The 65,149-nt window shown below is 40.9% G+C and overlaps 1 protein-coding gene across 1 annotated transcript; it reads right to left on the bottom strand.

Moving 5' to 3' along the window:
• Window positions 1–16,027: 16,027 nt before the first annotated feature.
• On the bottom strand, window positions 16,028–18,943 carry LOC124509233 (translation initiation factor IF-2-like). The gene is made up of 3 exons (XM_047075781.1): window positions 18,914–18,943; window positions 18,048–18,659; window positions 16,028–16,115 (listed from the first exon to the last, which is right to left on the bottom strand). The coding sequence occupies exons 1-3, from the start codon at window positions 18,941–18,943 to the stop codon at window positions 16,080–16,082; spliced, it is 678 nt and encodes a 225-aa protein (XP_046931737.1). The 3' UTR covers window positions 16,028–16,079.
• Between the last annotated feature and the right edge of the window lie 46,206 nt (window positions 18,944–65,149).

Below are 65,149 nucleotides of genomic sequence, written 5' to 3'. Positions count from 1 at the left end.
GATAGAACATGCAATTCTTGATCTTGGGGTCTTGAGTTTGAGCCCCATGTTGGGTGCAGAGCTTTAAAAAAAAAAAAAAAAAAAAGGTAAAAGGATGGGGAAATATGCATCATGCAAAATAGCAACCATAAGAAAGGTGAAGTGTTTATAGATCTACCACAAAAAAATAGACTTTAAGACAAAAATAAATTCCTGAAGATAAAAAGGAACACTTTATAATAAAAACGTCCATTCATCCAGATTTAACAATTATAAATATATATATATACATGCAACCTACCAGTAGCCCCAAAACATATGAAGCAAAAAAAGACAGAAAAGGACAGGGAAATAGACTTCCAACTCACCACTTTCAATAATGCATAGAACAACTAAGAAAAGATTAAGAAAGGAGACTTTAACAACACTACACCAACTAGATCACACATGTAATAGAACACTCTACCAACAACAACAAAATACATATTCTTCTTGAGTGCACATGAACATTCTCCAAAATGGACCATATGGTAGGCTGTAAATCAAGTCTCAAATTTAAAGGACAGAAACTATGTTCTTTGAACATGGAGAAATAAAACTAGAATTCAATGAAAGGAAATTTGGGAAATTCACTAATAAGTAGAAATTAAATATTTTGGCACAGTGATCATATTCAGGCCATTTGCTACTTCCTCGATTCTTTTTAAACCTGCTATCTACAAATAATAAAAATTCTGAATTCTCCTTAAAGACAAAATAAAGGCATGATCTTGTCACTGAAATATACTGTAAGACTAGTTGTTTTCTTTTAATGTTTGAGAGGACTATTTCTTCTGTTTTTTAATATTTACTTGAGAGAGAGAGAGAGAGAGAGAGAGAGAGAGAGAGAGAGAGAGAGGGAATGAATCCCAAGCAGGCTCCATGCTGTCAGCTCAGCGCCAGATGCAGGGCTCAATCTCACCAAACCAGGAGATCATGACCTGAGTCAAGACACTTAACTGACTAAACCGCCCAGGCAGCCGTTCTTCTGGTTATTCTTAATGTGTATATTTATACGTTAAATTTACACACGTATATTTAATAAATGCAGAAATTTAGGCACACAAAAAGATGAAACTACAATAGCACACCTATGTACTGAGTTCCACAGCTTGTACCCTGGAAACTAAAACATTACAAATCCTCAAACACCACTATTTTTTTTTAATGTTTATTTTTGAGAGAGGGGAGAATGTGAGCAGGGGAGGGGCAGAGAGAGGGAGACAGGATCCAAAACGAGCTCTGTGCTAACAGCAGACAGCCTGACACAGGGCTTGAACTCCCAAACCGGGAGACAGTGACCTGGGCTGAAGTCAGATGCCCAACCAACTGAGCCATATCAGGCACCCCATACACCACTATTTTTTAAAATTGTCCAGCCCTGCATAAACAATAGGCATCCAAATATATACACCCAAAGTATCAATGAAAGGTTAGGAAGTGTTAAAAACATCAATATTCAGTTAAGTACTATCTACATTTAATCTATTTCAAATTAATGATATGAAGAGATAGGGAGGAAGGGGAGAAATAGAACAGTATGGATTAAGAGCAGAAAAAGAACCAAAAAGTGAGAAGCAATGGGGCACAGGTGACAAGTAAATTAACATTTATTAAGCACTTACCATGAGCCAGGTATCATTTAAAGGATTTTGATTAGCTTATTTAACATTCATAACAATCCCAAGAGGTAGTTTGAAATAGCTATTGGGGGAAAAAGGTAGCAAATCTAGATTTCAAATCCAGACACCTTGGAACCATTGCCTCTGCCCATTCCCTTGCCGTGCTCCATCACTTTTTTTTTTTTTTTTTTTGGCCTATTGCAGTGCTATTAAGAGACCAGTGGGAAGGAATAGAATGACTTCATCAACCCTATTAGGTGTGCTAGACAACTACTCTTGTTAATGGCCTGATAAAATTGTTTTGCCAGAAGCAGCGGGGTATACAAAAGCAAATTTGTAACCAGAAACACATGGATTTAAATTTCTACTCTAATACCTACTGTACGATATTGGACAAAGTTCCCAAACCTCTTTGGGACTCAGTTTCCCCACTTGAGGATACTAGGCTATGGTTGTGACGATTAAATGTAAGGTAATGATTATCTTTAAATGCCAGAAGGTCTCCAGTGAAGTATTAGCTCCCTTTTCTAACAACATTCCACTGGAGGGGAGACATGTTAAAGACAACTATTTGCAATTTAGTACTGAAGGTGGAACAAGAGTGTGGATTTTGAAGTGCAAAAGACTTGGTCCACATGAAGTCTGTTTTGTAATGGCATTTAGTACACCGGCAAATGTCAGCAAACACACTTGCAAGTCATGTTAATTTGGAAGGAATTTTTCCCTCAATGCATAATGTCTTGCACCAAATAGCAGCAGCATGAGGGTGGGGCACAAAGGTGTGAACTGGATAGGGGCACCTAGGTGGCTCAGTCGGTTAAGCTTCTGACTTCGGCTCAGGTCACGATCTCACGGTTTGTGGGTTTGGGCCCTGCATCAGGCTCTGTGCTGACAGCTCGGAGCCTGGAGCCGGCTTCGGATTCTGTGTGTCCCGCTCTCTCTGCCCTGTCCCCTCTCAAGCTCTGTCTCTCTCTCAAAAATAAGCAAACATTTAAAAAAAAAAAAAAAAAAAAAAGGTCTGAACTGGGACAGCGATCACCTCACATTCTTTTTGGCTCATTCTGGCTACACGCTCGGTCTTAGACATATTTCTGTTCTCTCTGATCCTTTGTGCATTTTATTTCCCCCATGTGCTCCCTAACTCTGTAACCTCAACCCTTCCCTATCCGGAAGGGTTCCATTAGTTACCTGTTTTTAAAAAATCAAATTTACTATAGCTTGTCAGGAATTCAAGATGTTTTCAACTGTGCTGTTTTATTAGAATTCTTATTGTTTCTGTTAGTGCTCTAAATTACAAAGTTACATAAGCTTTTCAGTGATCCCTTTGCTCTTAATCCTATTTTCCCCATAAATCTGGTTACATCTTGGGGTGTGATTTTGCAGAGCATGAGGTTTGTCAGCAACTACTATGTAACAAATATGTTTAGAACAGGTACCATTTAATCTCAAAGTATCATTTTTTCTTTCCCTCAAGTTGGCTAATACCTTCAGAGATTGTTGGGAAGCTCAAATGGAAAAATGTATGTTAACTGCCTTGCACATAGAAGGCACCCAATAAACAGTAGGTGTTCTAACAAGTGCTGGTTACTTTTCCCTAGAGATGCTAATTAGATGATTATGTACTTTTGACAACTCATTTTTTAACCTTCCCAGGCTCCCTATAAATATGATCACTAGATCAGTTCAGAGAAAAAGTATTCTCCCAACTATAAATTACCAGGATTCGATCCTCCTTATGTATGTATCACAAGTGCTCAAGTTGCTTTTTAAAATAAATTAATAGCCTCAACAGTTTTATACTAATATAGCTGATTTTTTTTATTGTATTGCTGTAATGCAGAATCCTAACCATACTTCAAAATTTTGTCCTACTTTTCAAAAAGTTTCAAATCAAAGATTATCTTACCATTTATAATACAACGCATAGCACAGTATTCCTATCAGAATTTGTGCTGCCTCTAAAGAAAACGTGACAGTAGGGAGAATAAGGAAACCAGTAATAAGACATCAAAATTCTGTGGTGCCACACAATTTGCTAATTATCTGTCAAGTAAAAGAATGAACAAAACCACCACCTTTTAGGTAGAAATAGAAGTACATGTTTCATTTAGTAAATATGGAATTAGAGTCCCAGTTCCAGTCACTGGACTCCAAGCACCATGGCTGGCTCAAGTTTGCCAGTTTTGGTTCTACCCTAACTTTTAAAAACTAAATTCCTTTCTATTTTAACACTGTTAAAACATATGCAATTATGAAATTAGGAATCATACTCCTTATGCTAATTGCTCTCCTACAAACTAAATACAAACAAAATTAATAATAATAGAATGTGACAGATGGCAGCACATTACTGACTGGGAAGGCATGCACTGTTCTTGAGTTTTGCACAGCTATCCTACCACCATCACATGCCACGTGGGAGACTCAGCCCTCCTACTTGAATTACTACATCACTGTGTAGACATGGTGTGCTAGGACATCATTTGTCCTTTGCACCAACTGGAATATACAGAAATATTGAAGATGAAATTCTGTCTGGGATTTGCTTCTATATATATTATTTTTTTGAGAGCGATCTAGAGCATGAGCAGGGAGGAGCAGAGAGAGGGAGACACAGAATCCGAAGGAGGCTCCAGGTTCTGTCAGCACAGAGCCCAACGTGTGGCTCGAATTCACAAACCACAAGATCATGACCTGAGCAGGAGTCAGACCATTGACTGAGCTACCCAGGGGCCCCAGGATTTGCTTCTAAATATAGAAGATATATAAAAAAAAGAACAGCCCTAAAAATAAAGCTAGTTAATGGGAGTTTATTCACATTTTTGTATGTTTGATCTTTCCTTAGAAAAAGTTTGGATGGAGGATGGGTTAAATAGGTGATGGGGATTAAGGAGTACACCTGTGATGAGCACCAGGTGTTATATGGAAGTGTTAATTCACTATACTGTACACCTGAAACTAGTATTACACCACATGTTAACTGGAATTTAAATAAAAACTTTTTTAAAAAGCTTGGAAAAGAGAGAAATAGGTTCTCCAAAGGCAGAGGATATCTACAAAATCTTCTCAGAACCTATGAGCTGCATCTGAAAGAGTAACCATAAGTAGCAAGTCAAATGTGAGTTCATGACCTGAGCCAAAGATGGATACTCAAAAGCCTGAGCCACCCAGGCGTCACCCCCTTTTTACTTTTTGACTCCCTTCATCCCCCACGCCCACCCACCTCTGGCAGCCACCAATCTATTCTCTGTATCTGAGCTTGGTTTTTGTTTTTTGATTCCACATATAAGAGATCATATGGTGTTTGTCTTTGGCTGATTTCACTTATCATAATGCCCTCCAGGTCCATTCACACTGTCACAAATGGCAAGATTTCATTCTTTCCTATGGCTGAAATAACAACCCATTGTACATACACACACAATGGAATATATGTACACAATTTCTTTATCCACTGCACTGATGGATACTTAGATTCTTTCTGTATTTTGGCTACTGTAAACAGTGCTGCTGCAACAAACATGCAAGTGCATAAATCTATTCAAGTTAGCGTTTTCATTTTCTTCAGATTCCCAGTAGTGGAGTTATTGGATCAAATGGTAGTTCTATTTTTTAATTTTTTTGAGGAACCTCCATAATGTTTTCCATAGTGGCTGCATCAATTTACTTTTCCACCAACAGTGCACAAAGGTTCCCTTTTCTCCACATCTTTACCAACCCTTATTTCTTACCTTCATGGTTTATTTCTAAAGGCCCTATTTTAATCTGAAGTATTGAATCTTTCAAGAGCGAAGATCTTTCCAGACATACTCTAAAGCCAAACATAGTTTTAACAGTAATGTTTAACTTCCTTATCACTAATAAATTCATTAAAAAATATCTCATTTTCAGCAATTCACTCAACTGATTATTTTTTGTCAGCTAGTGATTGTGAGCCACTAGAGACTTCAAGCTGTCTACTAGCCAAACTTCAAATCTTACAGGCAGCAAGAATTAAATAGCCAAAATACCAGTAAGCATATGAAAAGGTTCTAACCATCATTAGACACACACAAATGAATATTTAGGCTACAATCAGATATTCCTAAGTCTCCACTAAACTGGCTAAAATTAAAAGGACTGACAATACTAAGTGTTGTTAAGGAAGAGCCGTATGAACTACATCGGTGGGATTCTAAACTGGTGCAACCAACTACTTGGGAAATCTGTTTGGCAGTATCTATTAAAACTAAACAGATACATATCCTATAATCCAGCAATTCCACTTCTGGGTGTGTATCAAAAGACGCGTACTAAAATGATCATGGCACATTCTTTATAATTAGTGGAAACACCACAGACAGTCCAAATGTCCACAAACAGTACAATGAATACATCAATCATGGTGTATTTCATACAGGAACTACCTAGTAACAAAAAGAAGAAATTCTTATGTGGAGCAAAAGAAGCCAGACACAAGAGTTTATATTGTGTTATTCCAATTATGTGAAGCACAAAAAACATGCATAATTAATTCACTGAAAGATAGCAGGAGTATTGGGGTTTCTTTTGGGGGAGCAGGAAGGTGCAAGAGAGCAGGAAGGTGCATTCCTTCTGGAATGCTGGAAATGATACACTGATCTGAATGGTAGTTATACAGATATGTACATTGCTATACACAAGATCTGTGGACTTGACTGTATCTAAGTTATATCTCAATTAAAAAAAAATAAAAATTTATAGTAGGCAAGCCACTCAAAAGATAGTGTCAAACCTCCTTTGGTTGTCTAAGACACTGGTTCTCAAATGTGGTCCACTGAGACTCTTTCAGGAGACCCAAGAGGTCAAAACTGTTTTCACAATAAGATGACACTATATGCTATCATCACGGTCATTCTCTCTCCAGTATACAGTGCAGTGCTTCCAAAGGCTACAATGACGTATTCTATCACAAGAGATTGAAGGCAGAAGCCAGCTTTCTTCTACTAAGCCAAATGAAATATCTGCAAAAATGTAGAATACCATACCGCTCACTAGTAATTTTTGTTTTCTTGGAAAAGCTATTTTTCATAAAAGTATTCTTTAAGATGCAAGGAGTTTTATTTCTAAATGTGTACACAAATTTAAATTTTTTTTCCATTTTAATTTCCAACATAATAAACTTCAATGGATATAAGCCCATGTAAACAAAAGCTCTTTGACATCCTCCACAATCATAAAGGGGTCCTGAGACCATTAAGTTTGAGAATGGCTGGCCTAAATGATATACAATGAAAATAAGCTTCTTTTGCTACTTCTCTTGTAGTGACGAAAAATAAGGTAAATTTTCTCTGAAACCATCTGCGCCAGACAAATCACAGCTACTATATTTATCTGCATACTTTCATCCTCGATTCAGAAAAAACAACTTCCCTGAATATTATTTTCCCTAGCTAGCTACATCAGTTTTTAACAGCAGTTTGTCCTTAAAGCTTAAGCTAGACTTCAGATGAAAACTTAACCAAACTTTAAGCTGCTCTGCCAGCAAAGAAATTATATCCTGGCTACCAACTCTGTGGTCCCTAAATTCATACTACAAGCTGTTGGCCAAGCACAATTAGCCCATACGAATCTAAATAAAATAAAGCCCTCCAGAAAAATCCAGACACAAAGACACACAAAGGAAAAACAAGTTAGAGGAAACACTCAAATTATTTTATTACCCTTCCCTTTACTTGTCAATACAAATTCAACAACTCCTAAATCTATTAACCCTTTTTTTTTTTACCTTTCCTATGCTCCTGTACTTAAAAATTTTTCTTCTCTGGAATCCAGTTTCTTCCACATCTCTAAAGATAAAATTTATTAACTCAAAAAAAAAAAAAAGTAGCTAAAGTCATCTCTTGTCCAACACCATGGTTTTACAGATAATAGTAGTGAGGTCCCAAGAATTAAGTGTTAACACAAAGAAAGCACAGTAAGTGAAACTAAAACAGTACTCTTCCACTGACTACACCTTTTTCACTTCAAATACGAGTGCTGTTTTGAAACAAAAAACCTCCCAACTAGGAGCCAATGGAATTAATACGATTGTTTAAACAGTAAGATTATTAATCTACTTCTGTATATCAATCAAATTTAAAAGCTGTAAAATAACACCTATACAAACTATGGAAAGCCAACAGTTAACACTCTCTGGATGCCAGATTCTAGTCCCTTACATTTTAGGGGAGGGAGATGGTAAGAAAGGCATGTACTTTGACAATCCACTGTTTAAGTAATACAGCTGCACTGGGAAAATAAAAATACAGTCATCCTATAACCCAGATTCCTCTCTGACCTTTTGATAGAACAGACAGAAGCTCTCAAGTGGAGAGATGAAACTGGAGACGGAGGAAGAGCTGAAGAAACGAGAGACAATAAAGGTGCTTTGCTTTCCAGCTCAGCCTTCTCTTCAGTGACAGAGCCAAAGTCAAATTAGCAGCAACTCCCTCTTACGAGGGAGTCCCAGGTGTCACACTTCCTTTACTCCATTCCCTAAACCATTCCCTTATCATCCTTCCTTTACTCCATTCTCTAAACCATTCTCTTATCATCCACAGTGTTAAAAATACTGTCTCAACTCCTCCTGGCTCCCTAACTCTCCTCCGACATGGCTGCCTGATGCCATCAGTATTATCTTTCAAAACCCCAAATCTAATCATCTCTCACTTAATTTCAGGGTCCACCTCATTACTCTAAAAACGTAAGTGCCATAATGTGGCACTCAAGGTTGGCCCTCGTGATCTAGCCTCACCTCCCACAATCCCTTCTCTCCCAATTATCTCCAACACTCCTACATTCTACTACTAACTTTTCTCTAGAACACTATACTTTCACTTCCATGCCTAGGTTTCAAGTAGTTGTCCTCCAATTTTGTCCCCAGGACAGAGTTGGCAACCAGGGGGGTAGGGGAGCAGGTACTACTGGCATCTTGTAGGTAGAGGCAGGGAGGAATAGGATGCTACCTCACACAACAAAGAATTATCTGGCTCAAACTGTCAATCATGTTAAGGTTAAAAATCCTGATCTCAAGTTGCTCCCTCTGCCCAGAAGTCCCTGTTCTAATTCACACGGCCAAGAAAACTACACTTGATTGAGCAAACCTCACTCAATCTCAAACTACAATGATTTCCATATGTAACACAGCACTTATCACACGTAATTAATTGTCTGATCTACTTGACAATAGAACTTAGAAGGTAATAATCATCTTTGTATCCCTTGTGCCAGAATGGTATTAAATGAATGAATTCAATTCAAATGTTGCAAGATCGCAATCACCCAATCCAAAGCCTTCACTTTACAATTTCATGTTGGAGGTTAAGTAACTTACTCACTAGTTGATAGAGTAATTACAACTGCAATGTAAGCCTTTTGACTAAGATTAGAGCTCTTTACTACCCACTATACTACTCTCTCAATCAGGCTGAGGGAGGTTCTGAACACCTAACAAAAGACAGAGCCCCAGGAACTTCTCAGAGCCACCTTCCAGGGCCTGTATCTGAAGAATCACAAAAAGTATTAGAGTAAGTTAAAGCCAAAAGAAAAACATTGGAAAAATGCTACCAGAATTCAGAGAAAGTAAAGACCACTTTCCGACTAAAAAAAAAAAAAAAAAAAAAAAAAAATACTTCATGTATACGGCATGTGAGTCAGACACTGGAGGCTAGCCATAAAGGGAGAGGTCAGGCTCTAAGAAGTAAAGCAATGGAAATAGAAAAGGCTGGAGCACCCACATCACGTATGGATTGTTTGATTAGGTGGGAGAACAACAAATCAACTTGGAAAAGCAGACTGGAACTATGTCAAAATGACCTTTTTTGGGTAGAACTGGCATGGTAAATTTTAAGCAGCATTTTTCTATTTTAAGCAAGCTCTACAGTCAACATAGGGCTTGAACTCACAACCCAGAGATCAAGAGTCTCATGTTTCCACCATCTGAGCCAGCCAGGCACCCCAATTCTGAGCGGTATTTGGAGAAAAAGTGGGAAGAGATAAGGAGGTACTTGAACGTGATTCTTCTGGCTCTGTAGATGAATAGAAGCCAGAGAACCTTTCCATGATTTCTCCTTTCACTGACATGATTCTTTTTCCCATGATGCACTGGGAATAACTAAGGTAATCCCTGAGTAGGAGCAATTTAAGACAGCTAACATTTATGTGGCTCAGATAAGGACATCCACAGTCAGACAAGGAATGCACCTGCAGGAAGTACCATTAGGTTCCTCCTCCAACCCTCAGCCTGGAATCACAATCCCTTTCACCCCAGCTCAACAAGCTCCAAGTCAAACTCCCTCAAGAACATTGGATAATTAATACAGATCTACAAAGGACACAGTAAATAGATATACACATACTGATTAAGTAGGAGTAAATGAGTTTTTCTGCAGTCATTTTCACAAGAGCCTACATAGTACCCTTCCTTTTCATACAGAATGCATTCCTGAAAATATGACAGAAGTCAAATATTACAAAGCTAAACTACAGATTCACATGTTCCCTAGAAGTTTTTCCAACTGAGTGCAGGAAAGTATTATAAAATCCTTAATTATACCTCACCTTTCACATACAGGCTTTACTACACATTTGCCAAGATTTCCTGTGTCACCACTGAATAAAGTCAACCAACATAACCAATGAGCACAATCTAATAACCCCGTAATGTTAAAGATTTATATCCCTAATCAGTTCCCCATCAAGGATATTAAGTGTGGGACCTCGAGCTGATGCAAAGGACAGGAAACCCCTAAAAAGGATACTGAAGGATTAAATAATAGAAGTGTGAAAGAATAAGGAGTGTATAGAGCATTAGGAGAGTCAAGTAAATGAAGGCTGGAGGGGGGAGATAAAGAAAAACATGGTAGGAAATTAAGTTGGAACGTTATATTAAAATCAATTTCATGATCAAAGTTTGGAGCAGTGTTTACAAAAGCAGTATCTAAAAAAGGAGCCGGGGAGGGAGGAGGGACATGAAACTGTCTCCTAGCCGGGATGAACAAATGGCACACACTCAAGTCCTGAGGCAGGAGTAAGTAGAGGCAGAGGGCAGAAGACACGAGGATACGTGACTTAGTAAATTATGTGACCAATGAGAACGTTTGATTTAACACACATCTAAGCAACACTGTTGCTTCTAAATGATGGAATTATCAGAGGTGGGGTTTGTGTTTTGCTTTTTATTCCCTCATGCTCCCCGAACTTTTTAACAGAATAATTTCCTAATCAGGTGAAAAATTATAAAGTAACATCTTTAGAAAGTTTTCCATCAAATAACAAACTGGTTTAAAGTATTTAAAAGGAAGCTTTGGTGATATGAAAAATTCACTTATACAAAACAATATCCCCTAAGACATCAAATTAATGAAGTATTTTGTAATGCCTCCTCTTCCAATTTAGCTTTCCTTTAGCGAACAAACATCACTGCCCTGCTTTCAAAGTGGTATAGACCCTTGGGGCACCTGGGTGGCTCAGTCGGTTAAGCGTCCGACTTCGGCTCAGGTCATGATCTCACAGTTCGTGAGTTCAAGCCCCATGTCGGGCTCCATGCTGCCGGCTCAGAGCCTGGAGCCTGCTCCAGATTGTGTTTCTCTCTCTCTGCCCCCTCCCTGCTCATGCTGTCTCTCTCGGTCTCAAAAATAAACAAACATTAAAAAAAAGAAAGAAAAAGTGGTATAGACCCTAGCTCTTAATGGTTTGTAGAAATTGATTTTTAAACTCATTCAAACTGGTATATATGACAGAACAATTGTCTTGCTCATCTTGTATTCCTGTCATCTGGTACAACACCTACCACATAACAAACATTTAACATATTAATTGCAGGATTTAAGACATTTATAACATATCAATTGCACAATTTAAAACAAAGCACAAAATAAAAAAGATTGAAGAAAAATTAGACACAATGGTAAGCCTGAAGAAAGCTAAGATATGCTAGAAGTATCTCTAAACCAGTAATTTTCCAAGGGTGTTTCCATACTTGGGAACTTGTTAGAAATGTATACTCTTGAACCCCATTCCATACTTACTAAATCAAACTCTGGGGGCTAGACTTTAGAATCTTGCTCTAAACCAGGGCCGGGAAACTACGTTCACAGACCAAATCCAGTGCTGAGAATGGATTTTACACAGAAACATGTACCATCAATTTGATGACAGGGACACTAACTTTTTAATCCCCAATTAGGCAAAATACTGTACTTATTAGCCCCTCCCCATTCTATTCTTATTAGGCCTGAATTACAAATGATTGCACCAATTATCAGATTTTGAATTTCATCAACAGAGAATTGACCTAATATCCTCAATTTTGTCTCTTAGCATGCAAAACCTAAATATTTCTGATATGGCTTTTTACAGAAAAGTTTGCTGATCTCACACTTAAATTTGGGAGGTGTTATCAAGGAGACCAACCAAATCTTTCTACACTACCTTGATCAGAGATGAAACACTCTATTAGGATACAAAGGGGTCTAATACCATGTAATAATTCTCATGCTTTCTGGTGTCCAAGTTAATTGAGTAGACATACTTAGAAATTCTTAGAAGTAACCAGCTGAGAGAAAAGACCAGATGAGAGATGTAACCAACAACCTAAACTCTGAATAAACACCAAAGTCAGTACGGAGGAAATGGGTACGAATAGGGTAGGAAAGGGAGTCTTCTCCCACTTTTTTTTCTTCCTAAATTTTCTTCTCTTCCCACTTCATAGGCTCTATAACCAAGGATGGGATCCAAGACTACCAGCTCAAAATCATCCCAAGGAAAACAATTCCTCTGATAATGGTTGTGCAATCAATTTGGGTCTAAAGTGTTCAAAACTTTTATAATTGATCACTTACAGAAGGATAAATGGAAAGGAACCATAACATGATGACCCATCAATTTTGTATGTAGTTTCAGATAATGGGAGTCAAATATTCCTCCAGATTTTGCCATTTAGGCAATTATCATAAACAAGATTATTCTACATGCTCCGTAATACAAAAAGGTAAAGGACAGAATTACTGACCTTATTTATTATCCATTACCAGAGAGAATTTAAGTGTGGATTTTAGGACAGTGACTACAAAGGTAATGGAAACCCAAGAATAATTACTGTCTTGTTAGATACGGAAACAGCTTCATGCAGGAGGCAGTCTACACACACTATCTTAGTCAAGTTACTTCAGCAGCTTTTTGAGCCATGTTCTTCATTTGAAAAACAAGGAGTCTGAGTAGATCTAAGACTCCTTCCAGGACTGCTCATCATGAAACAATTATCAGGTCAAAGTAAGGGACTCCACGCAATAAAGAGAATTTAAAAAAAAAAAAAAAAAGAAAGAAAGAAAGAAAGAAAGAAAGAAAGAAAGAGAAATCATACCAGAATATAATATGGTTAACTGACTGTTCATACAACAAATAATTATTCATCTATGTGCCAGGCACTTTCTAGGTGCTAGAGATATATCAGTGACTTAGGGTCTGGAGTCTGATATCAAATGAAAGCCACTAACCTAAAAGAATTTGGAGGACAAAAATCAAGCAAAGCATCTGAATAAAATAAGTAAAGCAAAAAGAAAAGCACACCAACGGTGTAGAGGTAACTGACAGAGCATCAATACAGAAAAGGAATGGCAAGAGGAATGGCTGACACCAGAGTATGTAATTCCTGGCCAAGAAGTAAAAGCGTTGGTCAAGTACAGCTACTCCTAAACCCAATATGCAACAATTCTAATCCATTTCTACTGTACTTGACATTCGTGCTCACTGGAGAAGACCAGAGTTCAGAATGAAATTCTATTTAACTAAAAGAAACTGAAATGTAAAATAAAATTCCGTTGGCTTATACCATAACTAGGTATATTTCTTGTAACAAAATTCAGTCTCCATCTAGGAGGCACAATAAATGACAAAATTAGAGCTTGCAAGAACTTCACAGATCAGCTAGTCCCATGCCCCTCACTTCATACAACATAAGCTACTAGAATATCGCAATCTCTAGAAAGTGCCTAGCACATAGTAGATGCCCAATAAATATTTGTTGAATGGATAATAAGCAAACTAACGCCTTAGAACAGATATTAATAATGTTAGTACTAGATCTGGGACCCTAACTCCAAGAAGATGTTCAGTAAGACATTACGAATTGTCTTCTGTGTGTATGTACGTATATACATAAAACTCTGGAACCCTGGTCTCTCCAAACTATTAACCTAGTGTCTGAACTTTTTGCTACTTTGTGCCTGGAATTTTTGGCAATGTGACTGGCAAAATCAAGCTTGAGCAAGAACATTACTGCTTAGTGATAGGTCACAGAACTCAGTCTCAAATCTCCCTTTTCCCTGAAATGAAGTGCAAAGAAGCCCTTAGCTGCATATTAGAATTCTCTTCTGAGTTTTTTTAATGCCTAGTTTCCACCCCAAACTTACTCAACTACAATTTCCAAAGTGTAAGATCTAGGAAAATACATTTTGAAAAAGCTCTACGTGTAATTCTGATACGCAGCTGAGGTAGAAAATCATTGTTAGTGACTAGAAATAGAATCAAAAACCCATCTGCTGCCAAATACACATACAGAGTGTGTGTGTGTGTGTGTGTGTGTGTGTGTGTGTGTGTGTGCTGGAGCCCACAAGACTAAAACAGGCACATTTGAGGAATAAATTTAGGGAAGATGTCTAACAGTATACTTTTTCACACCTTATTCCTTAGAAGTACATTAACAGTGGTCATTATATTCTACAGTAACAACTGAATGAATTCAAACTCCAATATGAATATCAGAAGTTCCACAAAGTCTTTTTTCCTTGTGACACTTTGTAGCATAGAAAATAGGACTACATGATCATTAACAGAAAGGTCTTTCACAGATCTTGTGTCACACACAATAAGAAAGCTCATAGATTCCACATTAGCGGGCTCTTCTTGCAGCCTCAATATAGAATTTAACACAATGGACCAAGAGAATTACAAGAAATAAACACCACATAAAGGTGTTTATTGGTACTTCATTTATTCCATAACATTATTGACCAATACTACAAAAATGCAAGATGAAACCCTTACTTTTGAAAACTTTTTGTAAAAATTATACTGATTTTAAACTAAGCTAAATAAAACTGAGAATTTTCTAATTGAGATAATAGAAGTTCACATGATACTAAGTGTTCATTTATGAGATGATTTAAATAAATTATTGGGAGACAAATGCCTGGATTTTGCACCTTTTAGGAATGTTACAGTGCGTAACATTATTTTAGTCATAAACACACCCACCAACTAAACTATCAACCAGAATATGTTGGGAGACACACGGAAGAGGAAGAACCTACTTGCTGCAGAGCTTTTAGCACCTCCCTGGCTAACCAAGTTATTTCCCAAATTGCAGCTAATTGCCATATTTTTATTAAAATTTTAATCTAAAGCTACCTGGTTCGGGAAACAAACCAAAGATTGATTTTTTTTGTTGTTTTAACAGTGATCAGGGTCATTTCACTAATGTGGCACAGTAGTTGAAGCGTCACTGGTTTACAGAGCTCAGTCCCTCATCTATATGATACAAACAACACTACCTACATAAGGTAATAAATGGCAAATGTTTAACATAGTCCTGGCCGGTTATTAATGCTCAAAAAATTACAATTATGCTGATAACTGAAAACATTTGACAAAATAATTCATTTTATTTATCTGCTTGAAAGTTCAGTGAGAACATATTAACAGCATTAACGGTGATGTTCAACCCTGACCTCATGAAAATCAGCCACAGTGGTTTTAAAGTAAGCCTTTGCCCAGGACCCGTATCAGACCTAATCGGTCTTAGGGAGTGAAACCCAGGCATCAGTATTTTTTTTCCTTAAGTGATTCCAACGTGCAGTCAGGGCGGAGGGCAACGTATCAACCCTTTTCAAACACTAATGTTAGACCCTATAAGACAAGAACTTAGTAACAAATAGGACAGCACAGCTACAATAACAAAAGAAAAAGCGAAAATCCTTTTTTCCAATTTTTAGAAAAAAACCTCCAAGATTCAGAAAACATACTAGCAAGAAGCAAAATATAACGCAGACTATCTATCATGAAACTATCACGTTATTTCAGAATTCAGAAAAGAAAACAAAAACCAACCCAACTAGCTCAAGAACCACAGAATAAGATCCCTCCCCTAACTGCCCAGAAGACTTACAAGAGGACTGATCCTTTAACACCTCCCTCCATATATTTCAAACGATTTTCTTTAACCTAATTTAAACAAGGATTAGTTTCAATATTAAAATTCTAAAACTAAAATATAAAAACTTCACTAAAGGTGAACTTATCAAATAAATAAGCTGAACGTATGTGTCTAACTAATCAAGAACTTGACTAGCAAATTCACGACGAACATTTTCAAAAACTGTAAGGAACGTTATTAATACCACGTCAAAAAAATTATCTTTGAAGAGACAGCCACGAAATCCCTCATCTTCTTGAGGCCAGAAAATTTATTTCAAGATCCTGGAAGAAAAAAAGATCCAAAGTAAATCCTACTTCAGCATTCCATTGATTTAACAAGAGAACCATGGAGCACCAAAAAGAGATTACAATAATTTGGTGAAAAGTAAAATCTGCCCGTAAAGTAACTTTCTGAAGAATTTCGATTCTCACATGTACTGTTCTTGCTGTTATTAAATACCTCCAGAAATTTTCCCTCTCAGAAACTACCAAGGTCAGCAAACAAAAGGAAGAAATGGCGTGAGCACATTAAGATAACACGTTAAAAAATACAAGTTAAATGTCCTTGCAAAAAAACATATATAGGAAAAACGGTAGGGGGAAAAATTCGTATACTCCAAATACCTTATTTTCAAAATAGAGAAAACAAAACGTAATAAACATTTTGAGTTCACCTTTGGTGCACCAATTCCAAATACTTCTGATTTTCACTCTATGCAGACACTCTAAACAATAACGCTTAATCTTTAAGAACTTGGAAGGCATTTGCTGAAACCAAAATGGCAGCCCACTGAATCAGTAGACCAGAGAGATCTAAAGCAGAGTTTGCGGTCTCTATTTTTAAATTCAAGTGTAGGGATTAAGAAAGCCAAGCTAGTCGTGGTTAACGAGTCCTTACCATATAAATCGCTAAGAGTAGATCATGAGCAGCAAGAGGGGGTTAAGTACCTGCTGAAAAGTTTCCTAATCAATAAGTACACCCCAGATTCTTCGTCAGAAACGAAGGTATACAATCGTTATGTGGACTTTGGAGGCTCAGGGGATTCACGGTGAAAGACTGTTACAAATATTTCCCTCCGCCCAAAATAAGGCACGAATATTTACAGCTACAACCCGCTCAGTTAAATTCAAAGACAGTTCGAATAAATTACTCACACCTGTAAACTGCCCGCTGGAAAATCCAATAAACGTTGTAACTAGGGAACTTTCAAAAAATACTCTCAGTTTAAGAAGGTTCTATTGGAAATCCTAAAAAAAATTCCCGTATAAGTTCCAGTCGCCACATAAGTCCCTACAAAGATTACAAAACAGTGTATACACCTGCTCCGTACCTCTTAGTATTTCACAATGAATGAAAAATAAACAATGTATCAAACCCAAAGCCTCACACCACGAGAATCTGAAGGTTTCATTATTAACAAGCTCGCACATGCTAGTATTTTTGCAGAAACGGTTAAAAATAGAAAAGTGATGGGTCCAAGCTGGCTTGGAAGCGATTTTTGCATCCAAAACATGTTTCGCGGCTTCGGCCCTCAGCGAATGAAGCGGGGGAAGGAGGTGTAGCAGGCCGATAACCCGGCTCAGGCTCCCAGGCCACAGGGCCTAGGAGAAGCTGCCGGTTATCGCGGGAGGGTGGGGGGGCGGCGGACAAGTCGTAGGGCCTGATAGCCAGGCGTATCCGAGGCCTAGCTCTGCTGCTCCAAATCACTCCACCTCAGTAATGGCGTTTGGTGTCAAGTGGAACGAGACTGGGGAGGAGAGCGGCCGCGAGCCGACCAAGCTGCAAGCCCGGGGACCGGGGGGGCGACTAGCCCCCCGCCGCCGACCGAGCCCCCGGGGCGCCGATGCGGGGGACGCACGCCGGGCCCGGAGACTCCATCCTCCCACTCGGCCCCAGACAGGACTGGAAGGGGGAGGAGGGGGAGGGACGAAGCCGTCAGCCATTTTCCCTCACAGTCCAAAACACACAGACACGCTCCCGGGACACCGGCTCGGCACGGAGCCGGGCCCTGCGCCCCCACCCGCGCAACGCGCCGTCACCCAGCCCCGGGCGGAGGAGGGGGAGCGGGTAAGCCCCCCGGACCTGACGGCGGCCAGCCGCGGGTGGGGGGGTGGTACCGTGGGCTCGCACACCCCCCTAGCCCTCCTCCCCTCACTCGGATCCAGCTGTTGGCCCCGGAAAAGCGCGTTGTCCCAGCGCGGCAGGCTACTAACCGCACGACACAGGCGTCTTGTCTTCAGAACCAGGGCAGGCGGAGGCAGCAGGCAACTGCGAGATTCACTCAGTCCTAGGACAAGGCCGACCCCGGGTGCATCCCAGGCCCGACGGTGACGGGCGACAAAGTGTCCGTTAACACCAGGGAGCTGCACAGGGGGCGCCGGAATTCGCTGCTCGCCGCGCCCGCCCTGCAGCAGCGGTAGCGGTGGCCTCGGCCGCCGCCTCCTCCTCCTCCACCAGCGGCGTTGGCGGCCCTCTTCCCCCTTCTTCCCTCGGGCCGGGGCTCTCGCTCGGCTCAGACGGGGCTCCGGGCGGTGCGTTTCTCCTGCGTCACCTCCTGCTGCTCCTCCTCCTGCAGTGGCGGCTTCACCTTTCCCTGGTCGCCGCCTGTGTCCTCGCTCCGGGCCTGGTCGCTTTGCTGCGGCTTGCTCTTCGCTCCCGGCGCCGACCGGAGCACCGGGGGCTAAGGCGGCCGCCTCCCGGGAGAGAGGCGGCAGCAGCGGGCTCCCGCGAGGCCTGTGAGCTGAGCAACGCGGGGAGGGGCTCCGCACGGCAGAGGCCCGGACGGGCCGGGTGCTGTAAGGTTGCGGCTCCGGCGGCGGCGGAGACTAGCTTCCGCAGCCGCGGACGCCCGTCCTCGCCAATATGGCGGATCCGGCAAACCAAAAAAAAAAAAAGAAAAAAAAAAGAAAAAAAAAGAAAAAAGAAAAAAACCGCTCGGCCAGTGGCGGCGGTTGTGGCGGCGGCGGCAGCAGCACTGGTGGCGGTGGAGGCAGCAGCGCGGCGGCGCAGACTCCCACTAGCCCCAGCACCGCCCAAAACCGTGAGGTTCCCCGCCCCCCCGTCAAGTCCCGCCCCTCACAGGACCCACCCCTTGGCCCTCCTCCTCCATCTCCTACCTACCCCACCCCCCCACCCACCCCCCCCTCGCTCAGCTGCTCCTTCTGCTCCCTTCTCCTCCACTCCGGGCCGTAGAGCCAGGGAGAGTTGCGCGTGCCACGGGGGAAGCCGGGCCAGGCGAGAGACGCTTGGAACCGGGAGAGCTAAAGTGGGGGAGGGGAACACAATGCGGTAAAGACGGTTCACGCACAACCGTTGCTTCCGGCCGGCCCCTCTAGGGTCCCACTATGACCAGGAACTGTGTTCCAAACCCCTCAAGTCAAGACCGTTGTGAGGGCAGAGGTGACACGAGGACGGGGAAAACCGGGGGAAGGGAAGCCCGGAAGGATCTGGCGCACCACGCCGGAGAAGGAGCTGGGAGACCAGGACTGGCAGAGTGTGTGGTCAGGACAGGGTTAATCGCGCAAGCCGCATCTGCGTCCCTCAGAGTTTGACTGGGGCCGCTTGTTTTTGTTCCATTGTGAACCGTGGCCCCGCCGGCGAGTGCCCGGATGATGACGTCACCAGCCTCCCCCTTTTTCCGGGATTGTGGGGGGAGGGGTAGCGGAAAGACTAGATCTGGAGACCACGCGCTGGGCGGTCGCACCCGCGATGCGTGGGGGTCCCGGGGGGCGCAGCTGACCCGCGTCACTTGGCTCGTGAGCCAGCCAGACCCACTGGGCGGGTTCCTTGGGGGTGGCAGCGGTGCAAGGTCTCCAAGGCCTGGCCACCTGCTCCGCCCCGATAGTGGGAAGGTGTGGCTATCTCCTGCGGGGTGGGGGGGGGGGGGAGAATAAGAGGAGGAGGGCCTTCTCCCCCTCTATGAAACAGGTGCTCTGAGAAACTCGTTCACATGATCCTGCAGCATCAGTAGCTGAAAGCACTTGGGCTCCCTCACAGCCTATGACCGACCACCCTTTAGCCTAAGAGCCCTTAGAACAGCAAAGAAAAAATGATTTAAGTGCCACGGAAGGCATAACGACTAAGCAGTACTAAATGTAGCAAGATTATTCTCTTTTGCCCAATCATCACCACAATTCAGAGTTAAAACCCGGAAGGGGTTTAAGAACCCATGACCCACTATGTATGTCATGGACGACTTTCTACATGTTTATATTCCAAAGTGAAGGTTATCAGGCTAATCTCAAATAAATGGGATGCTTGCAACAATTCTATACAGTCCACCTTGGATGCCCAAATGAAGAGAAAAGAAATGTGGTTCCTAATCTACCACAGATTTCCTTTTGACTTAAAAATGCTTCTGGGCACTAAATGCAAAATTGTACCAAAACAAGATTATTATATTTTGTATGAAACAGATTTAGTTATGCTATAATTATGTCAATTTGTAATAGAGTTGTTAAAATGGAATCAAACTAATTTGGGATGACAGCACACTACTAGGGTCTTAAATTTTAAAATCCTTTATACACTACTAGACTATGTTTTCACCACAAAAATTATCTAATGAGGTGTCCAAAAAATAATTCATAGCCCTAATAATTCATAGCACATTTTACACTGTAGGTTTGCTACATACACGATTTTACTTAATCCTTATAACTCTCTGAGGTAGTCCAAACATATACTGCTATCACTAACTTTAGATAAAGAGACAAAGGATAAGCAATTTGCCCAGGATCACCAGTCAGGATTGGAAAGTGCTTTTAACCCTATCAAAACTGCACCTTTAAAAAAATATCCACTTTCACCAATTCTATTCAACATTGTACTTGTGGCTTGAAACCACAGCAAGAAAAAGAACTAGAAGACACCTAGGTAAGAAAGGAGCAATTAAACCATCTCTATCCTCTATTTGCAGATGACATGATCTTATATATAGAAACTCCTGGGAAATCCACTAGAAAAAACTGTTAGAGCTAATGAGTTTAGCAAAGTTGCAGGATATAAGATCAATAAAAAGCCAATTGTATTTTTATATACTAGCAATAATCTAAAAACGAAATTAAGGGGCTCCTGAGTGGCTCAGTCAGTTAAGCATCTGTTTTCAGCTCAGGTCGTGATCTTACAGTTCGTGGGTTCAAGCCCCGCGTGGGGATCTGTGCTGACAGCTCAGAACCTGGAGCCTGCTTCGGATTCTGTGTCTCCCTCTCTCTCTGCCCCTCCCCAACTCACACTGGATCTCTCTCTCTCAAAAACAAACATTAAGATATTTTTAAATAATAAAAAATAAAATTAAGAAAAAATTCCATTACATCATTACATCAAAAAGAGTAAAATACTAACGAATGAATTTAAACAAAGTGCAAGACTTGTACAATGAAAACTACAAATCATTAAAAGAAATTAAAGATGACCAAAATAAATGGAAAAACAGCCCACGTTCAAGGGTTAGAACACTTAATTTTGTTAAGATAGCAATACCCCCAAGTTGATCTTCAGAGCCAACCCAATCCCTATCAAAATCCCAGCAGACGTCTTTGCAATGAGCCATGAAAAGATGTTCAACATCACTAGTCTAGAGGGAAATGCAAATCAAAACCACAATGAGATACCACTTCAAACCCACTAGGATGGCTTTAATAAAAAAAAAAGTGGAAAATAAAAAGTGTTGGCAAGGATGTGAAGAAATTGGAACACTTGTGCACTGCTGGTGGGAATGAAAAATGGGGCAGCTGCTGTAGAGAACAGTGTTTGGCTGTTCCCCAAAACCTAAACATAAAATCACCATATGAACCAGCAATTCCACTCCTAAGCATATACCCACAAGAACTGAAAGCAGGGACTCAGACACATTTTCATCCTTGTTCATGGCTGCACTATTCACAATAGCCAAAATGGAGAAACAATCCAAACGTCCACCAATAGATGAGTGAAAAAAATAAGCTGTGGTATATACAGTGAAATACTATTCAGACTTTAAAAGGAATGAAATTCCAATACATGCTACAACATGAATGGACCTTGAAAACATGCTAAGTGAAAGCAGCCAGACACAAAAGGTCACATATTGTAGGATTCCACTTAATAAGGCACCTATAACAGAAAAATTCATAGACTGCAAGCAGAACAGAAGTTACCAGGGGCTGGAGGAGGAGGGAAGGGAAACTGTTTAATGGGTAAGGTGTGTTTCTGTTTGGGATGATGAAAAAGTCTGTAAGTGAAAGCTGTTGATGGCTGTACAATGTTGTGAATCTACTCAAAGCCAATAAAAGGTACACTTAAAAACAGTTAAAATGGGGGTGCCTGGATGGCTCAGTCGCTTAAGACTTTGGCTGAGGTCATGATCTTGTAGTTCGTGAGTTCGAGCCCCACATCAGGCTCTTTGCTGTCAGTGTGGAGCCTGCTTCAGGCTTTCTGTCTCCCTCTCTCTGCCCCTCCTGTGCTCTCTTTCAAAAATAAACATTAACAAAATTTTTTTAAAATGGTTAAAATGATTTATGTTATATATATATATTTTACCACAATCTTTCAAAAGTGGGAAAAAATTCAATTTCATATGGTTTAGCCTATAAATTACACTCCCACCAGCTGTTCTAGGGGGACTTAGTCTATCAAGTCTATCAACTCACCAGCAACTCACTCTTTCCTATGCTCTGTGAAGCTACCATATGCACCTTGGCTCCCAGGAGGTGTGTGGCATGCAGGACTGCCCACTTTTGACACCTCTGATATCCACTCAGTTAATGGGATAGGCAATGAACAATTCCAAGTTAAAAGAATAGATTCAATGCCAAAGTGCAAGCTCCTTAATGTCCATATAGTCCAGGCATTCTTTCTTATTTCCTTTGTTTTGTTTTTAATATTTTTTTTTAATTTTATTTTAGAGAGAGAGCATGAGCAGGGGAGGGGTGGGGAGAAGGAGAGAGAGAGAGAGAGAGAGAAGATCCCAAGCAGGCTCCATGCTCAACGCAGAGCCTGACCCGGGGCTCAATCCCACAACCCTGGGATCATGACCTGAAGATCATAACCTGAACCGAAACCCAGAAGCAGGGTTCGACCAACTGAGTTACCCAGGCGCCCCTAGTTTCTCTTTTCTAACACCTGCCCTTTACCTTTAAAACTGTAATTTTTTACTTCCTGGTTCTGTCTTGGTAGGGCAAAGCCTTATTATATTACATTTCCTCATAAAATTTCCCATTGCACTCTTATTTGTCCAACCAGAAATGCTTAATAAGTATACTCATTGTTTACTAGGACACTTATCTTCAGGAACAGACACAACGTGAAATAAGTTAGACAAAGACAAATATCATAGGATCTCACTTATATGTGGAATCTAAAATCCAAAACAAACAAAACAGAAACAGACCCATAAATGTGGAGGACAAACTGGTGATTGCCACAGGAGAGGGGGCTGAGGGTAGGCAAAAAGGGGGGCAGGGGAGTGAAAGGAACTGGCTTCCAGTTATGGAATGAAAAAATTACAGGGATGAAAGGTACAGCACAGGGAATATAGTCAAGGTACAGTAACAGTGTTGTACACTGATAGATTGTATCTACATTTGTGATGAGCATAGCAAAATGTAGTGTAACACTTTACACACCTGAAACTAATATAACATTATGTGTCAACAACACTTCAATTAAAAAGAAAAAAAAAGAACAGAACTTCCTAGGTAAGTGCTTGATACTATTTAATACTTTCAAGGCTACAAATTCCAAAATTCTATAGATAAGGGAGTCGAAGTCAGACGCCCAACCGACTGAGCCACCTAGGCGCCCCAAAATAAATAAACATTAAAAAAAAAAATAAAAGTGGGGCACCTGGGTGGCTCAGTTGTTTAAGCGACCGACTCCTGGTTACAGCTCAGGTCATGATTTCATGGTTCATGAGTTTCAGCCCTACATCTGGCTGGCTCCGTGATGCCAGTGATTCTCTCCCTCTCTCTGCCCCTCCCCTGCTTGTCAGCATGCACTCTCCCCCCACCCTCCCTGCCCCGAATAAATAAAGTTTAAAGAAAAAAAAGTGAACGTACAAAGTCAACCTGGTTTTCTCAACCATTTTTACAATCAAAATTGCACTGCAGTCACCCAGACCACCCATTTGGTCATTCAAACACCAACCCAAATTCTTACTACATTCTCTCTACGTGGTTGCAGCCTGGTGAAACTTCAGCTCCATTTTGCTTTCTGCCTTAGCACACCCTCTCTATTTCTATTTCCTCGTGGCCAGCCTGGAAATTTTGTAAAAAAAAAAAAAAAAAAGGCAAATTTTCAACCAACTCTTCCTTACAGATTAAGGGCTCTGTCCTACAAGACTGCCCACCTCACCCCACTTCAGATGTCAAATGCAAATCCAGGATGTCACCTATGCTTCCGTCCACATGGCCTATAAATCAAAGGTTCCCGTGACACCCTCGTTAGGTTCCATTAATTGGCAAGAGCAATTCACAGAACTTGGAGAAACATTTTACTTACTATCCAAGCGTGCCATCCTCCCATATCTCCATTCATTCACCAGCCTGGAAGCTCTCTGAACCCTCTCACTTTCGGGTTTTTATGGAGGCTTTATTACACAGACAAGGTTGATTAACTTATTGACCATTGGTGATCTATTCAATCTCCAGTCCCTCTCTGTTCCCTGAAGACTGGAGCCCCCATCTTTAGGTGCTTTCCAGAAGTCACCTCATTAACATGAACCCAGTTGTGGTGGAGAGGCGCTTGTTATGAATAACAAGACACCCATTTCACCTTTATGGCTCTGAAGCCATAAAGTTTCAGGAACTGAGGACAAAAGGCCAAATATTAGGACAAAAGATGTTCCCACTGCTCTTACTGCTCAGGAAATTCCAAGGATTTTGGGAGCTAGGAGCCAGGAACCTTGGAGAAAGACCAAAGATATGAGAAATATATTTTGGTCATCTGAATGACCAAATATGTATTTCTTATAAATCACAATACCGCAAGCTCATAAATATCCTCATTTGCTACTACTTCATATACTTCAACATAATTAATTTGGAACTTACTAAATTAGAACATGGTATTCAGACAGAAACAGTCTAGAATTCTATGCTTGCCCTATCATTCATTAGATTTTTTTAAAAGGCATTAATCAAATCAATAGTATAAACAAAATTGTAAGAATCATTTACAATCTTGTCTCTCAGTACAGTTCTTTTGAAATTTTAGAAAAATCTGTTAAAATACTAAACTCCTAGGGGGCATCTGGGTGGCTAAGTCGGTTAAGCATCTGACTCTCAGTTTCGGCTTAGGTCATCATCTCAGTTTCACGGATTTGAGCCCTGAGTTTGGCTCTGCGCTTATAGTGTGGAGCCTGGCTGGGATTCTCTTTCTCGTTCTCTTTCTCTCTCTCTCTCTCTCTCCGCCCCTCCCCATGCTGTCTCTGTCTCTCTCAAAATAAATAAGCAAACTTAGAAAAAAAAAATACTAAACTCCTGGGGGCGCCTGGGTGGCTCAGTTGGTTGAGCATCCAACTGGGTTTCTGCTTGGGTCATGATCTCACAGTTTCATGAGTTAGAGTCCCTCTCTCTGTCTCTCCCTCAAAACAACAACAACAACAACAAACAACTAAACTCCTGAATCATTCTTAGCAATTAACACAGCTTCTCTAAGGCATCTGAGAAAAGCGTAAGAATGACTTGAGGGCTTGGTTTCACACAGAGCTTTCAATAATCAGTAGGTGCCCCCACCGGGGTGACCAGGGAAGAATTCATCTGCTAGGAATATATAACATACAGCTGGCCTTTGAACAACATAGGGTTAGGGGCACCGACCCCCCCACAAGCAGTCAAAAATCCACATAAAACTTGACTCCCCAAAGACTTAACTACCGTTAGCCTACTGTTGACCAGAAGCCTTACTGATAACATAAACAATTAACACATAATATGTATGTGCATCTTATATTGGATTCTTACAGTCACATAAGCCAGAGAAAAGAAAATGTTACTTTAAACAAATCAAAAAGAGAAAATACATTTACGGTACTGTACTGTATTTATCAAAAATAACCCATGTATAAGTGGATCTGCACAGTTCAAACCTCTATTGTTCAACTGTCAATTGTACATATTCTAATACATATAATCACGTTCTACATAGAAGATGCAATAAAGTGCTATTTCTCTAAATACACTCTGCAATTCAAATTTTTCACAAATACAGAGAGGCTTTCTTTCAACCAAATTTGGTGAGGTTTCTGGTTTTTTGCTTTCGTTTACATTTGTCGTCTAAGCATTGCATTTTTGACTGCTAGAAACAGCTATTCTTTCTTGGCTCTTCCGTACATGTTTTGCCTCTTTCTTTTAGATAAAATTTATTTTTTTTAGAAAGCATGCAAATGACGATTTGTCAAATAGCATCAATTCTTTCCCTTCTTTTTATTTTTGGGCCCATTTCAGGACGACTTCTTTTTGGGTTAATCTAGGTAATAGAGAGGACATCAGTGCTCTGCTCTTGGGTTTGCAAACTCAAGAAGCCATTTGCAGAAGGTGCTATTTGTGGCTGTATCGCTCACTCAATTTGCTCAAAGACTGGAGAAAAACTACATTGTCTGCAAATCAGCCACTCTTTTCTGCTTTACCAAGTCCTTCAACATATAAGGGACTGTATATCAAAATACTGATTTATAATAGCTTTTTTCTTAATGTTTATGGGGGGGGGGAGAGAGAGCAAGCAGGTGAGGGAGAGAGAGGGAGACACAGAATCCAAAGCTGGCTCCAGGGTCTGAGCTGTCGGCAAAGAGCCTGATGCCGGGGCTCAAACTCATGAACTACGAGATCATGACCTGAACTGGAGTCGGATGCTTAACCGACCGAGGCACCCAGGAGCTCCTATAATAGCTTTTAAATGTGTGCTAGGAATGCTAGTGTAACAGGTGGTATAATCAACCTGGTCCAAGCCTAACCTGGACACCAGATATTTAAACAAAATAAAAGTTGCATGTGTGTCACAAATAAACATTACTGTATATGTAATATAAAATTACAAAATGTCTGGCAAATGGGAGAAATTTTCCTTACTTCCATCACCAAAACTAATAACCACTATCATTTTTGTGTATTATCTTCCAGATTTTTTCATATGAATACTCCTCTAAAAAACTATAGAAATAATGTAACCAAATTAAGAAAGTTTGGAAAATTGAAAAACAAATAAAAACAACCTCTATAATGCTAAAATGTGATTGCTATAATTTTGGTGTATTTTCTGCTAATCTTCTGAAATTACATTTCCTTTACTTATTTTTAAGATAGTAGGTATGGGTATCTATCCTTTTTTATTTTTTTTTAATTTTTTTAACGTTTTTATTTATTTTTGAGACAGAGAGAGACAGAGCATGAACGGGGAAGGGTCAGAGAGAGAGGGAGACACAGAATCTGAAACAGGCTCCAGGCTCTGAGCCATCAGCACAGAGCCTGACTCAGGGCTTGAACCCACGGACCACGAGATCATGACCTGAGCCGAAGTTGGACGCTTAACCGACTGAGCCACCCAGGCGCCCCTATCCTTTTTTAAAACAAACATTTATTCCCTTCAAAGAACATTCAGCGAAGAACATTCATTCATGCTATTTATTTTCTGTACCTTGCATTTTGTCACTTAAAATATCTTGCAAATCTTTCCGTATCAGGACATGCAGAACTGACCTTTTTGATTACATAGTATTCCATTGGGTGTATGCATGAGAATTTAAATAACCAGTCCTTTACTGATGTAGGATACACATTTGGCATGTTTTTAATCACTTGCTGTTATAAGAAAATGCTGACTTCCAGTTTCTGGCCCAACATGTAAGAAGCTTGGAAGTCATTACCGGCATCCTTACCAGAAAGGCTGGACAGATGAAAATCAACAGCTCTTCTCAGATCCATCAGAAATTTAAGGTCACAAAGCTGTGGACTCCCAAAATCGAGAGACAGGCAAATACAGATAATTACCAGTTTACTACAGCAGAAGCCTTAGAACCGAAGCCTAAAGCTGGAAACCAGTACCAGGCTAAGAAAATTTAAACTATAATGATGAATCACTGGAGGCTCAGTGTGGACAAGCTAGAGTTCAAGACACCAGGAGTGTGTGTGTGTGTGTGTGAAAAAAAGAGAGAGAGAGAGAGAGAGAGAGGGAGTTAGAGTTGGGGGAAGGTCCAGTCCGATTATGGGGGAGGAACTCCATAATTCGACCTCTAGGAGCTCCACCATATTTTCAAGAGAAATACCCCTCCTGCCTGTCAGTAGGGGGAAAGGGAAAGTAAGCCTAAGGGGGTGAGGAGGTCTCTCTAACTCCAGCCCCAGCCCCCTCTAGCCTTTGTGTTTCACCTCAATTGGAGGGAAAGGAAAGAAATGAGAAGCACTCACAATGGGCACAGCTCAGGGGCCCAGGCTCACTGAAGACTGAGACCTAATCACAGGGCTATAGAATGCCCCCCACTTATTACCACATCACTAAAGGTCCATTTACCACAGTTCCTTTTCCCCAGTGTATGATCTCCAACATTCAACCAAAAATTATAAGGCATACCAAAGACACACACACACACACACACACACACACACACACACACACACACACACAAAAGCCACAGTATGAGGAGACAGGGCAAGCATCAGAACCAAACTCAGATTTGGATGAGATGTGAGAATTATGAAACCAGGAATTTTGTAAGTCTAGGATTACCATGCTAAGAGCTCTAGTGGGAAAAGTAGACAACATGTAAGAACAGTTAAGTAATGTAAGCATAGAGTTAGAAACTCTTAAGAAAGAATCAAAAGGAAATGCTAGAAACAGAGACACTGTAACAGCAATGAAGAATGGTTCTGAGGGGTGCCTGGGTGGCTCAGTCTGTCAAGGGTCCAACTCTTGATTTTGGCTCAGGTCATGATCTCGTGGTCCTGGGACAGAGCCCTGCAACAGAGCCAACAGTGCGGAGCCTGCTTGGGATTCTCTCTCTCCCGCTCTTTCTGCCCCTCCCCCACTTTCTCTCTCTCAAAATAAATAAACATTAAAAAAAAAAAAAGAAGGGGTGCCTGGGTGGCTTAGTAAGTTAAGCATCCGACTTCAGCTCAGGTGATGATCTTGCAGTTTGTGAGTTCCAGCCCCGTGCCCTGTGTCAGCTATGCTGACAGCTCAGAGCCTGGAAGCTGCTTCAGATTCTGTCTCCCTCTGTCTCTACCCCCCTCCCCCACCCCCCCCACCGCTTCTCATGCTTTCTCTCTCTCTCAAAAACAAATAAACATTTAAAAAAATTAACAAAAAAAAAAAGAATGCCTTTGATGGGCTCATTGATAGATCAGACATGGCCAAAGAATGCGTGAGCCTGAATATGTTAACATAAACTTCCAAAACTGAAATGCAAAGAGAAAAAATTAAATAAAAAGAATGGAATATCCAAGAACTGTGAGGCAATTGCAAAAGGTGTTACATACACATAATGGGAATAACAGAAGGAAAAAAAAAAGAGAAAGAAAGGAACAGAAGGAATATTTAAAGTAATAATGGCTGAGAATTTTTTTTTTTCTTAAATATTTATTTATTTTTGAGACAGAGAGCGTGAGCAGGGTCGGAGCAGAGAGAGAGGGAGACACAGAATCTGAAGCAGGCTCCAGACTCTGAGCTGTCAGCACAGAGCCCGATGCAGGGCTGGAACCATGAACTGTGAGATCATGACCTGACCCAAAGTCTGACGCTAACCAACCGAGCCATCCAGTCATCCCAGGCTGAGAACTTTCTAATGTTAGTGGCACCAAACCACAGATCCAGGAAGCTCAGAGAATACCAAGCATGATAAATGCCAATTGAACGTGTACCTAGACATACCCTCCTCAAATTACAGAAAATCAAAGACAAAGATAAAATCTTAAAAGCCAGAGGGAAAAACACCCTACTTAACAGAGGAGCAAAAAAAAAATAATAATAATAATAATTACTTTGGAGTTTTCTTCAGAAACCAAGCAAACGAGAAGAGACAAGAGTGGAGTGAAATATTTAAAGTGTTGAAAGAAAAAACCACCAACGCAGAATTCTATATCCAGCCAATTATCCTTCTAAAGTGCAGGGGAAATAAATACACTCTCAGACAAACAAAAATTGAGGGGACTTGTTGAGAGCAGACCTGTTAAAAGTGCATCAGAAAAAAAGAATATATAGGTGAGAAACTTGGACCAATACAAAAAAGGGAAGAACATTAGATAAGAAATAAATGAAGGTAAAATAAAACATTTTTATGCTTAATGGGTCTAACAGATAACAATTTGTTCAAAATAATAATAGTGACAATGTTAGCAATAATAATAGCAATCACAACATTTAATAAGCTTACAGATAAGTGATATAAACAACAGCAATGTTATAAGGAATATAAGGGAGGAATTGGGAATATTCTAAGGTACTTGCAACTATCATGAAGTGATACAGTGTTTCTTGAAAGTGGATATGGACTAGTTTCAAATGTATATTGCACCCTCTAGGGCCATCATTTAAAAAAGGAGTATAATTGGTATGCTGAGAGGAAAGAAAACAATCATCCAAAATGTCCTGTTAATGGCACAAAACCAGACACTCAGATCAATGGAACAGAATAGAGAACCCAGAAATGGACCCACAAACATATGGCCAACTAATCTTTGACAAAGCAGGAAAGAATATCCAATGGAATAAAGACAGTCTCTTCACCAAGTGGTTCTGGGAAAACTGGACAGTGACATGCAGAATGAACCTGGACCACTTTCTTAAACCAGACACAAAAATAAACTCAAAATGGATGAAAGACCTAAATGTTAAGACAGGAAGCCATCAAAATCCTAGAGGAGAAAGCAGACAAAAACCTCTTTGATCTTGGCCACAGCAACTTCTTACTCAACACGTCTCTGGAGGTAAGGGAAACAAAAGCAAAAATGAACTATTGGGACCTCATCAAAATAAAAAGCTTCTGCACAGCAAAGGAAACAATCAGCAAAACTAAAAGGTAACCGACAGAATGGGAGAAGATATTTGCAAACGACATATCAGATAAAGGGTTAGTATCCAAAATCTATAAAGAACTTATCAAACTCAACACCCAAAAAACAAATAATCCAGTGAAGAAATGGGCAAAAGACATGAATAGGCACTTCTCCAAAGACGACATCCAGATGGCCAACAGACGCATGAAAAAATGTTCAACATCACTCATCATCAGGGAAATACAAATCAAAACCCCATGAGACACCACCTCACACCTGTCAGAATGGCTAACATGAACAACTCAGGGAACAACAGATGTTGGCGAGGATGCGGAGAACGAGGATCTCTTTTGCACTGCTGGTGGGAATGCAAACTGGTGCAGCCACTCTGGAAAACAGTATAGAGGTTCCTCAAAAAATTAAAAATAGAACTACCCTATGACCCAGCAATCGCACTACTAGGTATTTATCCAAGGGATACAGGGATGCTGTTTCGAAGGGGGCACATGTACCCCAATGTTTATAGCAGCACTATCAACAACAAAGTATGGAAAGAGCCCAAATGTCCATTGACGGATGAATGGATAAAGAAGATGTGGCATATATATAGAGAGAGAATTACTCGGCAATCGAAAAGAATGAAATCTTGCATTTGCAACTACATGGATGGAACTAGAGGGTATTATGCTTAAGTGAAATTAGAGAAAGACAAATATCATATGACTTCACTCATATGAGCACTTTAGGAGACAAAACAGATGAACATAAGGGAAGGGAAGCAAAAATAATATAAAAACAGGGAAGGGGACAAAACACAAGAGACTCATAAATATGGAGAACAAACTGAGGGTTACTGGAGGGGTTGTGGGAGGAAGGATGGGCTAAATGGGTAAGGAGCATTAAGGACTCTACTCCTGAAATCACTGTTGCACTATATGCTAACTAATTTGGATGTAAATTTAAAAAAATAAAATTAAAATTAAACTGAAAAAAAAAAAAAAAGTCCTGTTATAACCGGAGAATACAGCACCCGCATGTTCGCTGCATTATTTACAAAGGCCAAGATATGGGAACAACCCAAGTGTCCGTTAATGGACGAATAAAGAAAATGTGATGCGCACATGCACACACACATACACGATGGAATATTATTCAGCCGTAAAAAGAATGCAATCTTGCCATTTTGTGACATCATGGATAGATCTTGAGGGCCTAAGTGAAATAAGTCAGAAAGAAAAAGAGAAAGACCATATGATCTCATTTACATGTGGAATCTTAAAAAAAAAAAAAAAAAACAACCCATAGATACAGAGAATAGATTGGTGATTGTCAGAGGTAGGGGAGTGGGGGCCTGGGAAAAATGGGTGAAGGGGGTCAAAAGGTATAAACTTCCAGTTAAAAAATAAATAAGGCATAGGGACATAGTTTACAGCATGGAGATTACAGTTAATAATACTGTATTAGAGGGGCACCTGGCTGGCTCAGTCGGTTGAGTGTCAGACTCTTGATTTTGGCTCAGGTCATGATGTCAGCATTTTGGAATCAAGCCCTTTGTGGGCTCCACTCTGAGCGTGAAACCTGCTTAAGATTCTCTTTCTCTCCCTCTGCCCTTCTCCCCCTCTCATGCTCTGTCTAAAATAAAATAATAATAATAATAATAATAATAATACTGTATTGGATATTTGAAGAGAGTTAAAGTAATCTTAAAAATGTTTTTAAAAATTCAGTTTGTATGGTGATGTTAGCTGGATTAACTGTGGTGATCATGTCACAATATACGCAAATAGTGATTCACATTGCACACCTCAGACTAATACAATGTTATAGGTCAATTATACCTCATTTAAAAGAAAAGAAAATGCAGAAAAAGAGTAGAAGACAAAAAACAAAACACAAAGAATGAGGACAGTGAATGGAAAATGGGAACAAATATGACAAATATTAACCCAACTGTATCAGTAAGCATCAATGGTTTAAATGTATCAAATGAAAGAAACTGTCAGAGCGCACAAAAACAAAAAACACCAGACCAAACTACTTGTTGTCTATAGGAAACCCACTTTAAATATAAAGACACAGATAAATTAAAAGTAAAGGGACAGAAAAAGATGTACTATGCTGACACTAATTGAAAGAAAGCTGGAGTAACTATATTAATTTCAGACAAAAATATCTCTATGAATATCGTTGTACACATAACTTTTTTTTCTCATTTATAAGACAGATGATCTCTTTTTCTCTAAACTTTTCTGTTTTGGTTTTCTTTTTACTGAGGTGTAAAATACACACCATAATGTGGGTAAAATCCATGAAACAGTACAGCTTGATGATTTTTTGTTTTGCTTGAAACGGTTTTTTTTGTAAATGTTTTTAATCGTTTTTATGATTTGAGAGAGAGCACAAATGGGGGAGAGGGACAGACGGGGGAGGGAGAGAGGGAGGGAGAGAATGAATATCAAGCAGGCTCTACACTCAGTATGTCAGTGTGGAGCCCGACCAGGGGCTCGATCACACAACCCTGGGATCATGACCTGAGCCCAAATCAAGGGTTGGATGCTCAACCGAGTAAGCCGCCTAGGTGCCCCTGTTCTTTTGTTTTTTCGTTAATAAAAACTTACTTACATTCCAGTTAGGTAACATACAGTGTTAGTTTCAGGTATACAATATAGTGATGTAACATGTCCATACAACACAAGGTGCTGATCACAAGTGCACTCCTTGATCCTCACCATGTATTTCACCCATCCACTCACCCACCTCCCCTCTGGTAAACAGTTTGTTCTTTATAGTTAAGAGTCTGTTTCTTGGTTTGCTCTCTATTTTTTTCTCTTTGCTTGTTTGTTTTGTTTCTTAAATTCCACATATGAGTGAAATCATATTGTTATCTTTCTCTGATTTCGTTTAGCATTAATACTCTCTACCTCCATCCATGTCGTTGCAAATGGCAAGATTTCACGCTTGATGAATTTTTACATACACACATACAATTTCCACAGTTGTAACAATGTTAATTTTGTTAATGTTAATAATTTAGCAGTTACCATGTGTTAAGCACTGTTCTAAGAACTTCACATGTACTAATTCCTTTAATCCTCATAACAAACCTATAAATTAGGTACTATTATCATCCATTTTAGAGATGAGGAAACTAGGGCACAGATTTTTTTATTCTCAAATTAGTTAACATACACTGTAGTCTTGGCTTCAGGAGTAGAACCCAGTGATTAATCTCTTACACACGACACCCAGGGGGCAGAAACAGATTAAGCATTTGGCCAAGGGCGTATGGTTTGTAATGTCAGAGCCAGAATTCAGACCCATGCAGTCATGCCCCAGTATCTGAGTTCTTAACGTTCCTATAACAACATGTAAAGATAATCAGGGAAGCAGCTTAACACAGTGTCTGATGCACACTATTAAGTGCTTGATATCATCATCTTTACTATTATTAGTTTCATTGAGTCTGGGGTGCCATCAATTATAAAACACATCATTATTCAAAAAAAAATTTTTTTAACGTTATTTTTGAGAGAGAGAGATAGAGACAGAGAGAGACAGAGCATGAGAGAGAGGAGACACAGAATCTGAAGCAGGCTCCAGGCTCTGAGCTGTCAGCACAGAGCCCGATGCAGGGCTCAAATACACGAGCCGAGAGATCATGACCTGACCCGAAGTCGGACACTCAACCGACTGAGCCACCCAGGTGCCCTGACACATCACTATTTAAAATGCTACTAACAAAGAAAACACTGTCAATCATAACTGAAGGCTGTATTTAGTGTTGTAAGATGCATTCCAATTTCAAAGATCTTTAGATGTAAAAAAAAAAAAATGTACTTTGTAGAATGAATGAAATTCAGTATTACTATATATAGCTTTGCAGTTATGTTGTTTAATAGCTTAAATACCATGCATGTACTGAGGGGCCCCACATTATATATTCAGTCGCAATCACTCCTTTGAAGTGGAAACCTGCATCTCCAACTGCTAATTTAATGTCTCCACGTGGATGCTCACAGAGACCTCAAAACTCACATGCCTAAAACTGAGTTCTCGATAGCCTTTACCATCTTGGCATACAGCAACTCTATTCTTCTAATTTTTCAGGACAAAACCCTTGACGTCAACAAATTCTGGGGTCCCTACCTTCTACAGAAATCCAGAATTCAGCCACTGCTCACCACCTGCACTACCAAAACACTATTCCACAACACGCTGTGGCAGAGACTCTTGGCCACTCACCTAATCCATGGTCTCCTCTTCTTCCTGGACAGACATTTCCCAGCTTCCCTTGCAGTTAGGTGTGGCCACATGGAATGGGAGAATAGATTCCATGTACCAGTTTCAGCCTACGCGAACCTACCAAGCATACTCCTGTGTGCTTTTCTCCACTTGAAGCTTGCTGTAACAGAGATGGCTCTGAACCTTAACCCTAAGGTTGACCTTGGTAGCCATGTGTTGAAGATAACAAAGCCTCTTGTCAGAATGAAAGCATGGAGGGCTGTCCCAATGACCTGTTCACCCACCAGGTATGATAGGATAAGCAATAAAGAAATTTTTGTTGTTTGAACCAGTGAACGACGAGAAAAATGATATTGGAGGCTAGAAAGATGGAGAATCCAAAAAAAAAAAAAAAGCTAAAAAAAAAAAAAAAGAAAGATGGAGAGTCTCGTTAAATAGCAGATGTTACCTATAATAAAGGGAAGTCAGGCCAAGTGCCTTCTGAGCCTACAGCTTCAGGAAAGGACGATGGAAAGTGATGTTAGCGTGTGTTGACGGTTACTTGCTGTGTTTAAGGAAGGCGTTACAAGAAAGACAAAAGCTCAGGCAAGAATTGGCTGGTTAAGGTGCAGAAATAAGAAATCTGGGGATGCAAGATTAGAAAAGCAGACTGCGCCTCTGTCTCCCAAATAAGAATACTGAAAAAGGCTTTGTGTAACGCAAGTGTAAGGGAACAGCTCCATCGTGACAGAGTGATGACTCTGCACATCTCCATGTAGGCCACATAAACAAGGTGTCTGCAGTCTGACTCAACCCATGGGCAGAATCCTCTGTGATTCCTCCTGGAACAAGGGGAGATAAGAACAGGCAGCTGCTACATACAGTGTTGTTTTTCATCCCTATCTTGTGGGAGACTGCCACAAGGCTGTTTCTTATCCATCTCCCTGGTCTGGGGGAGAGCAATGCTTTCTAGCTTCCCCACCTCCCTGCTAGGATCCAGCTGGCAGCTTCTGTGGCCTTCTATAAAACAGCTTGGCTCCACAGCAGAGTGGCTTACCACTCTGGTGGTCTGTCATTTGGTTCTTCATGTTCAGTGTTACCCTGTGGGGCTAGGGACATGGGGAGATGACACCGTGCTGATCTGATCTTATGTTGTCTCTGTAAGTAATATACTATCTAAAAACTATTTGGCCTCATTACCTCGTACCAGCCTAACAGCTATAATCGGGTCAGCCACCCTGCCGTTGCTCAGGGACTGTGTCACCTCTTGACACAAAGACTTATAAGACTCCTTAGTTAAATAGGGGGACTCGGTGCGCCTGGGTGGCTCCACTGGGTAAGCGTCTGACTTCGGCTCAGGTCTTGATCTTGAGGGTTCACATTAGGCAGGGAGAGATAAGAGAACTTCAGGAAGGCACATTGCAGCTACAAGTAGGAGGCTGAAAAAGCGGGGGAGGGGAGGGATACTTGTATTCCAGACCTGCCCAGGCTAGATGCCATGCGTAGTCTCTCACAAACTTTCTCGTAAGATCCCAATAAAAAGTCAGGGACAGAAATCGGCGGTGGCTACCCAGTTGGGACCCCTCTCACTCTTGAGAGCTTAGTACTTTCTGTCAAATAACTCTATTGCTCCGCTCACTGTCCCCGGAGCCTGCTTGGGATCCTCTGCCCCCTTTCTCTCTGCCCCTCCCCTACTTGCACGCATGCTCTCTCTCTCAAAAATAAATAAACATTAAAAAAATAAAAATAAAAAAGTAGATTGAAAGTGGTGGGGTCCTTCTCATCTGGGCCTGCTGTTTGCGATGGCACCAAGGCAGCCACCGTTCATTGCAAAAGGGAGCAGCACAGGAACGAGGAGGCAAATACGCAAAGCAGACTTTACAATTATGTCCAGCAAAGAACTCTGGCAACATCCAAAGCGAACAGATCAGAGGACTACTAAGGTATTAAGGGAACTGAATCACCAAAGGAACCAAGACCCGGTCTGAAAAAGCTGTGAGGTTTAAAACAATGCTTGGGCGGGAAGCAATCTGGGAAAGCAGACGTAGTCCCCATCATTAACTCTCTAGGGTCAGTTCCTTCTTGCCCCCCTCACTCTCTGTACCGACCAGCCTCCTGACCATTCCCTGAACATGACAAGCACATTCCCACCTCAGATCTTTGGCCTTCGCTGGTTCCTTCCTGTCCCTGACAAACCTTTCTTTTCAGATGTTTACAGTGTTTCATTTTTAGGCATTTCATATATTCACAAGGTCCATCATGGATCCCCAGCCCAGGCTACACTAAGGAGGAACTGAAAGAAACTAGCTTTTTCTTCCTGCAGTTGCCACTCCACAGCAACCAGGTCCACCGTCGGTTGCATAAAACAAAAGCCAGGCCTAACCCAACTGCCTGGCCGCCTGGTCGTGCAAGGACCTCAAAGCCCCAGAAGACGTACCTGATTATTTCCAGGACTTGCTAGGGGTTGTCACATGCACTCAGGAACAAGTCCAATCCAACAGACCCCATGACACACTACTACTCTCAGCTGGATACCACAGACATGGGGGCCACTCTGAAGCCCCCCTTGGGAGTATTGGTAGCTCCAGCTCAATTACACTACCGCCTTGGTAGCCCGAGGGCACCCTGAGGAAGGTGCAGAAGGCGCCTACTGGTTTGTGGAGTGGTTAGGGTGAACACCTCTCTCGCCCGTGTTATCTTCTGGTAAAGCTGCCCAGAGCAGTGCCAGATGGGAAATGTAGGATAAGGGCAGCTATAGTGAGTCCTCTAGTAAGAACATTGGCACCCTCCTAGTACTCTTGTCTTTAGGGTATTCTGAAACACAATTTCCAACGTGTGGGGTGGGGGGCAGGTTTCCCCACACTGATGAACAATTCTCAGAAGCCAACAGGGTGTCTGAGAATTCAACTCAATCCTGACTCTACCTACCTGGAAGGAGTATCAGATCCCACAGGTTAAGGATTCAGTCCTACAAGACTGCCCCCCTCCCACCCACCCACCCACACCTCAGTTTAGAGGCCGGTTGCAAGCTCAGGTTGTTACCTGTCCTTCTGACCAACTGTCTCTAGATAGGAGTTTTTGGTAACTCAACTCAAACACCAGTTGCAAGTCTACGTTGTAACCTGTACTTCTGACTGGCTGGGTCCCAACAACCTACTCCTTGGGTTCAATTCATTTGCTAGAATGGCTCACAGGACCCAGAGAAACGTTTTACTTACTAGATCATTGACTTATTATAAAAGGATATAATTCAGGAGCAGTCAGATGGAAGAGGGGAACAGAGAGGGGAGCTTCCATGCCCTCTCCAGGCCCGCCACTCTCCCCACATCTCTGGGTGCTCACCAACCCGGAAGCTCTCTGAACCTCGGACTTTTAGTTTAAATCAATGGCCAAAGGTGATTGATTCAACACCAGCCCCCAACCATCAGAGGTGGGACTGAAATTCCCACCCCTCCAATCACAAGGTCGGTTCCCCTGGCAACCAGCCCCCATCCATAGGTGCTGTCCAAGTCCAAGTCACCATTAACATAACAAAAGACACATTTAGGGCTCACTACAAGGAGGAGATTCCAAAAGGTTTAGGAGTTCTGTGCCAGAAACGGGACCAAGACCACATATACTTATTATAAACCACAATATCACAGTCCACCCTGGTTTTCGAACACGGATCCCTAACAGCAAAGCAATCATAAAAGTCAAAAGATACTGGCACATCACTAGAATCTCATCCAGTCATTAATAACTACATGTCCAGCATCATATCCTATTTTGAAAAGGTCTCCCAGGCAGAGGCCACTCAGGTTTGCAGGCTTCCATTCGATCCTGTCAGGTTCCCAAATGAAGAGTGGTCTTCACCCTCTTCAGGCATTTGGTACACTCAAGCTAAGAAATAAGATCATCTCCTGCCCTGAGCCTCTTTGGAGATGTTAACGTAATATTGGACTCTCCCCCCACCCCCCATTACATAACCCATGTATTCATTCCCTTACCCTCAGCTACTATTTTTCCATCCCTCCATTTATACCCAAACATTTCCACCTTTAGAAGGGACATTGGGTTCGTTCACTGTGCTGGTGTAGACTGTACACAACAAAACTAGTCTAGCAAGTCACTTCCCCTCAGTCCAGCTCTAGTCAGATAAGGTAAGGTTACAAACGTGCAGAACTAGTGGGCTATCTTTGCCACCAGGCAATATAGCTGCATTCACTGTCAGCCCATTTTGCCCGAAGGGACGATGGCCATCCTGCCCCATCAGGCCCTTAGGAATCCTGACATAAAGGTTAAAAACACAGTTATGGTTTCTTGCTTAGAAATCCAGCCCTCGTGGTCCTGGGTCCTGTGACCACTGCATCAAGTCGGGGGGCAGGGGTGGGGGGAAGGTTGAGGTGATGTGGAAAAGCAAAAAATACTAGCACCTTCCACCCCTCTTCTCCAGATCCAGCAGAGAAACAGAAGAATCTATCCAGTGGGGACATTCCTGCAGCCCCCCTCGTGCTGATGTCGAGTGAGCACACACTCGTGAAGGCCTCGTAAGCCAGCCTCCTAAATGGGTTTCTCTCCCACCTGGTCCCCCCGCCCCTCCACTTTTAGACAACCACTGTTTTTCGTTTTGTTTTTAAGAGAGAGAAAGGAGAGCGCAAGTTGGGGATAGGGGCACAGGAAGAGAGAAGCTCAAGTAGGCTTCATGCTCAGCTTGGAGCCCAATGTGGGGCTTGACCCCACAGCCCTGTTCATGACCTGAGCCGAAATCAAGAGTCGGATGCTCAACCGACTGAGCCATCCAGCCACCCACCCTAGACAACCACTGTTTAATTCCCCACTCCATTCTCTGTGAAACTAGTACTCTCAGGAGGATACCCCTGCCCACTGTTGGACGTCATCAGCTATAAGGTATATTCTTTGGTCTGAAGAAATGACAATGGGCCGTCCAAAGTAGCACAGTATCTTCGGATCTGGCTCTTTCACAGCACTCCGAGCATCTGCCCCTTGGGCTGGGTGGGCAAAGCCCAGTCTAGAGTCAGTGACTATTCCTATCAGGACCCACTTGTAGCCCCAGGACTGCCAGCATGAGTCCCTCTCGCCAGCTATGTTCAGGGCCTTCCCACCAGGGAACCTGCCACACAGCCATCTGCAGGCTCTGTCTCCTCTGCTAATGGAACAGGTCTTATTGATATTTTGTGTCTCAGAAGAGGCAAAGAGGAATAGGTCTGGAACCAGCCCATCTCTGCATTGCTGCAGACCCCCCGTGTCCACTCATCTCGGGGACCCAGGTGGATACCTGAAGGGAACCCAGGGGGTATCTGCTTGTTTGTTCCAATCCCCTTCCAAACCTGGAAGGGGATTCTGATGGGCATTGATATGTCCCACTGTAATGCACCTCTCAAATTTCCATAGAGCTATGCCATGCATGGACATCCCTTTAATAAGCCACGTGTCTGTTACCCTCCCGCTGACCATAAGCCCAGACCACCAGCCACTGACCATTTGTCAGTAAAAAGTCAAACATACAGGCTTTTTATCACTGTTCAATTCTTCCATCACTGCTAGGAAAATAGCATGCAATTCAGACCACTGAGCTGATTGGTTTTTACTTTTTCCAGGCAGAATGGAGGCCTTCCAATCAAGTTGTGGTCCTTTCCCCATGGAATTTCTGTCTACACACCAAGCAGCTCTTAGTCAGTCAAGAGCTGTTTATAGGGCATTGACCAAGTGAGGACAGAATCCAGTAAGCAACTCACAAAGCTCCAGAATCAGTCCCAGGGGGAATGGGGCTCCCTGCCTATGAGCAAGCTCCCCCTTGCATTCTCCAGGCATTGCCATCCCCATAAAGGTGTTTCTCTAACACCATCCTAGACATTGTGGGTATTTCAGGTTTCAAGATCACGTATGTCTTTCAGTCACAGGACTGGCTTCAATCAATAATATCCAATAGCGGGGCACCTGGGTGGCTTAGCCAGTTAAGTGTCCAACTCGATTTTGGCTCAGGTCACGATCTCACAGTTCATCAGTTGGAGCCAGGTAGCACAGCGCCTGCTTGGGATTCTCTCCTTCTCTCTCTGCTCCTCCCCTGCTTGCTCTCTTTCTCTTAAAATAAATAAAACTAAAAACTAAAATAATAATATCCAATAGCAAGATAGTAAATGCCCCTCAAAATTATCTTCTCCAGAGTCCCAATAGTGGTCACTGGGAGGCGCTCGCAGGCTCTTGCCATAAACCCCAGTCTACACCCTAAAAAGGGCTATTGCAGAGAATTGGTCTCTACCAGCATTCCTGCTTCTACCCTACACCATGTGTGTGCAGGCGTCTCACTGGTTCCCATTTAGCATGTCTAATTACTTTTGCTTGAAGGGCAGGCATACGTGCCTTCTGTGTTACAATACTAGGTATGGGTAGTGTGCCCCAGTCAGATATATAACAACTATCCCTTAGCGATCCCCCAATATTTTGCCTTTTAACAATCAGAGAAAAGAAAACCACTTCACATAAAGTCTATTCAAACATACAAATTCTCCTACAAACTTTTACAGTAATTCCATCAACTCTTCTGTTCCTAGCTGTAGCTTCTGTTAGGACTTCATCAACAGGTTATGGTTTTACAATAGGGTAAGGGAAGTGTTCCTCAACCACACTTAATATTCATTCCTATAAAACATTCAGGTAAAGGTAATACAATTTCTTTAGAGAATACCAGCTTACACATTCCAACTTTCATAATCCTATCAACCCTAGGTGTTTACAATCTCTCAATCTTATTGAAGCAAGAGTTGGGGCTTCACCAATGGGCTTTGTTACCATAGTTCATGGGACTCCCATGACAAAGAGTCCTGGAAACCTCTTCTTTGACCATTTTACCCACTCTCATCCTAAAGGCTTTGGATCCCCAGTGAGGGGGGTCCATCTTATCTTGATTAACCTGCCTAACTATTGGCCCAAGCACTTGCTGGTCAGGTATTTCATTGTGATTTTTTGCCTTCCAGCTTGTAAAATTTCTCCAAATAGGGGTAAATGAAACAGAATTGTTTGGGGCCCTTTAATGCTGGGAGACTAACAGGGATCCATCTGACCTGACCAACCTCATGTAGTGCTTTATTAAAACCTTTGTCATAACCCCATCAATGTCTGTTTCCTTCTATACTTTTTTTAATTATGCAACTTATATATATTAAACAAAAAACCCAGTTTACCCATTTCTTAATAATCACGTAAAAATTTCCACCCACCGGAACGAATCCCCTTCCGGTTTCCTTTTTGTTTCGCACCTATCAATAATAGTCACTTTACTCACCAGATTTCTTAATAACAAAAAATTTCCACCTGGTTCGGAAGCGAGCGTCCCGTGACTTTCCCCATTGGCTTGTTAATTAACCTAAGGTTTCTATTAGCATCTGTAAGACCCTGAGGTGAAGCGGAGACTGCAAACTCGAGGAGGCTTCCAGAGCTGTTTTTTTTTTTGGTTTTGTAACAATGAGGTTACTTGGGGCGCCCATGTGAAAGTGGCCCCCTCAACCCTGGCATTTACCGTGACCTGGGTAACGGGCATAGTCGGCGGGTTAACATCTGGGTCGTCATAAAGCCAGTCCCACACGCCAGGAAGCCTCGCAGCTGCTTCATCCGGGGTTTTCCACTAGGCATTTATCGGGGTTAAGGACAGAGCTCTTTCTAAGGATCAGAAAGCCTTCGGGTGGCTTTTGCCCAGTCCACCAGGCTGGCTGTTCCCTCGGGAGTGTCTGGATCACGTACAGCCGCCTGTGGCTGGGGCACAGCGAGCCGTGGGTCCCGCACCAGCCCAAACATGCCCTTCCCCCCAGCAGCGTTCAGACCGAAGACACCGCCCCCAATCAGTTTCTCTCCCCAATCCAGCTCGGCGAGGCTTCCTCAGGAAGCTGAGGATACCGATCTACAAGACGAAAACAACTTTTTCACACTAATCCCCGTAGGTTCAATAGTTTCTTGGTTTTGCCCTTCCCCCATGATGATTATTACCTTTGGGGGGCGGTTTTGAGGCTAATGGCCAAAGCTCAGACGCACTGAAATCGGACTTTGGACTAGCATCAAAGTCCAACCGACTTTCCCTTTTAGTTTAGCTATTACACAGAACAATGACGAAGGGATGGAATATTTTGCCTTTTTCTTATTAGTATGCATTTCCTTATTCCAACTGCCGGGGAGTTGGGTCCATCTTTAGTAACAACGCAGCCCAGCTGCCGTTCCATACCTTGGATGACCACATGCACACCTAGGAATCAAAGGTTCCTCATCCCCACCCTACCTCCCTTCATACCTTCTCTTCCCAACCCACATGTTTCTGTGAGCCAGGACCGTTGAGCAAATCCCAACTCACTGACCACCAACTCTTTTGGGTTCCCGGACCCAAACCCAAAGCTCGGGGGTGGGGGAGGGCTCCCCACACAAAACCAAGCAATTCCTGACATCAGCAGTGAGTCCCAAGAACTCAACTCAATTCCGATACTACTTACCGGGAGAGAGCATCAGATGCCACAGGTTAAGAATTCAGTCCTACAAGACTGTCCCCTCCCCCACCACCCTACTTCAACTTCAGATGTTAACCACAAGCCCAGGCTGTTACCTGTGCTTCTCACTGACCAAGCTATACAGTGGAGATTCCAATGACCCTCTCCTTGGGTTCAATTCATTTGCTTCAGTGGCTCACACAACTCAGAGAACATCTTACTTACTAGATCACCTGTTTATTATAAAAGGATATAACTCAGAAACAGCTAGATGGAAAAGATGCATAGGGCGAGGTGCAGGGGAAGGATGAGGAGCTTCCGTGCCCTCTCGAGGCGCGCCACTCTCCCGGGAACTCCACGTGTTGGACCACCTGGAAGATCTGTGGGCCCCGTCCTCTCAGTTTTTATGGAGGCTTCATTACATAGTCATGATTGATTTAATCATTGGCCATTGGTGATCGATTCAACCTCCAACCCCTCTCCCCTCCCCAGAGGTCAGAGGGTGGGACTGGAAGTCCCAACCCTCTATTCACACTTAGTTCCCCTGGCAACCAGCCCCCAGCCTTTAGGTGCAGCCCAAATGTCACTCGTTAACATAACAAAAGACACCTTTGTAGCTCTCCTCGCTTAGGAAATTCCAAGGGTTTTAGGAGCTCTATGCCAGAAATGAAAGGGAGGCCAAATACATATTCCTTATTATAAATCACAGTATCGCAGCTTGTAAATTGGAACTACATTTCGGAGGACGTATTTTTAACACCTGATGCAAGTTGTACATATGCATTCTCTCTGACCTAGCATTTCCACTACTCTATCTACTTTAGAGAAACACTCCTAAACAGGTACAAAGATGCAGGGGCATTAACATTCATCATAGAATTTGATTAAGAGTGAACACAGGGCGGGGCACCTGGGTGGCTCAGTCGGTTGAGCTTCTGACTCTGGATCTCGGTTTAGGTCACGATCTCACAGTTCCCAGGATCCAGCCCCAGGACCAGCTCTGCACCGACAGATGGGAGCCTGCTTGGGATCCTCTCGGTCTCCCTAGCTCCCTGCCCCTCCCCCACTCGTGCTCGCTCTTGCTCGCGCTCTCTCAAAATAAACAAACTTAAAGTAAACATAGGGCAACAGCGGAATAAACAACGGTATATGCACACTAAAGAACAGACGCAGCAGGTGACTTCCAAGACAAATTGGTAAATAAAGCAAATTGCACAAAGATATGTACACTATGAAATAAAAATTGAAAAATCTACAAACAATGCCGTATACGCTTTAATAAACATATATACCTAGAAGAGTACATGTACATGGTAATCGGTAACAGTGGCTGCCTCGGGTAGGAGGGAAGAGAAGGGAATCAGAATGGGGGCTGGTGATGCAGAGGACTTTAGCCTTTTCTTAATAACCATCCTTCAAGAACAATTAATGCTTCTGTAATTAGAAATGAATGTTTTATAAAGGGCATTTGGCTGTGTAGCAAAACTGTCTGCGGCCCTCACCTTCTATCACTTTAGCTCACGCTGGCCCAACTTCCAGTTGGTAGCGCCTGCGTTACTTTGCCTACGGGCTTTCTCTGGCCACCGGAACCTGCTCAGGATTTGAGGGTGACTTTGCTACGCCTGCGGCCCACCAGAAATGCTGGGGAATAAGCTCCCTGTACACAGCCTTCAACCAATGACTGATGGGAGTTGCTATCCGTACCTCTCATTAGAGACCAGTCAGGAGGAAGAAGCCACATTAGTTATTTGGACAGACAGGATTTACTATTGAAAAACAAAACAAAACAAAACCAAAAAAACTGTTAACTAGGCATAAAGTTGTTAAGTGGGTACCCCAAGGGGTGAAAAGAGAACTCTAAGGTCTCATAAAGAAATAGCAAGAAGCTGCTACCCCCCACCCACCACCCCCAGGGATGGGGTAGAAAGGAGAGAGAACGGAATTATTACAACCCAGAAGCTTGGAAGAAGGGCTCCCCTCTGAGGATGGGGTGCTGCTCACCTGAGGCTGGTGTCTCTGATGGGGAGGGTGATGAGACTGGTTCTGGAACTGCTGGAAAACGCAAATTGGATTCAGCAGTAGACAAGGGAAGGCGCTGCAGGTGGGGGAGGGGTTGGAAGAAATGTTCCTTGGGGGATTTTGACAGAAATGAGAAACTAACAGGAGGGAACACAGAAAAACAGGAAGCAATTTAAGCGGCTTCGACCCCTCCAGCCTTGTAGTCTCCTTCTATCTCCCCCTATAGGCAGAGTCTAGCAGGAAGCCGCTGGCAAAGCAGAAATGTAGAAGGTAGAATCCCATCCCCAGAATCAAAAGGCAGAGTATAGGAGGGTGAGTTTGAAGCTTCGTAACTTAATGGCATGCACAAAGGTAGAGAATAGTTTACTGAGCCCCAGTTCATCTATCACTCACCCTCAAGGGTTATTACTACTTTGGCTTTCTTGCTTCATTTGTTTCCCTCCATAGTTTTCCCCTGGAGTGTTATAGAGCAAATGACATAATTTCACCCATAAATACTTCAGTGTCTAATAGGATACAGACTTTAGGAATACAATACCATTACCACACCTAATAAAATTAACACTAATTTCTTAATATAAGAAATGTGTTCAAGGGGCGCCTGGGTGGCGCAGTCGGTTAAGCGTCCGACTTCAGCCAGGTCACGATCTCGCGGTCCGTGAGTTCGAGCCCCGCGTCGGGCTCTGGGCTGATGGCTCAGAGCCTGGAGCCTGTTTCCGATTCTGTGTCTCCCTCTCTCTCTGCCCCTCCCCCGTTCATGCTCTGTCTCTCTCTGTCCCAAAAATAAATAAACGTTGAAAAAAAAAAAAAGAAATGTGTTCAAGTTTTCCTGATTGTCTCAAAAATGCCTTTTTACTTGGGGTGTCTGGGTGGCTCAGTTGGTTAAGCATCCAACTTCAGTTCAGGTTATGATCTCATGGTTTGTGAGTTCGAGCCCACTTCAGGTCCTCTGTCTCCCTCTCTGTCTCTTCCCCGCTGGTTCTGTCTCAAAATAAATAAATTAACTTTTAAAAAATGGCTTTTTACAGTTGGTTTGAGTCAAGACCCAAACAATGTCCAGGTATCGTTTTTGTTAATGTATGTCTGAAGTCTCTCTTAATCTATAATCCTTTCTTCCCCCTTCCCTGTTTTCTATATATCATTTTAATTCACCAAAGAAATCATGTCATTTGTCCTGTAGAAACGGCCCATATTCTAAATTGTCTGGTCGAATCCTGCGAATCCTGTTGGTATCATTCAACATGTTCTTCTGTCCCTTGTATTTTCTGTAAGCTGGTAGTTACATCTGGAGACCTGGTTAGATTCAAGTTCAATTTTTTGGCAAGGATATTTCATAGCTTAGTGTGTACTTCCTATTACCCCTCATTGGAAGGCACTATGGTCATTTTTTTTTTTTAGTTTATTTATTTATTTTGAGAGAGAGAGAGAGAGAGAAAGAGAGAGAGCATGAACAAGGAGAGAGGCAGAGAGAGAGGAGAGAGAGAGAATCTCAAGCAGGCTCCTCACTGTCAACTCCCCACCATGAGATCATGACTTGAGCCAAAATCACAAGTCGGACACTTAACCCACTGAACCAACCAGGTGCCCCCACTATGGTCATTTGTTTAAACTGAAGTATAGAGGCACCTGGGTGGCTCAGTGGGTTGAGCACTTGACTTCAGCTCAGGTCATGATCCCATGGTTCGTGGGTTTGAGCCCCACGTCAGGCTTTGCACTGAGAGTGGGGAGCCTGCTCCAGATTCTCTCTCTCCCTCTCTCTCTGCCCCTCCTCTGCTTGCTCAAATTCACTCTCTCTCAAATAAATAAATGTTTAAAAAATTTAAAGAAATAAAATAGAGGTAAAATTGTTAAATTGGGGTATACTTTATCTATAATACAATTCATAAAAACTAAGTAAACAGCTGGAGGCATATTTACAGATTATGCATCCATGTAACCACCACTCAGATCAATATATTATAAGCATTTCCGTAACCCAGTCCATTCCATCATAAATGGTGATTTTCCAGTTCTGTTATCCTTTCAGAGTTTGAATTCTTTTTTAATGAAGAACTTTGTCATCAATTCTGAATGCTCTGGAACACAGCCTGGCAGGATGTTTAATTTTTTTTTCCTTTGTCAACTCTATGACAAAGTTGGTGTCCTAGCAGCCTCCCAAAAATGACCAATGAGGTTCTATCTTTTAGTATCCCTATGAACTCATGGAGTTCTAAAATATTTGATACATAAATATATATACTACTTTGCAGTCATTCTGCCTTTCAATGCTTAAAGTGTTCTATCTTGGGCCAGTGAGAACCCCTAAAAAAGCTGGTTCCCTAGTCCTTTAATACAACCCTTGTAGTCCTTAATTTCTAGTAAGACAGAATATTCCAGGTTCATCTTTTACATTACAGTCTCAGAATTGAAATTAGCTATTTCCCTAAGGAGCTCTGCATGTTTGTTTTAAATTCTATTTAGTCACCGTAATCTGGATGCTGGGTATTTATTACTATCATGTTGTCACTTCCTTTAGGTCTTTTCAGTGCACAGAGCTAGGAAAGACCTATTTGTTAGAAAAAGAAAAATGAACTATGAATTCACACTGCCATTTCCCATCCAAATTAAAGATGAAAGGGTTTTTACTTAATGTCTTTGATTCTGCGTTTGTATCTTTCTCTCACATGTAAAACCGTGGTTCTTAATGATACTACCATAATGACTCATTGGCTTGATCCTACTATATGGATAGAGTAGCGTCAGGGTAACACTGTCAGTATTATTGCTGACGGACCACCACTGAATGCCGTTTAAGATTTATTTGCAGTTCTTACTGTCCTGTGGATCTAGCTCACTAGGGATATACTGTAAAAACACTGTGTTTGCAAGTCACTCGAAATAATTATTGTCTGTGTAGTTTTGCCACCAACTTGATATACACTTAGATTCATTTGTTTCAGTCTGTCTTCCATTTTTAAGGATTATATTCAGTTTTTAAATTATTTTAGATCATCTTATGGTTCCAACATGTACTAGTGATCTATTGCCGCATAACAAATTAAACCTAACTTAAAATAACAGATTTATTATCTCACAGTTTCTGAGGGTCAGAAATCTGGAACGGCTTAGCTGGGTGGTTCTAGTTCAGGGTCTCTCATTAAATACAGTCAAGATGTCAGCTAGGGCCACAGTCAGCTCAAGGTTTAACTGGACATCTGCTTCCAAAATGGTTCACCCACGTGACTGTTGGCAGACCTCAGATCCTCACCATGTGGGACTGCTCAACAGGGCAACTGGCTTCCCCCAGAACAAGTGATCCAAAAGAAAGAAAGAATAAAACAGAGGCCTTATTGTCTTTTAGAGTTTAATCTTGGAAGTTACATACTATCACTTCTGCCAAATTCTACTGGTCACACAGAACAACCCTGCTACAATGTCAAGGGAACTTCACAAGGATGTAAATACCAGGAGGGAGGAATCCTTGGAGGCCATTTTTTACTCACAACAAAAATATAAAACAAGATATATTCTGAGAGGTCTAGCTTCCATCTTTGTGCTTTCCACACTGCCTGAGTCCCCTTTAGGGAACCACTTTTATTATTCCTTGCTTTATCTCTCTGTTGTTTTCTACTGAAAAATATCAGAAAAGGGGCACCTGGGTGGCTCAGTCAGTTGGGCGTCTGACTTGAGCTCAGGTCATGATTTCACGGTTTGTGAGTTCAAGCCCTGTGTTCAGCTCGGAGTTGAGTTTGCAGCCTGGAGCCTGCTTCATTTCTCTGTCTTCCTCTCTCTCTCTCTCTCTCTCTCTCTGCCCCTCCCCTTCTTGTGCTCTGTCCCTCAAAAATAAATAAGTATTTTTAAAAGAGGGAAAATACCAGAAAATACATACCTGTATTTATATTCCCAAAATATATTCTGTACCACAACTTTCCTGCACCTTGTTTTTTCATTTAAGGCCATATTCTAAAGATCACGTTAAAGCAAAACACAGAGATTTTCCTCACTCCATTTTACAGCTTCATTAAACTTCATTATATAGATATCCTATAGTTTAAATAACATTTTAATGGCTCCATTGTTTATTAATTCTTCTCCAATTTTTGGATGTCTAAGTTGCTTATGATTTTCATGATTATAAATTATGCTGCAACAAATATCTTTGTGTATACAGATTTCTCTGCATATAGGATTATTACCTTAGACTACTAAACTCACACATATTTATTAAGTCAAAGGTATGAATAATTTTTATGCTCTGTTTATGTACTGCAAAATTGGTTCACAAAAGAGCTACACTGCATTACATCTCTACCTACAATGTATATAGTGCGTTCATTTTCTCTGCACTTCTTATCTGACTTGCGTAGCCTAATTCTTTTTAATCTTTACTAATTTGATTGGCAGATATACTTAAGTATATTCTTGTAGTGGCCATGTATTTTCATGTGATATTTTAGTACTAAGCTAGTTTACTTTATTACTCTGTATTTCAAAGATAATGCTGACTAATCTAGAAACTATATCAAAGTTCATTTTTTACTATTTAAATTTATTTTTCTATATCTTTAACCTGAAGTGCATGTGGACTTCTAGGATATTTTTCTGAGCTAGTAAATATTTAGTACTTACATGCAAGCCTATAAATGTGTGCAAAAATTATAAAGGGCAATAATGATCACACAAGTAATATAAAATGCAATAAAAATTATTCCAGCAATTTTTAGTAGAATATATTCATACATTCAGAGATTGTAAAATATTCAAGTCATTTTGCTGGATTTGTGGCACTATGGTTTAATTTTTGCTATAAACATAGATGTTAACCCTTTTTCAGGAAGAAAATATCTACTGGAGCAAGAGATCTATTATTCATTAACTACATATTCAGTAAATGTTTTTAAAACAGCACTGCCATGTTTCTCATTAAGATACCGATGGCATATGTTTCTAAATTCATGTCATCATTCTTCATTGGATTAATTAGCAAAATGATTTTTTTCTCCTTTTACCTTTCTGAGTGATATTTTAAAAATATTTTTGGCATTTATACAGAGTACAATTTATAGGTCATAAAAATATTCATGTTACAAAGTATTCTTGCGTAGTTCTGCTGCTGCTGCTGCTGTGAATACTAATTATGAATAGATATTTAGGTATTCGTAACACGTAGCCATTTTCCTGAAATGTAACCAGACTCAGCAGCAGAGCCCTCCACGGGGTGAAGTGGGGGGTGGGAGTCGCTAACACCAAGACCACCTGCAAATTATCACACTGTTATCAATAAACAAGTCTAACAAACTGGGTTGAAATGTACTGAAATTCTTCCGGGCAGCGGTTAAATGGAAACATTGTTAATCAGTATGTTTCATGCCTTGACCGGCAAAACAACTCAGGCCTGCTGGAATTAACCCCCGCAGCACAATAGCAAAACACTGATTACATCTCAATACTTTCCAAAAAACCACAATGCAGAAATTAGCAAATATGGACAGTAAAAATCAATAGAAAATGCAAACTAAACCTAGGTACTTTTTGAAAATATAAAACTGATAAAAATTAATGAGAATGTGACTATCCAGTGTTCAGTAAGGACAGGCCTCTTCATTCACTGCTCAAGGAAGACATAAATTTGCAAAGGTACAAAAGGCCTTTGGAAGGGCTTAGAGGCCTTTCTAAGGTACACCTTGGTAATCTGCATCAAGATTCTTTAAAAGGTACATTCCCTCCTCCTAGCAATTGCATATGTAGCATTTCATTCTGAAGAGATAACTGAGGATAGGGGCAGAGAAAAATTACAAGGATGTTTATTGCAGCACAGTGAATAATAGCAAAAAGATGGAAACAACCAAATGTCTAGCAATATGGATACTGTTTCAGTAAGCTATATCCATATGCAATTATTCAAAATAATGTTGTAGACGTCTATTTCTGTCAGGCTTTGTTAAGTGCACACCTAATATCCTTTTCCCTATTCCTCTATGCTAACGGGACCCAGAGATTGTTTAGGGTGGGGGCCGGGGGGCAATGTTCACTGCTCCAGGCACAAAATCGTTTGACAGCCCTGTTCCCACTTTCCCAGCTTCCCCTGTGCCTAGGGATGGGCTTGTAATCCAGTTCTGGCCAATTAATTTTAAGGGAAGGTCTTCTGGGGACTTCTGAGAATGGTTTGTGTTTTTTTTGTTTTGTTTTTTGGTTTGTTTTTTTTTTTTTTTTTGCTTTCCAGATAAAAAGGACAGAGACTGTTGATGCCCGCAGTTATCTACTGCAGACATTCTGTTAAGTGAGACAGACTCCTATTTATTAAGCCGAATGGCCGGGTTTTCTGCCATTCAGAGTCAAAACTGTCCCTAACTATGGTGGATTCTGTGATGTGCTGCTCAGATACCCCTTCAGGACTTCCAGCTATTGGGAGTATTAGAGGCTGACAGCCTTCATCTGCTACCTATCTCCAGGAATTGTGTTCCCTTGAAGACAGCTGCCTTACTCAGTGAGGCAGCCACACCTAACAACACCTAATAAAGGCCAAGTCTCTTCATTTTAGGACTTACAAGGCCCTATAAACTATGAACTTGGAGCCCCTGTTGCAGCTGCACTGTGGCCTAACTTGCTGTCCTCTCAAATCCTACTTCATTCCTCTCCCCCATACATGTTGATCCTGAAAGCCTCACCCAATAAACTTCCTGTACCCAAATCTCTATCTGAGTCTGTTTCCTGGGAAACCCCACCCACAACACTACTGATACATTTATTCACATGAAAATATGTTGAAAATATATTGCCGGGCGCCTGGGTGGCTCAGTCCATTAAGAGTCTGACTCTTGCTTTCGCCTCAGGTCACGATCTCACGGTGGGTGAGTTTGAGCCCTGAATCAGGCCCCGTGTGGGATTCTCTCTCTCTCTCCCTCTCTCTCTCTCTCTCTCTCTCTCTCTCTGCTCCTCCCCTGCTCAAGTTTCCTCTCTCTGTCTCTCAAAATAAATAAACTTAAAAAAGAAGAAAATATATTGCTAAATGACAAAACAAGTTATAAAGTATTACACATGATGTTGTCCTGTTTTCTTATTACACAAATTATATATCTGCAGAGAAAAAAATATCTGGAAAAATTTTTAGGAGGTAATATAGGAAAATTATCTTTATGATCTTGTGATAGTGGAAAATTTCTTAAGACATCAAAAGTACAATCCAGACAGTAAGACTTACACATTTGAACACACTTAAACTAAAACCTAATGATAATCAAAAGACATACATGAAAAAGTGAAACCATAAGCCACAAACTAGGAGGCAATATTTTTATATTTTCAACATGATAGCTGAGGACTGTATCCAGAATACAAAGAATTGATTAGAAAAAGTCAAATCCAATAGAAAAGAGGGCAAAGAATAAGAAAAACAATTCACAAAAGAAAAATCATATATGGCCAACGAAATATTAAAGAGACTTGCAACCTCACCAACTCTCAGGAAAATGCAAAACATTTTTTAGCCGTTGGATAGACAAAATTGAAATGATGGCAAGATATATAATACTATATATCAATACAAACATCGATATGTAATACTAAAAAACAGCCTTTTATAGGTAATTTGGCCCAGCTTTTGTGGACAGTAATTTTTTTTCAAGATTTTATTTTTTTTTAAGATTTTAAGATTTAAGTTGTTTTAAGACCTGCTTTTTAAATATTATTTTTTAATGTTTGTTTATTTTTGAGAGAAAGAGAGAGACAGAGAGCATATGCATATGAGTAGGGGAGGGGCAGAGAGAGAGGGAGAGAGAGGGAGAGAGAGAGACGACTCCCAAGCAGGCTCCAAGCTGTCAATTCAGAGCCCGATGCAGGGCTGAAACTCACGAACCTCGAGATCATGGCTGAGCTGAAGTCAAGAGTCAGATGCTTAACTGCCTGAGCCACTCAGGCACCCTAGATTTTTTTTAAAGTAATCTACACCCAACGTGGGGCTCGAATTTACAACCCTGAGATTAAGAGTTGCATGCTCTACTGACTGAGCCAGTCAGGTGCCCCCGGTGAGTAATTTTTAATCGCAAAAAAGTTTAAGCAACCTAAATTTCTACTGGGGAATGAATAAACTATGGCACATTCTACAGGGTAGTAGGTGGCAGTTTAAAAAAAAAAAAAGAAGCTAATGTACACGTGCTGACATAGAATGATCTCCAAGACAAAATATCAAGTGAATAAAGTAAATTACTCAATATGTTAATTGTATAATCCCCTTCATGTTTTAAAAAGATAACCATATATTTATATATTTCAATATACATACATATGCAACTCAAAGAAAAGGATTTGGAAAGCTATCTACCAAACTGTGAACAGTGGTTACTTCTGGAAAGGTGCAAAGTTTGGGGTAGAAAAAGGGGAACTTTTACTTTTTACTAAATCTTTTTCTATGTTCTTTTAATTTTTCTCAACATCTTATTACGAAAATTTTCAAACAGGGCCCCGGGGTGGCTCAGTCCGTTAAGTGTCTGACTCTTGATCTGGGCTCAGGTCATAATCTCAGTTCCTGAGTTCGAGCCCTGCATTCGGCTCTGCGCTGCCAGCGTGGAGCCTGCTTAGGATTCTCTCTCTCCCTCTCTCTCTCTCTCTGCCCCTTCACTGTTCATGCTTTCTCTCTCTCTCTCTCTCTCTCTCAAAATAAATAAACTTAATTTTTTTTTCAAACATACAGCAAAATTGAATTTGATAGTGAACACTGGTATACTGCACCTAGATTTTACCATCAACATTTTACTAGACTTGTTTTTGTCACAAATCTATTAACCCATGCCTCTGTCCATCCGTTAATTTTTAATGCACCTTGAACTAAACTGTAGACATCGGTTCACACCCCAAAAATACTTTAGCAAGCAAAGAATTAACTGGAATTGAACATTTGTTTACAGTTTTTACTTGATATAAAATCTATCTATAATTAGATACATAACATATATTTTTTAAGTAATCTCTACACCCGTCATGGGGCTTGAATTCACAACCTCGAGATTAAGATTCACATGCTCCACTGCCTGTGCCAGCCAGCCACCTCAGGACACAAATTTCAAAAGTATATTCACTGACTTTTGACAATGACATGTGACCCAAATCCTTACCAAGATATACAACACGTCCAGGGGCACCTGGCTGGCTCACGTGGTGGAGTATGTGACTCTTGATCTTGGGGTAGTAACTTTGAACCTCACGTTGGGTGCAAAGCTTACTTAAAAAAATATGTTAAGGGGCGCCCGGGTGGCTGAGTCGGTGAAGTGTCTGACTTCAGCTCAGGTCATGATCTCTTGGCTCAGGGGTTTGAGCCCCACATCAGGCTTTCTGCTGTTAGCACAGAGCCTGCTTTAGATCGTCTGTGCCCCCCCTCTCTCTGCCCTTCCCCTGCTTGTGTGCTCTCTCTGTCTTTCTCAAAATAAATAAATAAGCTTAAAAAATTAAAAAGATATATGTTAAAAAAAAGACGTATAACACTTCCATCATGCGTCAAAGTTTCCTCATGTTCTTTCCCTGTCACTACCCACTACTCTTACTTTTCCAGTGTAGATCGGTTTTGTTCATTCTACAATATCATACAAATGAAATCATACAGTATTTACTCTTTTGTGTAAGGCTTCTTTCACTCAGCATTATGTTTTTGAGATTCTTTATGCTGTTGCACGTATCAATAGCTCATTCCTTCCTTTTTATTTTCTTTTGAGAAAGAGAGAGAGCACAGGCATGTGTATGCACTGGGGGGGAGAGGGAGAGGGAGAATCTTTTTTTTTTCTAATAAGTTTTTTTTTTTTTTAATTTTAGAGAGAGAGAGCACATGCGAGCAGGGGAGGGGGCAGAGGGAGGGAGGGAGGGAGGGAGAGAGAGAGAGAGAGAGAGAGAGAGAGAATATTAAGCAGGCTCCACGTGCTGAGTGGAGCCTGACATGGGGCTCAATCCTATGACCCTGGGATCATGACCCTATTGATGGACACCTGGGCTCATTTTCCTATTGATATTTGCTCATCTTGACTATTATAAAATAAAGCTGTTATGAAGGTTCACATAGAAGTCTGTGTACACATATGTTTTCATTTCTTTGGGGTAACTTTCTAGGAATGGAATGGCTGGGTTACAGGGTAGTCAATGTTTAGTTTTATAGGAAACTGCCACATCTTTTTCTAAAGTTGTTCTACAAGTTTACATTCTCACCAACAAGGTGGGGTTGTCGGTCATTTAAATTTGGTCATTCTTTTTAAAAATTCGTTTCTATCTATTTTTTAAGTAAGCCCTCCACTCAATGTGGGGCTCGAACTCATAACTAACCTCGAGATCAAGATGCACATGCTCCACGGACTGAGCCAGCCAGGCGCCCCTAAATTTCGCCATTCTGATAGACGTATAGTGGTATTGGTGAGGAGAACGCAAGAGAAATGTAGCTAAAACAATGTAGCTCAATCTAGATCTCCTTACAACTTGCAGCCCCTGGATAGATCCCTGAGCCGTGCAGAGTGTGACGTTCCTCAAGGAACTTATGGCTGCCTTAATGTTGATGTTTTATTAGAGACTAAAAGCAACCTTATCTTAACAATAGCTAGCCCTCCAAGGTCCTGGAGACCTTGCTTTTTAACATGCACAAATTCCTCAGAGACTTATGTTATCCCTAACCCACACTGAAAAGTATATAATCAGTCATTTCTCACAAACCCCGTGCAGCTCTGTCCCTGCCCGTGCTATTAAAAAAGCACCTTTTTTTGCGTGGAAAATGTCTCAAGAATTCTTTCCTGACTGTTCAATGGGTGACCCCACATCAGTATTTCATTGTGGTTTTAATTTGTATTTCTCTCATGACTAATGACCTTGATCACTTTTTCATGTGATAATTGGCTATTTTCTTCTGAGAAATGTCTTTTCACAGCTGTTGCCTGTTTTAAGTTGGGTTCTTTTTGTTTTTAACTACTGAGTTATAGAGTTCTTTATATTTCTAACGGAGCAGTTCTCTGTCAAATAAATGTCTTCTGAATATTTTTTCCTAGTCTGTAGATTGTCTTTCAGTATTTTCAGTAGTGTCTTGATGAGCAGAGTTTTAAATTTTGATGAAATCTAATTGATCAATGTTTTCTTTCATGATACTGCTTCCTGTGACATGCTAAGCCAACTTTACCTATCTCAAATCATGAAGATATTCTTTTAAAGTTTCCTTTAAAAATATATAGTTTACCACTTACATTTAGGTGTATGATCCATCTCAGATTAATTTTTGTGTATGGTGTGAGGTAGAGGTTAACATTTGTATTTTTACACATGGATAGATAGTTACTACACATCATTTATTGTATAAACTTTTCTTTCTTTATTGGATTGCTTTGGTGCTTTTGTAAAAAATCAAATGCCCATGTAAGTGTGGGTCTATTTCTAGCTCTCTATCCTGTCAATTTACATGTCATACTCTCTTGATTAGTGTAGCTTTAAAATTAGCCTCGAAGCCAGGTAGTGCAAGTTCTCAAACTTTGCTCTTTTTCAAATGCTTTGGGTCGTCCAGGTCCTTTATATTATCATAACTTTAGAACTAGATTTTCAATGTCTACAAAAATAACTGCTGATATATGGATAAAGATTGCCTTGGCAGGGGGGCATGTGGGTAGCTCAGTCACTTGAGTGTCGGACTTTGGCTTAGGTCATGATCTCACGGTTCATGAGTTTGAGCCCCAAGTTGGGCTCTGTACTGATAGCTCAGAGCCTGGAGCCTGCTTCAGATTCTGTGTCTCCCTCTCTCTTTGACCCTCCCCCATTCATGTTCTGTCTCTCTCTGTCTCAAAAATAAACATTAAAATTTTTAATAAAAATATATATAATTGAGATTTAAAAATTAACTTTGTATTCTGTGACTTTGAAAGATTAGGTTGTAGTTGTGTATATTCCTTAAAGTTTTCTAAATAAATACTTGTGTCATCTGCAAATACAGACAGTTTTACTGTTTCCTTTCTGATCTGTATGCATTTTATCTTTCTTGGCTTGCTGCACTGGGTCAGGCTTTCAGTATGATGTTGAATAGCAGTGGTGAGAATGGCATTTTACCTTGTTCCTGCTTTTAAGGAGAAAATGTTCACTATTTTGCCATTAAGTATAATGTTAGCTGTAGGATTTTTTGGTAGGTGCCCTTTGTGATTTTGGAGGAGGAAAATAATTCATTTCAAGACAGAGTACTAGAAACTATCCAAAATTAAACGCACAGAGAACAAGAAATTTTTTAAAATTAAAAGTGCATTAGTGACATCTTTGACCACTTAAAGTGGTCTAGTACATGGTAATTAGAGTCCCTGACAGGGAAGAACAAAAACAAATTTGAAGAAATAACGGACAAAACATTCTCAACTTCATGAAAATCATACATCCACATGTCCTAGAAACTCAACAAACACAAGTAACATACAAAAAACTAGAATTCTATACCCGGGAACATATCTTTCTCAAAGTAAAGGAATATGAAGTCATTTCCAAACACATGAAATTTGAAAGACTTCATCACCAGCACACGTGCAGCACAAGAAATGTTAACAGAGATCCTTCAAGCAGAAGAAAAGTGATACCAGATGGAAATCTGGATCTACACAAAGAAAAAGTTAACTACATGGGTAAATATATACGATTTTTTAATTATGTAAATCTCTTTACAAGATAATTGACTGATTAAGCAAAAATAATCACAATGTATTATGAGGTTTATAACCTACATAGAAGTTAAGAACATGGCAACAGGGGTGCCTGGGTGGCTCAGTCGGTTGGGCTTCCGACTTCAGCTCAGGTCCCGATCTCGCGGTCCGTGGGTTCGAGCCCCACGTCGGGCTCTGGGCTGATGGCTCAGAGCCTAGAGCCTGCTTCCGATTCTGTGTCTCCCTCTCTCTCTGCCCCTCCCCCATTCATGCTCTGTCTCTCTCTGTCTCAAAAATAAATAAAGGTTAAAAAAAAATTAAAAAAAAAGAACATGGCAACAATAACATAAAGACCAAGAGGAGAAAAATGGAAGTATACTGTTGTAAGATTCTTACACTACAATTGAAGTGGTATAATATCACTTAAAAGTAAACTGGTAAGTTAAATAGGTATATTATAAACCCCAAGACAATCATAAACATTTAAAAATAACGTATAGTTATTTTCTATTGCTGCTTAATAAGTTACCACAAATTTGGCAGCTTAAAACAACACCCATTTATTAGCTCCTAGTCCTACAAGTTAGAAGTCAGGCACAGGATGGCTAGGTTTTCTGCTCAATGTATCACAAACTGAAATCAAGTTGTGTGGCAGTTCTGGGGGAAAATCCACTTCCAAGTTAATTCTTATTGCCGACAGACTTCAGTTCTTTGTGGTTGTTGAGCTGAGGTCTACATTTCCTTGCTAGTTGTCCTTTCTGGGTACCTCTCAGTTCCTAGAGGTCACTCACATTCTTTGACACATGGCTTCCTCTACTTTTAAGGCAGCAACAACACAATCAATCCTTCTGGTGCTTTGAATCTTTGACTTTCTCTTTTGCTATTAACCAACAAAAGTGGTAAAAAGGAATTATACAAAATATTCAATTATAAACAACAACAAAAAAAGGAGAAAAATGGGGAAAAGGGAACAGAAAACAGATGAGTCAGATAGAAACAAATAGCAAGATGATGGACTCAAACCTAGCCATATAAAAATTACATTACATGGGAATGCAAGCTGGTGCAGCCACTCTGGAAAAGAGTATGGAGGTTCCTCAAAAAACTAAAAATAGAACTACTCTATGACCCAGCAATTGCACTACTAGGCATTTATCCACGGGATACAGGTGTGCTGTTTTGAAGGGACACATGCACCCCCATGTTTATAGCAGCACTATCAACAGGAGCCAAAGTATGGCAAGAGCCCAAATGTCCATCGATGGATGAATGGATAAAGAAGAAGTGGTATATATACACAATGATGTTTTACTCGGCAATCCAAAAGAATGAAATCTTGCCATTTGCAACTACGTGGATGGACCTGGAGGGTATTATGCTAAGTGAAATTAGTCAGTCAGAGAAAGACAAAAATCATATGACTTCACTCATAAGAGGACTTTAAGAGACAAAACAGATGAACATAAGGGAAGGGAAACAAAAATAATATAAAAACAGGGAGGGGGACAAAACACAAGAGACTCATAAATATGGAGAACAAACTGAGGGTTACTGGAAGGGTTGTGGGAGGGGGGATGGGCTAAATGGGTAAGGGGCACTAAGGAATCTACTCCTAAAATCATTGTTGCACTATATGCTAACTAATTTGGATGTAAATTTAAAAAAAAATTACCATAAAAAAACAAATTTTAAACTGAAAAAAAAGAAGTTGAAAAAAAATTACATTAATATAAATGGCTTAAACACCTAAATTAAAAGGCAATTGTATGCTGCGTATAAGAAACTCAAGTACTCAGAAAGGTCTTGTGTCAGTAATGGGGAATAATTAGCACCAAACTGATCATTACTCCAGACCCACCTAACAAATCATGAGAGCAAGACCCAAAAGGATAAAACTATTTTAAGTAGCTAAACTGCATTCCAGCACAAATCTTAGGGATATTTATAGGAACACAAAAACATCCACCAACCAACAAGGTAAAATTCACAACATCTGGCATCCAAAGATTACTAGGCATGCAAAGAGGCAGGAAAATGACCCGGGGTTAGGCAAAGATGTCTTAGATATAATACCAAAAGTATAATCCTTCCCCAAGTGATAAATTGAACTTCATCAAAATAAAAAAACTTTTGCCCTTTTAAAGACATAAGAGAATGAAAAAACAAGCCATACACTTAGAAAAAATATTTATAAAACTTACACATTTAAGGGTACCTGTCTGGTTTGGTTGGTGGAGCATGCAACTCTTAATCTCAGGGTTGTGAATTCAAGCTCCACACTGGGTATAGAGATTAAAAACAAAATTTTTAAAAATACACATTTAACTTTTTAAAATTGTGGCAAAGTTCATATAACATAAAATGTACCATCCTAATCATTTTTTTAGTTTTAATTAAAGTTTTTTTTACATCTTAACCATTTATAAGTGTACAGTTTATTTTTATTTCTTTTAGATTTTATTTTTTAAGTAATCGGTACACACAATGTGTAGCTCAAACCCATAACCTCAAGATCAAGAGTTTCACACTTCATGGACTGAGCAAGCCACGCACCCCAAGTATACAGTTTAAATAGAATTAATTGCATTCATTTAGTTTTACAACCAATCACTGGAATTGTTCATCTTGCAAAACTGAAACTGTATTCATTAGGGGTGCCTGGGTAGCTCAGCTGGTTAAGCGTCTGACCTTTGATTTTGGCTCAGGTCATGGTCTCACGGTTTGTGTGTCTGAGCTCCATATCGGGCTTTGTGCTGACAGTGCTGAGCCTGCTTGGGATTCTCTCTCTCTCCCTCTCTCTCTGCTCCTCCCTTGCTCGCGCGTGTGGTCTCTCTCTCTTTCTTTCTTAAAATAAATAAATAAACGTTAAAAAAAATTTAAAAAGGGGAGCCTAGGTGGCTCAGTCAGTTGAGTGTCCAACTTTGGCTCAGGTCATGATCTCACAGTTCGTAAGTTCGAGCCCTGCGTGGGGCTCCACACTGCTTCAGATCCTCTGTCTCCCTTTCTCTGCCCCATCCCCACCCTCTCTCTCTCAAGGATAAATAAATACTGAAAAAAAAAAAAAAAGAGAGACTGTACCCATTAAACAATTCATTCTCCCCTCTCCCTAGCCCCTGGCAATCACCATTCTACTTTCTGTCTCTATGAATTTAACCACGCTAAGTACTTCATGTAAGTGGAATCATACAGCATTTGCCTTTTTGTGACTAGTTTATTTCACTCAGCATAACATCCTCAAGATTCATCCAAGTTGTAGCACATGTTAGAATTCCCTTCCTTTTTAAGGCTGAATAATATTCCATCGTATGGGTAGACCACATTTTACCTATAACATATCCATTGAAGGAAACTTGGGTTGCTTCCACCTTTTTGTGGTTGTAAATAATACTATGAACATAGGTGTACAGACATTTCTTTGAGTTCTTTCTTTCTTTTTTTTTTTATTATAGATTGAGAGAGAGAGCACATGAGCAGGGGAGAGGGGCAGAGGGAGAGAGAGAATCTCAAGCAGACTCCATGCTGAGCATGGGGTTCAATCCCACGACCCTGGATCATGACCTGAACCGAAATCAAGAGTTAGATGCTTAACCAACTGAGCCACCCAGGCACCCCTAAGTTCCTTCATTCAATTTTTTTGAGTCTACACTCAGAAGCAGAATTGGATTATGTGATAATTCTATTTTTAATTATGAAGCATATATTTTATAAGGGATTTGTATTAAGATATATAAAGAGCTCTCAAAACTAAATAATAAGAAAACAAACAACCCAGTAACATTTGGGAAAATGATTTGAACAGACACTTCACCGAAAAAGATATGTGGATGGCAAAAAAGCACTTGAAAAAATGCTCAAACCATTAATATCATTAGGAAAATGCAAATTAAAACCATGAGATACCACTATATACCTATTAGAATTGGAAAAATTAAAAAAGACTGACTATACCAAGTATTGGCCAGGATGCAGAAGACTGGAACTCTCACTCACTGCTGGTAGAAATGGTACAAGCACTTTGTAGAATATTTGACAATTTCTTAAAAGTTAAATATACACTTACCTTATGATCCAGCTACTCCACTCCTAGGTATTTACCCAAGAGAAAAGAAAGTGGATATCCATACAAAGACTTACACATGAATGTTCAAAACAACTTTATTTGTAATAGCCAAAAATTGGAAACGACCCAGATACCATCAACATGTGAACAGATAAACAAATCGTGGTGTATACATACTTTGGAATTCTACTCAAAATAAAGGGGATGAGTTATTGATACATGCAACAACATGGATGAATTGCAAACTAATCATGCTGTGTGAAAGAAGCCAGACAATGAGTATGTACTGCACAATTGCATTTATATAAAATTCGAAAAAATGCAAAATAGCCTATAATGACTGAAAGCAGATTAGCAGTTGCCTGGGGCTGGGGTGGTATGGGAAGGGGCGGAGAAATTACAAAGGGGCACCAGAAAAATTTGAGAGTGATAGGTATTTTCACTATATTGATTGTGGTGATGATTTCATGGATATATACTATATACAATTAATATAAAACTATACATTATATATATATATAAATACATATATAAATATATATATAAATATATATATATAAATATATACATATATATAGTTTTCAAATTATACATTAATAGGTGCAGACTTTTGTGTTCTCAATTATACTTCAATAAAAACATTCAAAGAGGGGTGCCTGGGTGGCTCAGTGGGTTAAGCACTCGACTCCTGATTTCAGCTCAGGTCATGATCTCATGGTGGTGAGATCTAGCCTTGCATTGGGCTCTGAGCTGAGCATGGAGTGTGCTTAAGATTCTCTCTCTCCCTCTGCCCCTCTCTCCTGCTCATGTGCTCTCTCTCTCTCTCTCTCAAGACAAAATATAAATAAATAAATAAATAAATAGCTTATTTGAAAAAGATAAAAAAAAAAAAAAACCATGCAAAGACATGCCTAGACTTGAGTTCTTTACTTTTCTCTACCCCAAAACAGTGGATCTGTGTTGTCTTACATAATCCTGACAACAGGGAGACAGAAAAATTTTGGCAGGGAATTACCTAAGATTGTTCTCCATTTGGGGCACCTGGGTGGCTCAGTTGGTTAAGTGTCTTTGGCTCAGGTCATGATCTGGATGGTTGTGGGTTTGAGCCCCACATTGGGCTCTGCACTGAGTGCAGAGCCTGCTTGAGATTCTCTCTCTCCCTCTCTCTTCTTCACTTGTGCTCTCTCTCTCAAAATAAGTGAATAAACTTAAAAAAAAAAAAAAGACCGTTCCACATCCATATGTGGATTTTCTTACGGTAGAAAAAGCCCACCAAACCCAAATATAGAGCAATGGAGCAATAGTTTCCTGGCTATGGCTAAATATCAAAAAGCAACCTTTGGGATGTTTTCAGGAGGATGCAGTAAATGTACTTATTCCTTGATTTCATATGTAAAATAAGCATAAGAAGACTGAAAGGTGGAGAGAAGACATCAGACCAGTTAGGGACCTCAGGACCAAGCAACTCTCCAACTGAGTGCTGGAAAAGTGAGCAACTCAGAAACATCAACAGGCACAGACAACAACAACAAGAACAAGGAAAAAAAAATCCAAGAAAAGCCTGCTCTTTCTAGCCAAAAGGCCAGGAAAAGGACAGCCTAGCAAGACAGAAAACTTTTTTTAATGTTTATTTACTTATTGACACAGAGAGAAAGACAGAGAGCAGGGGAGGGGCAGAGAGAGAGGGAGAGAGAGTCCCAAGCAGGCTCTGTGTTGTTGGCGTGGAGCCTGACACAGGGCTCGAACTCACAAATTGTGAGATCATGACCTGAGCAGAAATCAAGAGTAGGACGCCTAACTGACTGAGCCACCCAGGCACCCCAAGACAGAAAACTTTTAATCAATAATTGCTTTACTCTGGCCAAACATCACAGGGGGGACAATGTGGCCCCGCTCTGCCAGCAAAGGCCAAGTGGGAAACCTAGACTTCCAGCCTTGCCAGACTATAAGGAGGTGCCCCAAATCACACCTTCCCCATCCAGGTGGTATCAGAAGGCTTAGTGGGAAGGTGGGACTTAACATTCCTGCTACATAGTAACAAGCTCCCCACCAATTGGTGTCAGTAGAAACAACATGGGAGCCTGGGCTTCCACTCACACCAGGCAGTAGCAAGGTGCCCCTCCTCCTCCTCTCCGGGGTGATATCAGTAGGGACATGGGTGGAGGATCAGGATTTCACCACCGCTCACTGGTTATGGAGCCACTGTCTTACTCCCCACTCCACAGTGAAGGCAGCAATAAAGCACCTTTAGCCCCCGCAGCCAACGTAGTTCCAGTGGAGGCCTAGTAGGGAGCCTGATCTCCCACCACTGCCCAGCGGTAACATGGAACACCCCCCCCCCCCACGAATGTCAACAAAAGCTGAGTGGAGAAAATGGACTTTCACCCCCATCTGGCAGTAGTGAGGCAGGGTTCTCACTCACTGGTTGTCTGCTAAATCACAAGATTTAAATAACATTTGGAATCTTATAACAACATGCCCCAAATGTCCTGGTTTCGATCAAAAAGGAGTCGTCATACCAAGAACCAGGGAGATCTCAGTTTGAATGAGAGAAGACAATTAACAAAGGCGACAGAATTGTTAGAATTATCTGACAAGGACTCAAAGCAGCTGTCATAAAAATGCTTCAGTGAGGGGCACCTGAGTGGCTCAGTCGGTTAAGCCTCTAACTCTCCATTTCGGCTCAGGTTGTGATCTCATGGCTCCTGAGTTCGAGCTCCATGTCGGGCTCTGCACTGACAGCATGCAGCCTGCTTGGGATTCTCTCTCCCTCTCTCTCTCTGCCCCTCCCCCGCTCTCTCTGTCAAAATAAATAAACTTAAAAAAATGCTTCAGTGAATAATTACAAACATGCTGGAAAGAAATGAAAAAAAATCTCAGCAAAGAAATTCAAAATATAAGCAAGAACCAAATGGAACTTTTAGAGCTAGAAATTGCAGTACATAAAATAAAACTCAATGCATTTACTCAAGAGCA

Source organism: Lynx rufus, unplaced genomic scaffold (genome assembly GCF_022079265.1).
Source record: "Lynx rufus isolate CCGP_SWC_20201006 ecotype Redwood Valley unplaced genomic scaffold, mLynRuf1.p SCAF_14, whole genome shotgun sequence".
In the NCBI taxonomy this organism is placed as follows: Eukaryota; Metazoa; Chordata; class Mammalia; order Carnivora; family Felidae; genus Lynx; species Lynx rufus.
This window is presented reverse-complemented; position numbering and strand designations above follow the sequence as displayed.

Bases quoted from the DNA above. Each gene is read 5' to 3' on its own strand.
- LOC124509233 (XM_047075781.1), bottom strand. From the start codon at position 18,943: ATGGAGGAGGAGGGCCAAGGGGTGGGTCCT. The intron at 18,660-18,913 runs GTGAGGGGCGGG...TGCGGAAGCTAG, and splicing joins AGGGCCAAGGGGTGGGTCCT to TCTCCGCCGCCGCCGGAGCC. The intron at 16,116-18,047 runs GTTAGTAGCCTG...TTTTTCTTCCAG, and splicing joins CAAGACGCCTGTGTCGTGCG to GATCTTGAAATAAATTTTCT.